Consider the following 72,089-nt stretch of genomic DNA (forward strand, 5'->3'; position numbering starts at 1 on the left):
GGAAGAAGACCTATGATGCTCTTTGCGCAAGTTACTCTGACCTCGAGGGCAATTTTTCCATTGTCCATGACCGTTTTGGTGGATACAGAATGCTTTACACGGGTAAGGAAATTGTCAATCCGCCGCATGTTTTCCGCAGAACACCTGTAGGTTTTTTAAAAAGTATCCCAGATGGTGTAACTGATCTCTCCGTTATGCGTTCGGAACGGACTGGAGGTCACTTGCTTCTACTCGGACCCATAAGGTTTATCAATTCTGACTGCAGTCCCAACTGCGATTATGATTTCACGAGTGACCTGGGAATAGTTCAGATTAGAGTTAAGAAAAAACTGCGAACTGGTGATGAAATATATGTGAAGTATGGAAAAGAATTCTTTGAAAGCAATCAGTGCCTCTGCAATACCTGCGATGCTGACAAAAGATTGAACAAAAAGTCGGAAACAATTTTCTCCCAATGCTTTGAAGCCCTGCTTGAAGAAACGGTATTGGAGATTTTTTCTGAGATTGCCTGTGTTCGGGGAAAACGCAAGAGAGAAAGAATATCCTGGAAAACAAAACTTCAGTTTTACGAAGGCCTTTACTCACAATTTTCGCCTCCAGCGTCCGAGTCTTTGAGATTAACCGGGACACAAGATTTAAGTAGAATTGAGGAGAGTAACAATTTTTTTGAAAATGTTCCACCTTCTGAAGAATTAAGCGATACGGAAATTTCTTCGGAAGAATTTTTTAGTGAGGAGGTATACAGATGTCAGCCAAGGTCATCATCTCCTATGATCGATCAAACTTTTGTGCGGCCTCCTTCTTACTCTACTATTAATTGCAATTTTGAGAATGCAACTGAATGCCTTGAATTCAGTGAGGAGGACCACGTGCAACTCTATACCGGGAGTCTGGTATCGCTCTCGGACGCACAATTTTTAACAGAGCTCTTTTGCTCAAGATTTTCGTTATCAGATGTTGCATCGCTTAACTTACATTCGCTGATTTCAACTTTCCTACCTCCAGACAATGTTTTTCCTTCGGGCTATTCCTATATTCAAAAAATGAAGAATGACTTGGAAACAAAGAAACGCTTTTACCGAAAGGAAGAGAGCAGGACATTCTGCGTTCTTAGTTTTCGCTCACAGCTTAATTGCGTTGTGGCAAGAAACTTAAATCAATTAATTGAGTACGGATTATACCGAGAACAAAACAATGAAAACGATTTAAAGGCAGAATTTGCTAAGCCATTCAGGATAATGAATAATTCTGTCTGCTGTAACCTCATTCTGTTTACCGATGGTGTAAATATTAAAAAATCTACACTAAAGAAAGAACTGTGGCCCATTTGGGTCCAAATAGCTGACCTTCCTCCTATTCTGCGGATGGCACGTAAAAACATTGTCCTTGCTGGTCTATTTGTTGGCAGCGGAATACCCGACTGGACTTTGATAGCTCCCCATCTGCGCGCTGAACTGACTGGTAGTGTTCATCATTCAAAATTGGACTTAATGATATCTTTTAAAGTTTGCTTACTCGTTGCAGATATGGGAGCCAAACATCATCTTCTAAATATGTTCAAGTTTAATGGTTTCTTCGGTTGCCACATTTGCACTGCAGAAGGGAAAACAATTGGACGCACACACGCATATTACTCTTTCGAGGAGCCTGCTGAAGCGCGTACAACAAACTTTCACGAAGATTGTGTTCAGATTGCGGAATCTTTGAAATCCAGTGTACGTAGTGTAGCGGGTGTTAAAGGAAAGAGTGCTTTCAGTTGCCTTGTAGACAACCTTCCGATCACGGCGCCAATAGACTACATGCATTGTGTTCTACTGGGAGTCTTTCCTGATATTCTCAAGCGTGTCATCAAGGCTCTTTCTCCGACCTCAAAGTTTGAAATAAACAACATTGTTTCCAATTTAGCTTGTCCGCGCGAATTGATTGCTTACTCCCGCGTCATTCGACAAATTGATGATATTCATCAATTTAAGGCAAACGAGTTTCTTAACTGGCTTCTCTATATCAGTCCAATCGTTTTCAACGGGCGTATTGATTACAGACTTTATAAATACCTTCTTTACTTTGTGTCGGCATTTCGTGCTCTGTTAGAAACATGCCGAGATGATCTTGTGAATACTGCAGAGGATCTAATATTCCGTTTTTGCGAGAACGCCGTTAATTTTTTCGATGGAGATGAAAAAATCGAAACCATAAACATGCACTCATTGAAACACTTGCCGTCTCAAGTTAGAAACTTTGGGCCGTTGTTCACATGCTCTGCAATGAGCTTCGAGGCGGCCAATAGGATTTTGGGAGACGTATTTACCGGATCCGTTAACGAGTGTGATGTAATTTGTCGCCGTTTTTTACACAAATACAGTCTGCTGTCTGTTAACTTGAAAGATGAAAAACTGATGCCACTTCTGGACGCTATTGCCGATGGGCAAAAGAGAGATAACGAAGAATGCTTTAATAAGGACATGGTTGAAATTGAGCCTTTAAAACTCGCGAGAGATCTTTACAAGGACGCTGTTTTTGTGAATCGATATAAGAGGGGTAGAACCTTTTTTGATTCAGTGGCGTACCGCCGATCAACAAATGGCAACAGTTTTGTGCAAATTATGGGCTCGCAAGAAAAAACTTTTGGTAGGATCCTATTCTTTGTTAATTTCACTTGCGAGAATATCCCGATGTGTGCTGCAGTTCAACTTTATAAAGTAGATGAGGAGTGGGGACCAATCAAGGGGTACTTCTATAGAGTGAAAAAGACAGATGTCGAAGATTTGAAACCAGTCTCTGAACTTTCTAAGGTCTTTGCTATCAATGATATGCACAAAGAAGAAACCTTTGTCATAACTCTCAGCACTGCTTTTGAACATTCGTGAATTTTTTTGCGTACTTAACTGTTTTTACATTTTATTTATGAGGAAAATTGGAAAAAAAATGTACTAATTGCATTTTCTTAACAAAACGTGACACTAGCTCATTCATGCTTCGGATCGATTCATCTCTTTTCTCTCCCTACATCTCTGTCCCTATCCCTAACTTTATCTCTCTCGTGTCTAATCTATCTAATCTATCTAATATGTCTAATCTATCTAATCTATCTTATCTATCTAATATATCTAATCTATCTAATATATCTAATCTATCTGATAAATCTAATCTATCTAATAATGTTAATATAACTAATCTGTCTTATCTATCTAATATATCTAATCTATCTATTATATCTAATCTATCTAATATATCTAATCAATCTAATCTATCTAATATATCTAATCCATCTAATATATCAAATCTATCTAATATATCTAATCTATCTATTATATCGAATCTATCCAATATATCTCATTTATCTAATATATCTAATCTATCTATCTAATATATCTAATTCATCTAAAATATCTTATCTATCTAATATATCTAATCTATCCAACATATCTAAACTATCTAAAATATCTAATCTATCTAATATATCTAATCTATCTAATATATCTAATCTATCTAATATATCTAATCTATCTAATCTATCTAATATAACTAATATATCTAATCTATCTAATATATCTGATCTATCTAATATATCAAATCTATCTAAATTATCTAATCTATCTAATATATCTAATCTATCCAATCTAATCTACCTAATATATCTAATCTATCTAATATATCCAATCTATCTAACCTATCTTTTCTATCTAATATATCTAATCTATCTAATATAACTAATATATCTAATCTATCTAATATATCTGATTTATCTAATATATCAAATCTATCTAAATTATCTAATCTATCTAATATATCTAATCTATCTAATCTAATCTACCTAATATATCTAATCTATCTAATATATCCAATCTATCTAACCTATCTTTTCTATCTAATATATCTAAAATATCTAATCTATCTAATATATCTGATCTATCTAATATATCAAATCTATCTAAAATATATAATCTATCTAATATATCTAATATATATATATATATATATATATATATATATTTATATATGTATATATATAGTATATCCAATCTATCTAATATATCTAATCTATCTATCTAATATATCTAATTCATCTAAAATATCTTATCTTTCTAATATATCTAATCTACCCATATATCTAAACTATCTAAAATATCTAATCTATCTAAGATATCTAATCTATCTAATATATCTAATCTATCTAATATATCTAATCTATCTAATTTATCTAATATAACTAATATATCTAATCTATCTAATATATCTGATCTATCTAATATATCAAATCTATCTAAATTATCTAATCTATCTAATATATCTAATCTATCTAATCTAATCTACCTAATATATCTAATCTATCTAATATATCCAATCTATCTAACCTATCTTTTCTATCTAATATATCTAATCTATCTAATATAACTAATATATCTAATCTATCTAATATATCTGATTTATCTAATACATCAAATCTATCTAAATTATCTAATCTATCTAATATATCTAATCTATCTAATCTAATCTACCTAATATATCTAATCTATCTAATATATCCAATCTATCTAACCTATCTTTTCTATTTAATATATCTAAAATATCTAATCTATCTAATATATCTGATCTATCTAATATATCAAATCTATCTAAAATATATAATCTATCTAATATATCTAATATATATATATATATATATATATATATATATATATATATATATTTATATATATGTATATATATAGTATATCCAATCTATCTAATATATCTAATCTATCTATCTAATATATCTAATTCATCTAAAATATCTTATCTTTCTAATATATCTAATCTATCCCATATATCTAAACTATCTAAAATATCTAATCTATCTAAGATATCTAATCTATCTAATATATCTAATCTACCTAAGATATCTAATCTATCTAATATATCCAATCTATCTAACCTATCTTTTCTATTTAATATACCTAATCTATCTATGATATCTAATCTATCTAATATATCTAATCTATCTAATATATCTAATCTATCTAATATATCATATCTATCTAATATATCTAATCTATCTAATATATCTAATCTAACGATGCCTAGTACAAGAGAGAAAAAGTTTTTTCTCTTTCAAAAAGCAATGGCTAGCGGTTCTGAAGTTGTCATGATCCAGAGGAATTCATGGTAAGTACATAAAAAGTTTCTATGAATCAGAGGAACTCATGATAAAATCATAAAAGTTGCTATGATCCAGTGAATATCATAGTAAGTACATTATAAATAATCTATGATCCAGAAAAAATCATAATAGTATCATGAAAGTTTTTTTATGAACCAGAGGAAATCATTACAATTTCATAAAGTTTTCTATGATTTTTCCATGCCCAGCGTTAAATGGTAATGGGACATTCAATGATCCATCGATGGATTTCTCTGAAATTCCCATGATCCATCGATGGGATTCTATGGGACTCCAACCCGGGAGCCATCGTTCATAGCCACAATGTCTGTCCCTATGTTCTGTTGAATGCCCAGAGGCATTCATTCTTTCTATTCACCGCCTTAATGCAATTCAGACGCAGTCGAAGTGTTTATTTTCATCTTCTTTACTTCCCAAACCTTTATTTTAATATATCTTAATTTTTAATCCCAAAACCCAGATCCCAAATCTTAGATTTGAGGTTTTAAAATTTGTCGAGATTTGGAATTTAGAGTGCTCAAATTGTTTCAGCAGCGTTGTTTTTCAGCAAAGTGGGTCATTTTACAGTTATTCAACTGTAAAATGGGTCAAGAATTGTTAGGTATCTTTTCAAACATGCCTGGTTCTGTGTCCTGATTAGTAATTGATTTGATTAAAAAAACTACATCGATGATTTCCAGTTATAAAATATCATATAAATCTGCTAGGATTTAACAGCACAAAAGTAGCCAGAGTCTTCATTTCCTGTGTTTTGTTTTATTTCTTTTGGAAAAAAGCGCATGCCTACTATTTGCTGGTCTGATCAATCCCTCAAGTTATATATCATTACTCGGACCCAGGTTTCACCCTGAGTTGGCCCCTAGTTAGCGACGATTATTTGGTAATGCGTATTCCGTATTATTTATAGAGGAAAAAAGGTACGAGAGCAATTTTTAAAGTAAACTGTTTTTACACTCCTTTCGCCTCCGTTTTACACTCTCTGCTGAGAGTGCAACTTAGGGTGGATTGATAACAAATTTCAGTCTTACACAATGATAATTATAACCAATTTGAATTTTCTATTGCAAAAAGTGAACGTAATATGTTCGTCCGAGACATAATGGGATCAACAATTCCCTCCACCCTCCACTTTTTTTTAAACTACACTTAAATAAACATTTTTGCACATTTAATTTAGCAGAGAAATACGGTTGTAATTTCTCCTATTTTACACTTTAAACACTTCCTACCCAAAATTATTGAGGAAATACTCGGTCCGAGTACTTAGATCTAATCAATGCATCATCCATCAACACTTCATCTTTTATTTTTACTCGCTTTGCTGGGCAAAACTTCTTTGTCTCAAGGAAGTGCAAAACTTCGACTCTCCTTTATAAAGACGTTTTCACTGTGTTTGTTGTGGTTTTCTAATGCAGTTTTGCAATTACTTTGTAATGTTGTTCAATTTGTACTTTTTCTAAATTACAAATTGAACCCCTAAATTTATCCCCTAAATGTATCCCCTAAATTATTTGTAATCGATAATTTTCTATCAAAAAAGGATATAGTTGAACATGGTTACGCAAGTACCGCAAAACGTTTTTTTTTCGAAGTTTATTTATAGCTTTGGTGAGGACATTGTGGGACGTCTTTTGGGTCCAAGGGTCTGGAAAGTATGATTTAAAGGCAAAGATGTTTAAAGGAAGACACCTGGATAACAAACTTTAGTTGTAACTTCAAACTCTGAAAGGGAAAAATAAATTCGGTTCTGCAGCTCCCACTTATTTAATCCGCATTTTTTGTTTGTTTTTTTTGCAGGTGACTAGGTGAAAGTTCATCACCTGCGCAGGGGGACTTAAAGTTTTATCCCCATTAACCTTGTGGGAGAAACATTTTAAATGCACAATTTTATACTTATTGGCATTGGACCGGTTTTCCTGAAGTTGATGCAAATTGCCGTTGTTTTAGAGCAAAAATTTATCTGTAAACTAGGTCAGGAATTATTATGTATCTTTTCAAATGTGCTTGGTTCTCTGTCCTGGTTAGTGATTGATTTGATTCAAAAACATTGATGCTTTCCAATTATAATATTTCATGTAAATCTGTTATGAAATAGCAGCACAAAAGTAGCTGGAGTCTGTCTACCGTTTCATTCCCCGTGTTTTTTTTTTTGGAAAAAATTCATCTCTATTTTTTGCAGCGGTGCTTGTTGGTATTGACTTCAATGGCTTCAGGTCATTTTCCTTGCAGTCCATTACATGTGAGTTTTGGAAGCAAAAAATTCAATAAATGAAAAAAAGTCCGTTTTTCCAAATCAATGAATCATTTCAAATCTTTCACGTTCTATCGCGTTCTGCAAAAACAAACATTGTAAAATTTTTGCCGCGCGAGTTGTTGAGAAATTACGTCAAAAACTGTTCAATGCAAAAACTACTGAGCACCCTTTCGTTCAATTTCACCGGATTTTCAAAATGGCATCGATCAAAAACCTAAACACAGAGCAAAAAGATCGGGTCGTTTGTAGGAGAAATGGTTCATTTGATTGCTCTTGTCGTCCTCCTTGACTATGTATGCGCAAGATTTTTTTACGCATTTTGTCGACACTTCTTCCGCCATACAATTTTCCTAAGCGTTTTTCCTTCTGTTTAGCTTTATTCAATTGAAGAAAAAATCGGATTAATTTTAGCATCATTTACCACTGGTATCTTTATAAATTTATTTAAAAAACAAATTAAATGGCAGATATTTTCTGTTTGTGCCTCCCTGTTGAGTGCATGCAAATTGTTTGCATCCGCAGGACCGTGGACCATATATTCGCATAACAATGACACCTTCATTGTAATTTAGGTTTGCATGATCTACTACGACGGGTAGTTGCCATTAAAAATTGAAAAGAGAACGGTCTTTAATTGCCTAGTCCACAGAGACGATCAAAGAGCACATCTACTCTTAAAACATTGCTTTTTTTAATCTTTTACAAGAGTTGACTATCAAAATTACACATTTCTTTAAATGTGAGAGGGAAACAGTTGAAAACAATTTGAAGCTAAATTTTTATCCATAATCAGAGCGTATTTCATTTAAAAGAGAACTTTCCATTGGGCTTGTTTCATTGTAGCATACAAAAAAATTGTATCAGAGGTAAGAAGACTTCTGGAACTCATGCAAAAGTTGTCCGCACACTTCTTTGTCAGCTGGATGAGCTTCGAATATGGGTTGCTTAGAGTACATAAGTAACAAACTCTTAATGTGAAGGGGCCTTTCTTTTTAAATTACTTCTCTTTAGAGTACTGTTTGTATATTTTGATTAACCGTGCTTATTTCATTTATTTTTCAGATCTTTTGTTCGGCTAAAGTTGTAAAAGGATGTTGCTTTGCTTAAAATTTTATATCTTGTTTGCTTTGTTTTGTCGTTTTGTTTATGTTGTAAATGATAAAATGATTTAGGTCTAAATTGTAATCTTTGTTGTTTAAAATCGCATGTGGTGTACTAAATAACATGCGCGCTTGACTACCGTATAATAGATCAGTGCAATGTGCCACAAAACTTCATGACTCTCGAAGCGATACAAATAGCACAAAAGAAGCCAATGCTGAACACTAGCGATGAGTACCGTAGCCAGGAATTGACATTGAAATACTATTCAACAGTTGTCTTGTTGCTGAATTCGAAAACTTCATTTTAGCGAATCAAAACATTGAAATGTTCCAAAATGGTTACGGAAACTGTAGAGAATCACTAAGAACTTCAAAAAATCTAATTTAGGCAATCTTGAAGGAGAAATTAAAAAAGAACTAGAAAACGAATTTTCAGAAAATTTCTTTTTTAACGACAAGCAATATTACGAGAGCCTATGAATTTTAGTGTTTTTTTAGTATGTGACTTCAAATCATTTTATTTAAAATTAGATTGACTTTTAGTTGCATTTTCACTGATGATGCTAGATATAGCGAAAATGTTTGTATTGTAAAAAGAACAAGTTTTCTTTAAATTTTACAATTGACTTAGCATTTCAACAACTCTTGTTGTTTAGTTTGTTAGAATTAGAAGTGTTATAATTTGTCCGACACCAGAGTGGTCGCATTGCCTTTCTGAAATTTCATATTGTAAAGTTAATGAGAAAACACAACCCTTGATCTGTTCATAAGTGGCGCCCTTTTTAATCGACATCAGAAATATGGATCATTCTGTTTAGGCCTACCAGCTTAGCGGGCTTATATCTTGTAAGCCCCCAAAGCGCACGTGCCATTTTTTTACATAGCAGCGAGCTATATAACAAAAAACAATTTGTAACTGTGGTCGTAAAATTCACTGGCATCGGGGAGAGGGGACGCAAACATGACAAAAGGTTTGGATCTACCGTGCTTATTTCATTTATTTTTCAGATCTTTTGTTCGGCTAAAGTTGTAAAAGGATGTTGCTTTGCTTAAAATTTTATATCTTGTTTGCTTTGTTTTGTCCTTTTGTTATGTTGTAAATGATAAAATGATTTAGGTCTAAATTGTAATCTTTGTTGTTTAAAATCGCATGTGGTGTACTAAATAACATGCGCGTTTGACTACCGTATAATAGATCAGTGCAATGTGCCACAAAACTTCATGACTCTCGAAGCGATACAAATAGCACAAAAGAAGCCAATGCTGAACACTAGCGATGAGTACCGTAGCCAGGAATTGACATTGAAATACTATTCAACAGTTGTCTTGTTGCTGAATTCGAAAACTTCATTTTAGCGAATCAAAACATTGAAATGTTCCAAAATGGTTACGGAAACTGTAGAGAATCACTAAGAACTTCAAAAAATCTAATTTAGGCAATCTTGAAGGAGAAATTAAAAAAGAACTAGAAAACGAATTTTCAGAAAATTTCTTTTTTAACGACAAGCAATATTACGAGAGCCTATGAATTTTAGTGTTTTTTTAGTATGTGACTTCAAATCATTTTATTTAAAATTAGATTGACTTTTAGTTGCATTTTCACTGATGATGCTAGATATAGCGAAAATGTTTGTATTGTAAAAAGAACAAGTTTTCTTTAAATTTTACAATTGACTTAGCATTTCAACAACTCTTGTTGTTTAGTTTGTTAGAATTAGAAGTGTTATAATTTGTCCGACACCAGAGTGGTCGCATTGCCTTTCTGAAATTTCATATTGTAAAGTTAATGAGAAAACAACCCTTGATCTGTTCATAAGTGGCGCCCTTTTTAATCGACGTCAGAAATATGGATCATTCTGTTAAGGCCTACCAGCTTAGCGGGCTTATATCTTGTAAGCCCCCAAAGCGCACGTGCCATTTTTTTTACATAGCAGCGAGCTATATAACAAAAAATAATTTGTAACTGTGGTCGTAAAATTCACTGGCATCGGGGAGAGGGGACGCAAACATGACAAAAGGTTTGGATCTATTTTTTCGCCCCCTTCCCGTGTTTTCTATTACCCCAGTTACATACATGTTGTTATATAGCACGATAATTTGTAAGAAAAAAGCACGCGCGTCTTTGGTTCATTAAAACTTATTCTCACTAAGCTCGGGGGGCAGAATAGATCCAAAGGTTTGAATAAAACATCAGATCACACAATATTTAATTTTTTTTATCGTTTTAAGGTTAAATATTAAATTGTTTATACACGTTTAAAGCATACAAAGTTTCAGCTGCGGAGATATAATTGAGTATTTCCATTATGAGTCTTTCCATTATGAGTCTTTCTATTATTGTATATTTACCATTATTAAGTGTTATGTTATCTGAACAATAAGCTTGGGGCTGTAATGGGAAGGACCCAAATTTACAACTAACCTTGTAATGTGATCACTTGACAACATTGTTCTTTCGCAAACTTCAAACGCATATTTTTCGCACTTTTATAGTATCCGTCGGTGGAAGTCCGTTTCATTGTCTTCATTTGAACCAATTTCCATCTTTTGCTATTCTCGTTCAAACCTTGAATAACTAGTCTATATATTTTGGAGTACATTTGTCGTTGAAGCTTACTTGCGGATTCCTCACAGCCTATCATAAAAAGGATTATCTCCTTTTCTGCATTGATCCTTTTTCGTCGACCCCTACGTTGGCATTTTCAATGAGCTGTATTTATTTTGCTTTGCTCTTGATGATGTTCCGAAAGTTACAGGCACAGTACGTGCCTTGTCGAGGGTAGTCAGACTTTGTTTCACAATTGGATGGGGTTTATGGATTTTGTAGGCAATTCTTATCAAAATTTCGAAATTTGTACCGGTTGGAATTATTCTTTGCGAATTACTCATTAACAGCCAATAACTTTTATTTTGATAGATGACGATTGAAGTAAATTCGTGTATCCATTTAGCGATCCACTTCTTCTCAGTTCTGATAGACTGAGGTATTTCACTTAATTGTTTAGTAATTTTCGTCATGTTTTCTTCTAGAACATTCTCGAGGTGAGAATTGTCCTAATTTGGATTAATGCATCAGCGCGATGTTTGATGACCAAATTTCTAGAAAAGGATAGAGTGTTCGTGATCAAATTTTTCCAATTATTAAAGGCTGTTAAATCTAAAATTATAATTAAATTGTATTAAGCGTTGGAATAAGTTGAATTTAGTGTCATCAGTATATCGGAGCATTTCAAACTCGGAAACGTGTTCAATAATTTCAGATAAGTAATTGGGATTGACCCGCACCCAAGAAGACCTTCACAACTTACAATACACAACTGCTTTTTATTGTATCCAAAATGGCTAAAGCACCCGCTATCGGAATTGATTTGGGAACTACTTACTCCTGTGTCGGAGTTTTCCAGCATGGGAAAGTGGAAATCATTGCCAACGACATGGGTAACCGAACTACACCCTCGTACGTAGCTTTCACAGAGGCAGAGCGACTGATTGGTGATGCTGCTAAGAATCAGGTGGCCATGAACCCTACCAACACCGTGTTTGATGCCAAACGTCTCATCGGTCGAAAGTTCGACGATGATGTGGTCCAGAAAGACATGAAACATTGGCCTTTCAAAGTAGTTAGTGACGGCGGAAAGCCAAAAATTCAAGTCGAATACAAAGGCGACGAGAAAACTTTCGCCCCCGAGGAAGTTTCGTCAATGGTCCTAACCAAGATGAAGGAAACTGCCGAAGCCTACTTGGGCAAGAAAGTGCAGGATGCAGTAATCACTGTCCCAGCCTACTTTAATGACTCACAGCGACAAGCGACTAAAGATGCCGGTACAATCTGTGGAATGAACGTTTTGCGAATCATTAACGAACCAACCGCAGCAGCTATTGCTTATGGCTTGGATAAAAAGGGTCAAGGCGAAAAGAATGTATTGATCTTCGATCTCGGAGGTGGAACATTCGACGTATCTATACTGGCAATCGATGACGGAATCTTCGAAGTAAAAGCGACTGCCGGAGACACTCACTTGGGAGGTGAAGATTTTGACAATGAACTCGTTAACCATTTCGTGCAGGAGTTCAAGCGAAAGAACAAGAAAGATATGACTGGCAACAAAAGGTCAATGCGAAGACTTCGTACTACATGTGAACGAGCTAAACGAACTCTCTCATCGAGTACCCAAGCTAGCGTTGAGATCGATTCGCTCTTCGATGGACACGATTTCTATACAACAATAACCCGAGCACGATTTGAAGATCTGTGTGCTCACTTGTTCAAGAAGACTTTGGAACCAGTTGAGAATGCGCTCAGAGACGCAAAACTTAGCAAGGGTGCAATCCATGAGGTTGTTTTGGTTGGAGGTTCTACGCGAATCCCCAAAATCCAAAAAATGCTGCAGGTAAGTAAATTCAATGAATCAGACTTGGATTATTGGATTTCGGACTTTTCGTATATCATAATGAGGGGGGGGGGGGGGGGGGGGGGCTATAATGGGGAAGACCTGAAAAATCATGCTCACTAAGCGCGGGGGGGGGGGGGGTGGGGGCAGAATAGATCCCACGTGCCATATAGTCTGTCAGTCCCATAAAGTTGAAACAAGCGAACGTTCCAAAATTGTGCAATTGAGCATCAATGTGCTCATTTGAATATAAACTTTTTCCATAAGTTTTCATTCGTCATTCTCCGTTTTAAATTTGAACTCTTAACTTGTGGCATTTGGGACGTTCGCTTATTTCAACTTTATGGGATACGCTATACATTTTTAGGGTCTTTCTCATTTCAACTTCTTGGGAGGTCTACCATTTCAATAAATGGCAGACCTCAATTTGTTTACAAAGGAATCTTACAAAGGAATCTATTGGTTCGCTATTTATGGTCGAATCTTCTTTGATTTGAATTTGAAAAACGACATCCAATGTCCAGCAACCGCGGGTGCGAGGTCTGTCAATTGACCGACAATTACGCAAATACGACTTGAAAATCACAGTTCACCCGAGCTGTTGAGTAACATTAAGCTCAACACGTAAAACCTGCACAGCGGAACTCACAACCCAATAAACTTGCTGCTTCAAGTGACCAGTTTTTAATGTCAATTCTTTTGCATTGCAGGAGTTCTTCAATGGCAAAGAACTGAACAAAAGCATTAACCCCGATGAAGCTGTTGCATATGGTGCTGCTGTGCAAGCAGCCATTCTATCTGGCAGCAAGGACGAGGCAGTGCAAGACTTGCTGCTTCTAGATGTTGCTCCTCTCTCAATGGGTATCGAAACCGCTGGTGGCGTAATGACAGCCCTGATCAAGCGAAACAGCACTATTCCCTGCAAACATTCGGAGAAGTTCACCACGTACTCTGACAACCAACCAGGTGTGTTGATTCAAGTCTACGAAGGTGAGCGAGCAATGACGAAGGATAACAATCTTCTGGGTAAATTCGAGCTGGTCGGAATCCCACCTGCACCTCGAGGAGTACCTCAGATTGAGGTTACCTTCGACATTGATGCGAATGGAATCTTGAATGTCACAGCGGCTGACTCGAGCACCGGAAAAACTAATAAGATCACCATCACCAATGACAAGGGGCGGTTGTCGCAGGAGGAGATCGAGAAAATGGTTAACGATGCTGAGAAGTACAAGGCCGAAGATGACAAAGAACGTGCTCGTGTGGCAGCAAAGAACGGATTGGAAAGCTACATCTTCCAAGTATGTTGACTCTAAAGTACTAGGAAACTAACTGGAAATTCACTTTAATATTTTCTCCGATCTGGGTTAATTTGAATTTATTCGACAATTATTTTTAGGCTAAGGCGACTCTAGATGAAGAGAAACTGAAAGACAAATTTTCAGACGACGACCGAAAGGCTATTTCCGAAAAGGCCGACGAGATCCTGAAATGGCTTGAGAACAATCCCTCAGCGGAGAAAGATGAGTTCGATCATCACCAGAAAGAGATGGAAAAGATCTTCAATCCGATCATCTCGAAGGTATACCAGGCTGCTGGCGGAGCACCAGGTGGTGCTGGAGGAATGCCTGGATTCCCAGGAGGTTTCCCCGGTGCCGGTGGCGCTCCAACTGGTGATGCCGGTGCTGGAGCTGGTGGCCCCACCATTGAAGAGGTTGACTAAGCAACTTCCCTTGAAACTGACTCACATTAATTTATGTTGAGGTTCCTGTAACAAAGCATCCTACTGATCAGTTGATAACTGAATTAGAAATTCAATTCTTTCGCATTCTTTTATTCCTAAGAAAGTTAATGACAGCAAGCCCTGTCGATTGTTCTATAGGAGATGCAATAGCTCTCTAGTTCCCTCTTGAAAAGTTATTGCACACCCAAGTTGCTGAAGTTCAGCTAAATTTATCGAATTGCGACAATTACGGCTACAACGGCTCGCGTTTCATCCCTCAGGAAATCTGCAACAAAAACAGATTAGCTTAGCATTCCCTGTTTAATAGCCGCCCTCATCTCAGCAGGCTATTATAGCGCTTCTTTTTTTTCGCTTGATCCATTTTACCGACTTTGCGTGAAATCTTTTTGTGACTTCTCTAGGCTAGTTTCACGTCTGTCATTCTGCTCAGTCCTTTTAAACAGCAGCTGCTCAGCAAAGATATTCAAAATGAGTCAGTATAAAAAAATTGGGTTTTTCCCATTCCCCATGAAATTATAGCCCCCCCATTTTTGGCATATTTACCATGACTGAGGGGGGGGGGGGGGCTATAGGTTATCTGACCACTAAGCTGGGGAGGCTATAATGAGAAAGACCGAAAAATCAAAGTCAGAAACAGAAACGGGATAAAGCCCATTTTTAGATGCCCGGTGCTTGAACTTTGTAACTAAAACTTATGAACAAAGTATTTTGATGTCGTTTCGTAATTGCGTAATTGAACATACTCCTGTCTCTCAGTGAGAGGCTACAGGGTCTAGTATCAATACCAATAAGCATTATAGAGTATCTATAATGCTTATTGGTATTGATACTAGACCCTGTAGCCTCTCACTGAGAGACAGGAGTATGTTCAATTACGCAATTACGAAATGACATCAAAATAAATCGCACTTATTGGTTTTATACAAAAATCAATTTGGGATTTTCTTTTAATCCCAATAGAGTTGGCGGTTCTTTTCCGGCAATATGCCGGGTATGTTTTTTGCTCTTGAACGTAGTTCATAGCAATTTTTGTAAACAATTTTGACTTTGCATTTCGCATGATCTAAAAGTCTCTCTCAATCACAATTTCAAGCAGCTGAACTCAATTGGCGGCAATTTATTACTAAAAGTCAAATGAAAAGTGCTCCGAAACTGGTGTCAATTTTTACTTTAAATTTTAATAGTGGTATATGTTAGTCCCATTTAGCCCCCCCCCCCCCCCCACCCGACTGAAGCAGGCTGCAATTGATTAGAGCTCCCACTAGTCGTTCAAGAGCAATTCTTCCGACGTTAAGTCGGTTATGTTTTAAGTATTCTGACGATGTTTTCGTGCAATGTTCACGCAGTAAAGCTGAGTCATTTTCTCGAATTCATGACTAACGGATTTGTGCGTGCCGTCATTTCTCTCGAGAGACAGTCATTTCTTTGCACGTCTCCTTTTTCCTTGCGCGCAAAATTATCAGTTTTGGAAGACTCAGAACTCCCCAGATTTGATTTTAATCTAAAGTAGCAACGAAAAAATAAGTAGCAACGAAAAAAAACAATAATTTTGCAGAATTGTTCAACTTTTAACAATTAGTTAGTCGGTTTTTGTTAAACTAACTGATGCAGCAATTGTGTTTTTTGCAAAAGTTAATTTCGATTACTTTGTTCGCATTCGGAGTTTCTAAACAAAATTTCTGAACTTAGCAGCTAAATATGTACTTGTTCCAAGCTGGGGTAGTAATTCAGTCAGCTTAGGGCCGACTAGACAACGTAAATCTAGTGTCAACCAACCAAAGACAGGGTACGGATGCAGCATATTGTTGCAAAGTATTGTCTAATGATAGTCAGAACCCTTAATTTACCGGTTGACCTGATTTTCGGTATTATTATGCAGCAATTTCTCTACTTTAAACTAACCTGCTTTTTTGATTTGTTAGTTTTTCAAAGTTCTTAGATTTTTCAAAGTTCTCCGATTTTTAATTGCTCTTGAACGCAGTGCATAGCAATTATTGTAAACGTATGTCTTTTTTATGCAAATTTTTTGCTTGACCATATTGCGCTTTTCGTCTAGAACTTCTTTGACTTCTCAAGTGACTTTTTCACGCTTTCGTTAATCATTTTTGAGTGATCTCTAGTGCTCCGAAGTAAAGCTTGTCGCTAATATAAAATCGGTTGCAGCATAGGAATAATAAGTGACTCGTAGCGCAGTGGTTACTGCGGGTGGCCCTGGATCGGGAGGTTTGGTTCGAATCACGGTGGGGTCAAGGATTTTTGCACCCATAAAGAAAAATTGATCTAAAGACCATGCGTTAAATTGCCTCGCCTGTCGTTCACGAGCAATTCTTCCGACATTTGTCGGTTTATGTTTCCAAGTTCTTAGATTTTTCAAAGTTTTTGTTTACCGCAAGCATGAGAATGAACCGAAAGAAAAATATAATCTTAAAGGTTGTTTTCGGTCCTTTCTAGTGTACTTGAATGTTCCAATTGAATGCCATATTTGAATGTTCCAAGTGAATGTCATATTTAAATAGTATTGCTTCTGCTTGAGGGAAAATTTGATCTAAAAATTTTCTGATTCTAGCTTACTTTAAGCAAAATATTCGTAATGCCCTTACCCGTGTGCACAATTTTTGGTTAAAATGGATGGGCAACCGAAAAGACAATGCCGAATTTTCAAAGTATTTTCTGCTGTCCATCGTCGCAATTGCCCCGTACTTGTGAAATTCTCTTCAAGTGCGATGCAATCAATTTGCAAATAAGTTATAGAAGGCAGGTTGTCTATCAAATAAAATTAAAATTATTTGATCTTAATTCAAAATGTTTACTTTGCTTTCTTTGTGTTTACTTCGTGTTTACTTTGAATATGTTTACTTTGAATCAAAAGAGAGTACCGTTAAACAAGACTATTTTGCATAGAAATAGTTGGTTCGAGACGCGGGAGCAACCAACAATAATAAAATCAAAATTTTTCAGTCTTCCTATAAATTTCAATTCTTTAGTTTTCTGACATAGTGTTCCCCAGTTGTTTATTTTGATAAAACTCTGGCTAATGAAATCAGAGAAAGTAAATATAGAGCAATAAATAGTCTCAAAAGTTGTTAATTTTTAAGTCTTTAACGAGGAATGGAAATATTATTACCTTTAACTTTTTGATTCCGTAGCCCTGTAAAAATTTTTATTGTTTAAAAACTTTAAATTCTAAAATGGGTGCCCAGAGAAAGAGGCTTGCGAAAAGTGACAAATGTTTATTTCTTTTTTGTCTTTTCTTGAAAACTTGATTTCCACGCAGCTCTGCGAAAATTTTTATTTAAAAACAATTCTAAAATGGGTGCTCAGAGAAAGGCATGCGAAAAGTGAACTATGTTTTTTCTTTCTGTCTTTTCTTGAAAACTTGAATTTTTCAAAACTTCGTTTTCTTCCAGGCAGATATTTGTAAAGGAATGCTATTATTGTGAGTTATTTCAAGCTCAAATTTATCCGACCGGTCGTAATTTTTGTAGATACTTAGTGTTATTAAAAAAGCTTCTTTTTTCAAAGTTTAAAGTGGAAATCATAAGCAATTTTCTATAATCTGATGTAGTTTTTTTTTTCAGAAAAAAAAAATTTCGTAAAACCTGTTCTTAAAAAGTCCTCTGCCACATTCTCCTTTCAACTACCCATTTTTTTCTCATTTTCCTTGTAATTTTTAAACAAAATGATGTTTGGATTTTTCTCCACTATGCGAAAAATTGAAACTTGATCGAAAAACAGCGTAGCATTTATATTCTATATTGCAAAAAAAAAGTTGGAACACTCTATGGTGTGAGGAGCTATTTTCTGTGGTTTGAACTCACCCCCTCTACGCCCGCCACGAAATCCATAAATTGTCCGCACTGTGACCAGAAACGCCCACTTCACAACCCTCCGCTACAATTCATGTCTTCCACTCTAAAAAAAAACAAATCCTTCAAAATAGACCCACGCTGTTAAATTTAAAACAGCTTGAATCACCTTAAATTCACCACTAACGCGGCTGACTGCTCTCCTCGCCTGTTGTTTGTAAGAAAGTCGTCCAACGTTTGGTGGCAGTCTTTCCTTACTCTTCATCTCGTATTATCTGGATATTTAATTGAATATTTACGCGTTTGAATTAAATTTATATTTCAAATGTTTACAGATATTTTGGTACCGAAAAGCAGATGTTTTGATACTGAAAAGTACAAATATTTTGATACTTTAAAATACAGATATTGAAAGCATTGTTAGTTAATTTTCAGTTATTATAAAGGGATACCCTTTTTAAGCACATAAAAAATTGGCGAATAGTTTGATTTTTATTACTCTATTGTAAAAACACAATTTTGCTTAATTTCATTTTCTAATCGCTCTCGAATGAGTTTAAGACAATTATTGTTATCGCATGTCCTTTTTAATAAAAAATGTTTGCGTGAAAGTTCTTGCGCGTTTGTTCTAGAACATTCTGACTTCTTGAGCGACGTTTTCGCACTTTAGTAGCTCACGTTCTGAAATAAAGTTTGTTGGTAAAAACGACGGTGCGTACATTGCCCCCGTCTGTAATAAGAGTGCATTTCCGCCGAGGATAGTCTTCATGCTCATTTCCGCTGGAGAACACTTGTTTGCTCAAAGATACAGTAGCTAATTTCTTCCCGGAGCAATGTAAAATCTGCTCGAAACGACTTCAAGATTTAAAAATGAGGAAGATTCGATTAGTTTATAAAAAGTGATATTCACGGTTTTCATTTTTTTCTTGAGATCCCAAATTTTGTGTATACCGCGATTTTTGCTGCTTGATGAATTTGTCTTTATAAGTCGTGGACATAATCAATAGCACTACATCAAGATTGTAGAGTTTGACCTATTCTAATCTGAAAACGTACTTTTTTGCGACTTCTAGATCTGCGTAATCTATGAAATCCAGGTTCGTAGGCAAGTGAGAATAAAACACTGAATTCGAACAATTGTTAGAAATGAGTTTAATAATGAAGTCAAATGGCAAACGTTGTACAAGTATATGTTAGAGTATAGTTCTTGGAAGCCTAAGGCAATTAGAGCTCAAAGCCGAGGGCGCTTGCGCCCGAGGCTGAGCTCGAATTGCCGAAGGCTTCCCAGAACTGAACTCTAACTTATTTAGACCTCAATTTCGCTGTTCAAAACTCAAAGAGAGAATTCAATTAAAATTTATAGTAACATTGCAATTCTCGTGCAGCGAATCAATCCAACAATTGAATAATCGTTCAACCCAAATAATATTTTTTTTCTGAATTCCTTGATATTATTGTTAAAGCGAATGGATCGCAGATGTCGTCAGCCAGCTCTGTTGTGTCACTCTCATTGTCACTCTTTATGGTTTTTAGAAAAATGAGCAATTTATAAAAATATTTCTTTATATTGACTCAATTATAGACCTTAAAAAAGTCCTCTTTGCCAAAGTTTTTATTTTTTGTTACTGTTTCCTGTTTTCAATATCCCCTTTAATTATCTTCGAAAAGTGTATGCTTTGTCTCATGAGAAAAAATTGAGTTTCCAAGAAAATTTTCCAAGAAACATGCCTTAAGGCTTCCAAGAAATTTTTCCAAGAAGTTTGCTCAGTTGATTGCTCATTTTATACCATTTTGCAAGGTTGAACTCTTCGAGACAAGTGTGAAAAGCGAGCGAAAAACTGATTAAGTTGAAAGTCTAGTGTGACATGAAACGTGAAATCTTGAAAAAAAGTGGGACGCTTGAAAAAGTATGAAATAATGACTTCTTGCTTAATCAACTTTCAAAATTAGTGATCGAGCCTAACTTTATTGTTGATTTTATTTAACAGCGAAATTGATGTCTAATAATACCATAGATAAAGGTTATAAAAGCAACCTATGTTTCTTTTTTTACCCCTTTAACGGTATTTAAATACACGATGGCGATTTTCCTAAAATTTTGCTAAAAATTTGTTGTTCGAAAACATTTTGTTTTACGGTAGTCGAGGATGGTCATGAGAGTTTTTTGCATTGAAATTTTCAATTGCTTCCAATCAAGAATGGTAGCGTTGATTTGAACACTATTGTCTTTTCTGTATTTCGCGATTCAAAATGATTACATAAAATTTGTGAGCGTTTGCGTGGCGAGAATCGGAACTGGATTTGTTTCAATAAATTTTTCCTTGGTGAAAACGCAGAAATGGCCCAAGGTTTTAATGTAATAAAATAAGATGAATTGAAAATGACATCGAGAGATTTACTGCAACAATTATTGATGACTCATGACTGACATATCCCTTTGACGAGCTAGTGATATATTTTAAATTGAATTGTTTTTCAGTTTGGTTGTGCATTTTTATTAATCATCCACGTTCACTTCATCTCCGCAAAGGGAAAGGGAGAGTAGGTCCTCGCGTTTCGTGTGACGAGAATTGCCCAGGTTTCTCACTCGCGGATCAGTAAGAGACGCTGTGCCTATGATCGGTGTCTATGTTTTTGGATGGAGAGCAGCTTGTGTCGCAGTATCCTACCTCGGCTAGTGCTGTAGTTTGGCCTGATTGTGGTTGAAAATTTTTGACAGCACCAGCTTGTCGATTTTTTTGTTTGTTAGTCGAAATTCGTCCAGTCGGATGAATTTTTAATTTGCCCATAATAGTCCTGACTTCTCGTTCCTCCACTAGATCAAGAAGTTGATGCTGTGTCAAGTCAACAATCGGAGGGTCTACGTGTTGGAGAGCTGTCGTAGATTTTTTCCGGGGTGGGGTGCTTCATTCCCGGAAGTTGTCATTCGCAAGGCGGAGAATTTAGGCTTTTTTTGCAGCCGATTCCTTTTTGTAGATTTAATTGATCTATCTGACATTATTCTGCTAGCCGGGTGACGCTGCGTATATTTTACAAGCTTGTCCCACCTCTGTTTACGTGTATATTTTTTCGGCGCGCAAGTATGTTCGTAGTCTTTTCATTAATTCTTGGGCCTCGTCTGTGGGCATATGATTTTGGTGAAGTTTGGCGTTTGGGTCGCGTGCCAAATTTTGCCTAATCACGGTTACGGATGTTGACAAGCAATATTCCAGTTTCTTTAAAGTGGCTATTAAACTGCTCTATTTTGTGGAGTGGTTTCTGGTTTTCAGAATTGTCGATCCTTCGTCTGGCAAAATGGATTTCGGTGTTAATGTTTCTTCATCTAAACATTGGTTAATTACATTTTCCTATGATAAGTTTGATTTTTTGGTCTAGTACAGTTGTTGCTTATCGGAAAATTTCATTTTCTACCAAGTTTGCTTCGAAAGGCGAAATTTTTATCGGTGTGGGACGGTCTGAACGAGGACAATGTCGAGCGCACACCTCGCCCTGGGGACTTCTAAATCTGCGTAATCTATGAAATCAAGGTTTTTGGCAAACGAAATTTGAGCGCCCAATTTTAAACAAGAGTGAGAAATTTGCTTGCTAATGAAGTCAAATAGCAAACGTTGTACATTAATATTATAGCTAATATTTATAAAAGCAACCTATGCGTATTGTTTCCCTTTCTAATTTTATTTAACTAAACAATTGTGTTTTTTCTTTTTCAAATTTTTCTGCTAAAAATAGATATTATTTTTCCTATTTGAAAATTTCAATTGCTTCATAACGAAAATGGGAGCGTTGATTTGAGCTCTATTGTCTTTTCCTCATAAATAATCGAGTTGATCTCCCTTTTACAGAGACTGGTTAAGCTTCTAAAAACAAAGAAAATTATCTTGCTGTGTGGTTCTAATCAAAATTTCTAAATTGATAACATAAAGCTCACCATTCAATGTTCGTCTGAGACCCACTTGTTTGACGTAATTGAAAAAATATAAGGATCAAGACGCGGTTTTTCATTTTTTATGGGAGACATTTTCACCAGTTAGAAATCAACCTACTTCTGAAGGAAGAAATCTCGGGGTAATTTTTGTTACTAGCTGCTGTGGCAATTCTCTTTCTTTTCCTCAAGTTTTAAAACCACTAATGAAGAAATGAGTTTGAATTAAAAAACATAGCAGGACAAGTCCTGAAAGAATTGAATCAAAAATTTAGAAGTACTGTATCTGACAAGCAGATCAATTCAGCAATGGCAGCCAAAACACGATCAAATTCATCTTAAAAAAATTGAGAAACTAAAGAATCAAACAAACTAAACAAAGACTAAACAACTCTTGAAGCTTTTACCCCTAATGCAAAACTTCATCCCTTTAATTATACCTATTTCAAAAATATGTTCAAGACCAATTTTTGTTTTTGAAATTGGACCAGTATTATATCTGCATGACCTGAAAAAATTCATTGGCCCTTGAAGATCGATTAACTCAAAAATGACCGAAAAGATCAAAAAAAGAATTCAATTGAAAACTTTCGATTTGAATGCCGTTCGACTATCTAATGACATACTATCGAACCCGGGATCAGGTTAGCTGGCTATTAAGGCAAGAAAAACTGAATAAAGACATGATTTGAAAAAAAAAACGTGAAAATTGCAAATTTTATCAAACAATTTCTAAAATTCTAAAGGTTAAATTGTTGAAAACAAATCTATTGACACAAACAACCATGTAGTAACCTTTTATCAGATTGTGGATTAGATTTTCTGGCACTTGAGAATGCAAAAATATCAAAAATCGACAAAAAATTTAGAAAACCTTGAAAAAATTGCAGATTTTGTTCAAAAAAATGCAAAATTTCGGGACATTGAAATGTTGAAAACCAGTATTACAAGAAACTATGCAGTGCGCTATTGTAAAAGCACAAAGGACATTTTCTGGCCTCTGTAGCTGGAAAAAACTCAATAAACAACAAAAATTTTCAAAAAACTTTAAAAAAATTGCAAAAATTAGTATCATTTTGTTTGTTTGTATTTGTAGTAACCAAACATATAGCTCATAAATTGGTCATAACAAGTAATTTTGTCTCGCAGAAGGCCTTCGTCATTTTCAAAAATTTCAACCTAAGACTAATCAAACAAAAACTCAAAAAAAAAAATTAAAAAAACGTGAAAATTTTTAACATTTTTAGCCCAAAAACTCCTAAAACTGACTTTTTAACCTTAAATTAAGGCCATCACAGCAGCTGCACCACTCTAAACACCATAAAGACTACTGAAGCCCACTTTGGGTCTATAATGAAACTTAATGCCCGCTGGGATTTGCCTGTTTATCCCATTTTGAAAGATCAAAGTCATTGAAAAATGTGCAAACACATCTTAAAAAAAACACAGCGCCCCAATAAAATTCAAATTCCTTGAATTGTAAAAAACACGAAAACCGCTTGGAAAATTGTTTAATGTGATTTTCTTGCCATGAAATTTGTCGTGAGTGAACATATATGCACTGTACTTTGCGATGCGAAATCACTACATAAGTTTTGTCGGTCAAATTTGCGTGACGAGAATTGGAACTGGATTGAATTTATTGGCAAGAACGCAAAAAGGGAGCAGGGATTTATATGAAAAACAGAACACGAGAATTTTAATTGGAAACGTTTTTCAGCTTGGTTGTGCAGTTTTAATAATCATCTTCTTTCGCTTAATCTTTGCGAAAATCTTGCCAAAATTACGGTCAACCGTGCAATTGTGTCCACGTGAATATATGGCCAGCTCAACGAAAAATTGGAATCAACTGCAGATTACGCATTCATTTTAGGCGTTATTGCTAATTACGGGAGCATATTTGTATTTCATTATGTGGGTCTATGTATCAACAGATTTTATCAGAAAGTTTTCAAACATTTTGAGAAATCTGACTTTAATTGTTTATTGCCAGTGGTCAAACATTGAATTCAGTGACACTTTTGTAAGTAGCCCCAAATTTTGAGTTAGTACGGAATTACCGTTGTACGTTTTAACTTTGCATTTGATAAGCAATTCTCTATATTTAGTTCATTAATGTATTAGTCTGTCAAGTGTTAATTTTTGTTCCCTGTTTAATTGACCTAAGATTTTTGTTAACTTGTAAATTGCACTTCTGAAATTTTAAATTTAGAGAAGTTTTTATTCATATGTTCACGTCTGGTGTATCATAATACAATCACTCAGTATTGCGTTTAATATAATAATCAATTACAATAATCAGTTTTTCGTCTTCACGATAAGTCTTCAAAATTTGTTAGGCCTGATTTTTTCGAGACAGGAAATCTTCGAAGTGTGTTTGTGATGACTTGTGCTCAGATAATTTTTAATTTGATTCGCGCAGTGATTCCAATCTCAGATTTCTAAAGCCGAGTTTGCACAGCAAATACATCATTCTATTTCTTCCATCACATAATGACACAGTCAGCAATGTGGGATTGTGGTAAATTAACCCTCAGAATAGAGTTCTCCCGGTAAACGCACCGACTTTGGAACCACCCTCACAATAGGAAAGATGGAGTTTTCATTCGGAGGAAGGATTTTCTATTGAAATTCTTCTTGAACCTTTTCAAAAATCGATAATATTTCCTGCTGAACTCATCTATGAAGAAGAGATAGAAAGCCCGATTGCACTTGCAAAGTTAGAATGTCGGTTACGTAATGCACAGTTGAAAAAAGTATGGCGAAATGGAAGCCATAAAGTTTGAGTGCAAAGTTTAGTTCGTGGAACCCTGGAACTTTGCTATCGAAATGCAGTAGTGTTTCTTTTTTGTCCCTTTGTAGAATTATTGACACATATTCAGTAGCGAAAATGGTCAGGTTACACTCAATTACCGAACAAATAGAGCACTTTTTGATGCTATATGGCTGAGGCATTTTTTTTTAAAAATCAATACATGACTTTCAATCGATATCAATTACAAATGCGAAAACAACTAAGGTGTAACTCAGCTCGTAACTTTCTTGGAAAAGTCTGGGAACTTGGATAATTGTGATCATGGTGACAAGGTATCATAATGTAAGATGTCTGTATAGCAAATTTGCTCGATGAAAAAATCCAAAGGAATTATTCCGAAAAAGCATTTCAAAAAACAATCATTTATGAGATCGAAAAAGAGAACCGAATTAGACTATTTTTGTTATAACCATTAAGTACTACTCATTGCCTAACTTGATCTGAAGTAAATTTCAATTCACGCAATTGAAAGGCTAATAAAAATATTGATTTGTTTCGCCAATATGAATATTCATAGTACAAGACAAGTTAATATTTGTCAAATTTGTAGTCAAACGTTCAATTCAGAGCACACAAGGATATGTCCAGCTCGAGGAAAATATTGTCTCAAATGTGCATTACGCAATCATTTCCTCCAAACATTATAACCTATGAGTCTATGTATTAACAGAATTTATCAGAATTATTAGAAAACTTTGCAAAATTTGACTTCAATTGGTAAAGTAAGTGGTCAAACATTGATTTCAGTAACACTTTCTGAAATTATATTCTTAACTTTTGGAGAAATCAGTGGTTTTTTTTCGTTCAAAGAAGGCTCGTTACTGTATATTAAATTAAATTTTATTTGGTGTAAAAACGTTCGGCGTCTTTCTGGGTGATATTTAAATCACAGAAGGAGCTATCGAGCGTGTATAATTTCACTTTAATCATATTTTTTATTTGTTTCTATTATTTAGTAGCATATTAGAGCCCATGAAAACATTTCTTTCCCGGGTCGATGTGTCAACGCTAAAAACTGCTAAAAATGTAAGATTTGCGGTGATTGCGGTGAAAAGATGTAAAAATTGCGATTTTTAGCGTTAAATGCGGTGAAAAAAAAAAGAATTCAACGCTAAGAATTGCAAATGTTACAAAAATTTACCGCTAAAAATTACTGTAGAATTTTATGCGGTGAAATTTCGTAAGATTAGAGGTTTTTAGCGTTGAAATTTTCATTTTCACCGATTCCCGTTGGTAGCGGTGAGTTGTTTTTTTTTCACCGCTTAACCGATGAAAATAAAAATTTCACCGCTAAAAACCGCAAGTCTTAAAAAAATTCAGCGCATTTGTTTTCAATAACATTTATTGAATCTGATTCAAATTCACGAGGAATAGAAATGAAGCAAGTGGTAGATGGTGCAGTGGTATAAGTGGTTGTTGACACGTTTGTTTTCAGTAACATTTATTGAATCTGATTCAAATTCACGAGGAATAGAAATGAAGCAAGTGGTAGATGGTGCAGTGGTTGTTGACACACAGGAGGTGAGAAGTTCGAACACCTGTAAGTGCGTTTTTCGTAAGAAATCCGGTGAATGCGGTGAAAAAATATAATTTACCGCTTTCACCGCATTCATCGCAAAAGGATGCGGGCGCTTTGCGGTGAAAATTATTTTTTTCTCCGCTATTCACTGCAATTTCTTACATTATTTTTTCGACAAAACCTCGACCCGGGTTGCCTTCATGACTGCTTTCAGAGGTTTGTTGAAGATACCGCTTTTTTTTTATATGGAGTTGTAGCAAACCAACTGTGGTATTAGCTAACTCCATATACTGCTAAAGAATGAAAGCTTAGAGAACTCGAACCTACTGCTTCTCACAACTTTAATTTTGATTTCTGTGAGTGATAACAAAATCTTTTTTGTTAACTTTTAAAATTTTTTATCTTGAGATTTCGTTCCAAGCTTCAATAAGAAGGCTGCAAACATTAAAAGTACTAGAAAAAACTAATTTTTGCATTAATCGAAAATCAAGGCTGATTTGTTAACTCTGATCTATTTCCTCGTTAAAAGTTTTTATTCAAATCTGCTTGTAACCTCATAGTACGCGCCAAATTTTTCGCGTTTCAGTAGGTTGCTATTGAAGTTTTAGCGCAATTAGTGATATCTGATATGGTTGAGTTGTTCAGCAAAAGTTTTCGTTTCACGTCATTTTGTTCTTAATCTTTCAAAGCTGCTGTCGAATCAGAAAAAACTTCTCTCTAATTTTTAAAAAGGTTTTTGCATCAGACAAAAAAAACTGATAAAAACTGTTTTAGCGTGACAGAAAATTTGATCTCAATCTTTAGCAAAAAATGACAGTAATTTATGGCACTTTTTTCTGGATTGACTGTTTTGGATCTAATATCTTTCGTAGCTAACTTATCGAGTGTCAACTATTTACTCCTTCCAGGCAACTCTTGCCGATCTCTACATAGAATTTATATAGCTTTTTATATAGCGACACAAAGTTTTTGTCCAGTTTCATTGGCAGCGCTTGCCGAATGGGCAAAACATTATTTTAGTATTTGATTTTGGGTGAGCATTCATGGATGTGAAAAAAGAAACACTTTCTCGTAGTCTGGTGTATGATACATTAAACTGTAATCCATTTTTGAGGGGACGAAACTGACGAAACAATTTGTTCTCTATTATTCGGGCTCCTCAATATCAATTTGCATCTGAAGAGGGCGGATTGTAACCCAGTTGAGTCATGAATAAAGCAATTTGTAAGTTTGTTGATTCGTACATATTGTTATTGATATTTTTGATGGGTTTCAAATTTTTTCAAAGTCAATGCCATAGAAGCTTGTATCAATCTTAGAATTTTGATTTTTGTGAGTGATCACAAAAAATTTTTGTAAAATCTTTAAATTTTTTATTTTGAGATTTTGTTCCAAGCTTCAATAGGAAGGCTGCAAACATCAGAAGTACTATAAATTTTGTTTTGTTTTATGGAAAATCAATGCTGATTTGCTCACTCTAATTTAATTCCGGGTTAAAAGTTTCTATTAAAATCTGCTTACATCCTCAAAGTACGCGCCAAACAATATGGAGTTTCAGTTGGTTGCCATTTACATATTAGCGCAATTAGTGATTCTGTTGAGCTGTTGAACAAAATTTTTTGTTTCACATCATTTTGTACTTAATCTTAAAAACTGCTTTCGAATTAGAAAAACTTTTCCCTAAGTTTACCCAAAGCCTTTGCATCAGAGAAAAACATCTGATATAAACTGCTTTATCGGAAAGAAAAATTGATCTGCCAGGTTCCATTGGCAGCGCTGGCCGAATATGCAAAATATTATTTTAGTTTTTGTTTTTGGGTGAGCATTCCTGGATCTGAAAAAAAAGAAATTCTTTCTCAGCGTGAATACTTTGAGCTCTAATCCATTGTGAGGGAGACAAAACTGATTAACCAATTTGTTTCCTAATATTCGGGTCAATTTTCAATATCAATCTGCGGCCGAAGAGGGTGGATTCTGAACCAATTGAGTCATGAATAAGGCAAATTTAAATTATCAATATAAATTATCAAAATTATCAATAACAGTTTTGTAGAAACTGTTATTGATAACTTTGATGTGTTTCAAGATTTTTCATAGTCAAATTCGTTGAAGCCTGTATCAATCTCAGAAATAATAGGATGGAACTTCCGTACCATTACGAGGGAACTTCCGTGCACATCCTTCGAATTGAAAATTTTTCTTAAAATTTTTTAAATTCTTTCTCTGCTGCAAGGAGATTTATAGAATCTTTCTTGTTCATTCTCATCTAATTCCTGGTTATTACTTTCTATAAAAATCTGCTTATAACGTCTTCGTGCTTGTCAGACTTTTCCACGTTTCAGTCGGTTGCTATTTGCATATCAGCACAATTAGTGACATTAGATTCCACTTACCAACATGATTTTGAATTTTCCCGTAATTGCTTCAATCGCCATATTGCTTTATTATTCTTTGATACCACAAGTTTGCAACATTTTCAGTATACTTAAATAGTAGTAAATTTCAACAGCCAACGAAGCTAAAAATTGTTAGCGAAATCCGTATTGAAAAGCTTTTTGTCATATATTAAGATTATAAAACAATTTCACTTACAAATGCTTTTAAATTTATCGCCTCTTAAACATTTAAAAATGCCAAAAACTTCGTAGCTACGTATAGTAATGCACTACTGAGTCATGCCATGACCATAGCGTAGAATCGATTTCTTGAGCTCAGTGCCAGGTATTTTGGCCGAGTGCAGTTATGATCTGACAATGTGAATCATAAAAAAATGGCTGTGATGTGCTTTCGATGTGCCCAGGCTGAGATGTGCTTTCGAAATTTTCCTGATCAGACCAAAAGTGCCTCTCATCAGGCCAGCCTAGACCAAAAGTGCCTCTGATTGGACTCAACCGCGCTTGACAGTTTCTGTGTGCTAGAAGTGCGCTGGAAAGTTTTATGCACCCAAAAAGACCTGTGGTACTGACCAGATCCACCTGCACTCCCTGAGGAAAAGGTGTATGGTTTGATTTGAATGCGGCGAGTTTTCGTAAAATTCCCGGTATTTAGCGGTAAATGCAGTAAAAGAAAATTTGCCGCTAAAAACTGCAAATCTTTTGAATGTTCACCGCTAAATTCAACACAGTGAATAAAAACATGTATCGCTAACCACTAAGCAGTGAAAAAATTAACATAGCTATGCCGTTAGTGCATGTTTTCGACTCAATGGATGAAATTCTACAGCTTTCCATAAGACACGTCTTGATCTACAGTTAATTAAAATGCTTTAAAGGGGATTGGCGTTTGCTGTCAGCTGGGGATCTTGGTTCTGATCAGAGCCACCGGGCTCTTCTCAGTTTAAATCGCGCTCGAATCCCTCTCTGGTCAGACTCATGAGCGCTCATTTGCTCGAAATCGTCCTGTAATTTTGAACGCCAAATGGTCAGGCATGAACTCAAAATGGTCTTATCAGGACAATTTTGAGCGCACATCGCAGCCTTGTACCCCTAATTTTTGCTTTTCAGATTCAAACAGTATTTTTTAAACAAAAACATTGCGAATATGTCTTGAAAATTCTTGCATCTTAAATCAGAAAAACTGCTAGAACAATCTCAAAAATGTTTGCTACAATGATAAAATTTATAATATTCTTCAAAACAGTTTATCAATGGACAGAAGTTGGTATTCATGAATGTTTATCAACTCAATCTGTTTATTCGTTTTTGTGAAAGTGGAATTTATTTGTTTAGTTAAGTATCTTAAATAAATATTTTGGCTGCTAAAAGTTAATCATAACTGGAGTGTTGATTCTACTGTGCTATGCAGCAGTGTACAAAAAATTTTATGAATGAGCTAATTAACTCCCGTAAACTTTTTGTTAACGGCACAACAGTGGGTGGTGCTAATTTGGTCGCAATTAAATAATTAATTTGTTTTCAAAAACATAGACTTATTGTTCTTCAAGCAGACACGTGTCAGGTAGAAGTATTTTTGATACACAATTATTCATGCTTACAGTCGAATCTTGAGTTTTGTTTAATTTGATAGCTCAAACCAGTACTTCAATAATTTTTTTATAACTTTCAAATGAACGAGCGGCTATTCTATCAAGTATATGATGAGCCATAAACTGTGGTTGGAAAATAATTAACTTATGTAGTATATTAACTACTGGTTTTACTACATTTGATGTGTGATTATATTTAAAGAGATTTACCGTCAATCAAACTTGTTCACAAAAAACATCTTGAAAGCTTTTTCCACTTAAACTTTTTGCTTCGTAACTTTGCATAAGTGAGGCAATGCACTGTTGTATGTTATATCTTCTAAGTTTATTGTAGCTTGATGTTTATCTATTCTGAATGCTTCAAAAATTTTCAAATTGTTTAATTTTTGTACTATGAAGAGCCGTTAGCAGATTAACACAAACCTGTGCCTGAAGTTACAAAATTCCGAAGGCCTTCCGGATGCATTATTTGTTTTTATTGTTGTTATTAGTTGCAATTGACAACTGCATAGCGACATCACGTAAGCTATGTTATTTTTTCTTTTTCCATTTCCTTTTTTTTTTACCAAGGAACGATCCCCTTGGAAAGACCAACTGCAATTGGAAATGAAAGTATACGTATGTATATTGTACGCAAAGTATTCGGGCAAAAATTTAGACAACAAAAGTGTTCTCAAACTGGCGATTTTTGAGGAGAATTATGCCAAAAATTAATATCTTTTTGTGGATTAGCATATAAAACTAGATTAATTTTCTTCAGAGGACAAATTATTACATTTATATCAATCCTGTGCAAAATCAGTCATATCATTTGATATGCCTAGTTATGGATATACAACAGAAACTTGTTTTATGTGACCTCAAAAAATAATAATAATAATAATAATGGCTCTTTTTGAAAGAAGACATGAATCTATGTCGACTTCATATCAAGACTTGAAAATGAAAACTGTTGTTCACTATTAGATTAGATTCTTTGCTTAGATTCTTAGATTCTTAGATTCTTTGCTTAGATTCTTAGATTACTTAGATTCTTTGCTCGATAAAATGTGTGACCTACTTTTCAAAAAAATATATCAATAGATATTTTGAATACAAAACAAATTCTTTTGAGAAAAATCTCTCCAGTAAAACAGAAAGTTTCTTCGCCCACTTTTGACAATACAAAATGATTTTAAATTTACTCCTAAACAAAGGATATCTGAGCATTATTTCTCCCAAGATGCGCTCAGTATTTACCTTTAAATCTAATTTTACCCCTCCTTTTTGCCTGAATGTTGGCCGGCTTTAGGGGTCAAAATCGTTGGGATAATTTTTTGTAATTTTTTTTTAAATTCTCAAAGTTGTTGTTAATCAGTGTGTAGTAAATTTAATCCATTTATCTAAATTAAAAATTTTTTGCTAGTTTTTGTTTCGATAGTTACAACGAACATGCGCTATCATAAGTTTTGCTATAAGGAACGGTTTCTCTCTGAAATTTGTGATGATCAACTGGAAATAAGAAAATAATAAAATGAAATATGGAAACAAATATACGATTTGACCTGGTCTTCACAAAAAGACCAAGATTTCAATATCAGTTCAAAAAATTTTCCATTGCTGCTCTGAACATTTTATTTTGAATAGAGTTTCTACCAATTAAAACCGAAATATAATTAGGTAACCGTTAAAATAAACAATTTACTTTTAAAGTGTAATCATCAATTATTAGAGGTGAAGATTACTTTTTGTTTTTATTTATACGCGAGTTTTTCCTTTAAATTTCTTTCAACTATATCAATTTTTTGACAGGTTTGATTACTTTTATTTAAACCTATCTTTAAATTTTCTTTGCGGATACTCTTTTTCATTGTTTTTGTGAAAAAAATTTAAAGAGGGAATTTGTTCTTCCTTCAGACATCTTTCTATTCGTTTTCCTTTCGGTTTTTCAAATTCATGTTATCAGTTCAATCTTAAATTTTCCGGTATGATTTAGCAAAAAACCCTCATTGACTTGATTTTGACAGTGACTTTAGAAAAACCAAAATATTTATGATCACATTTCTCATATTTCTTTAATTTTTTTTCTAATTTTGAAGAACAACTGCTCAATACACTATGGTCCCAAAAAGCTACCTATAGCATGATTTCTACTTTTAAAGCATGATTTGTGCTTCATAGGCATGATTTGCGCTAAGGTGTAAAAAAGGCGTAAAATTTGGTAGTTTAAGAGAAATTTCATTCTTCTTTTCTCCGCTTAAACAGAAGAGATGGTTAAACCGCTTTGTACTTTCACCGTTTGCCAAGTTGTTACGCTACGAGATGTCGGATTTTCATGGTCTAAAATAAAAAAGAAAGTCAACTTGAAGTCAAGATCCAGTGCACAGTTTGCATACAAACGTTTCTTGCAAAATAAGTTTCGAGGACCAAAAATCGAGCGGAAGACCCCCAAAATTGTCGAACAAATCAGAAAAAAAAGTTAGTTATTGATGATTTGGCAGATCCTAAGACCTCACTAGAGCGCATTAGAGTGGCTCATAACGCTTTCTCTTGCTACGATACAATTCTCAGAGGTACAGTTAGACGAATTCTGAAAAAATATGACGTTTTTTTAAGAAATGCTGCAAAAAAGGTCAGTTTGAAGAAAAAAGCAAGTGTTTTTGTTCAAAATGGTGTATCAGTATGCTAAAGAAGCCGTTCTCTTTGAATGTTGTTTCTACTTATGAAACCAGGGTGCGCATCTCCAGCGACGGAATTGTTAGAGTTTTTTGAAGAAGTGGAACGAGACTTCTTGATAAAAACACAAAAAATTGGGTTTGGACAAACGATCATTTATGTTTTGGGTTGTAATACGATCAGATGGACGGAAATTGCTTGTTAAGTGTCCAAACAAGGTAAACTCTGTCGGTTATTTCGGAATTTTGAAAATTTATGAAGAATAAATGCATTTCCTTGACATTATTTTTCAACAATATAATGCTCCTGTGCGTAAATCGCAGATGATCGGCAATTTTTTCGAAGAAAAGGAGTGGAAGGCACTCGAATGGCCAGTATGCAGTCAAAATCCGAATCTTATTGGAAATTTATGTGCGATTTTGAAGCAATGATTACGAAAACAGACAGTTTTTTGTGAAAACTTAGAGGAAAAAGTTTATGAAGTTTGGAATAAAATTGACCCAGACGTCGTGGGAAACCTGTATGAAAACTATACAAACCGTCTACTAGACGTCAAAAAAGCTAAAGCTGCAATGAGACGTTATTAGAGAACAAAATTTTTACTGAAAAGTGTTAAATTATTTGATGTTTTTATTGCTTTTTAAAAAATCTTTAGGTGTACGTAGCTTTTTGGTACCATAGTGTATGTGTTTTTAAGTGTGTTGTGTTCAAACAGTCGACTAGAACTTCATCGAGATTTCGCCAAATAAAAACTCTACGTTACCCTGGTTATTTGTTTTTCTTTTTTCCATAGAAGATAAAAATATGAATTAATTCCTTCCTCATTTTAGAACCGAAATTTTGTTATCCTTCTATTTATGCATTTTTTCACTTAAAATCAAAAATTTCATGCTGCATATCATGACAACAAACTTTTTTGTGATTGACAAAAGAAAATTACTTTCAAGTGCAACTAAAAATCTGAAAAACACCCGGAGTTTGTTTGAATTAGATAAGTTCTGTCCTGCCATATTCTTTCCTGTTGTTTAAAAACTTTAAAAACACCATTATCAGTTAATTCGCTAGAGATTTATTCATTTTAAACGTAGACTTGGTTCAGAATTGTTTTCAAGATTCGCATTTTGTTGTTTTTTCTTTGAGTTCTATTTTTTTTTAATTCAAAACGAATATATACGGTAGACATTTGTATGTTCAGCAAACCAAAGCTTCTATCAGATCAAGTCAACTGTAGAGATCACGATTTATTTTTTAGTATAAGAATCAAACGAGGGGAGATTTGTTGATAACTAGAGTGCATAACAACTTTTCCCCGTTTTTTCTATGATTGGCGTGTTCTTCAAGTTTGAAAAGTCCAATGTTCGTTCAGTAATTTAACTTTGTCATATTAAAATTTTTTCCTGAAAGTGGCGTTACAGTTTTTAGGTTATTTTTTTGATGAATTGTTGATGAACTGACCAAATGTTTGCATTTCTAAAAGAATGACCTCTGATTTGTTAAACAGCAAAACAGCATGAGTTCTTTTGTAATTTTTTTTTACTGAATGACACTGATCACTAAAGGAAGACAAAACTGAGAGCTTGATATGACATAAATGTATAAGGATCGGGAAAAATCAACAGAAGATGCAACTGAAAAGTAACAAAATATTATTGAATAAAAAACTTTTTGATCATTATTTGACTCCTATAAACTTCTGATATATTTATTTATCGTTATTCTTATTCTAGCTGTTACATAATTTATATCATTTTTTATCTTTGTTATATCCTTTGTATCATCATCCTTGTTTACACCCTCAGAAGGTAATCGAAGTCTTATACTACTACTACTATTGCACGTTGCTGATCTTTTTGAATAGCTCTTGTTTCGATATTTTTTCAAAGATTACACTACACCTAGAAGGTAATATTAATGTAAATAATGTAAATTCATGAATCAAATAAAAAAATTACGATTTTGACATGAGATGAAGAGAAATTATCCTTTTTAAATTCGCAACATGCACTTCATTATCTATTGATTTCACATATTGAGCGTGAAATAATCTTGTTCGCTCAAAGCCAAAGGTTCTTAGAGATTAGTGATTGTTATTAGGTTTTATGAACATTTTCATGTCCCCTGCAAACGGAAAATTTATCAAATATTTTATATCAAAATTATATTTGATGTAAAAAATTTATATCAAATTTTATATCAAATTTCTGCATGATTGGTGGGAAAATTAATTTGAGTGGACTTCTTTAGAACATGCTAAACGCTTACCAGTAAGTAAATTTTGAACACGTTCTCTTCATTGCCCCAAAATTCTCACCATCACCCCCACCCCCATAATATTCCCCTCATGAATGTCCCCACACACCTCCTCTCAGATCGAGGGCGTCCTTTCCAAAACTGTTTAAAATAAAACATAGTTTGATTTGTTTAGGAGTTTTTTTGTCGGTTGAAAACACAGAAAACGCGACTACATTCGAAGTCGAGTCAGTTATTCCCACTCCGCCTGATGGTCTGGCCGGCTATAGGTACATCTTCCAAGGTCGTTCAGAAAACTCCCCAGAGATTCATGTGTTTCTTGGAACCGGCATCAGTTTCGTGGATGTGAGACAGAGTTGTACAACGTATGATGTGATTTCATTGGCTATCGACGCTGACGGTGCTAATATTAGCGATGCGAGCAGTGTGAACACTATAGAAACTGGTAAGTTTCCATACACGGGTCGATTTTATACATAGAAATAATCCAGGCCGAAGTGTCAGCGCCAAAAAACGCAAAATTATGTAGGATTGGTGGTGAATGCGTTGAAATTATTTACGATCTAGGCTTGAGCGTAAATCTTACATAAATTTGCATTTCTAAAATAACTTTGCGTCGAATATAGCGTTGATCTTACATAATTTTTCGATTATTCTGGCGTAGATCTTAGATAATGTTGCATTGATTTTAGCGTCAACTTTACATAATTTTGCGTTGAATTTAGCGTTGATCTTACGTAATTTTTCGATTATTTTAGCGTAGATCTCAGATAATGTTGCGTTGATTTTAGCGTCGATTTTACATAATTGTGCGTTGAATTGAGCGTAGATCTTACATAATTTTTCGTTGAATTTAGCGCACATCTTACATAGATCAATATGGAACGGCGGCACAGTGGTAGAAGAGGCGACAAAAAAGCAAAGGTGCAGTTGGTTAAGTCTCGCAAGCAGAGCTCTAACTTTTTGTAAGTTCTACACTAAATTCAACGCAAAATGATATAAGACCTACGCTGAGAGACGCAAAATCATGTAAGATCTACACTTAGAAACGCAGAAGTGTTCGCATTCACCGCAAAATTATGAAAGATAATTGCGGTTAATTTTCTGATTTGTCCACTCTAGTTACCACTTATCGTACATAATTTTGGCAAAAGTTCTCGGACCGGGAATGGACGGTTTGATGTGAGTAGTGGTGAAAAAATACTATTCGGCGCAAAATAACCGCTTTTTTGGCACTGATTGGGGTGAAATCTATGAGTTTTTGTAAAAACAGCACTCAGTACGAAAAATAGCAATTTTTCTGAAACATACACCGCCTTGAATGCAATTCTAGCATTTCTTAGCAATTTTTGGTGTTGGAGACACAACCCTTGTTATTACAAGCATGCAATGAAACTTAGACCAGGGTTGAGTTTTTACCGGTTATATGATTTACGAATAGCTGTGAATAGCGGTGAAAAGAATAGCGCTCTCATGTTTTAGGTATGAATCCGGTAAAAACATTGAATTTTGTAAATGTGCGGTTTTCAGCTGTAAAATGTTTACATTCAGCGCAATAATAAGAATTCTTACTAAAATTTCTTACGAATCTGTGACCGCCTTCAAGTCAATCATTTTTTCTTCCACTGCGCCACCTGTCGCTAACTTGTATAATATCTCTTCTGAATGTAAATCAGATTCACTCCACCTAATGAAATATATTTGCGTTGAGATTTTGTAAGAATTCCGGTTTTTAGATATGAAATTGTATTTTTTTATGCTTAGGTGGTGACAAAAGTAATTCATCAATGCCAACATTAACCGCTCAAAATAGCAAAATAACAATTTCACCGCTAAACATTGTGAATCTTGCAAAAAATTTATCGCAAAGAAATTCACATTGACATCAACCTGTGAATTGGTGTAAGATTAAAGTTTTAAGCTGTAAAATTTTCATTTTCAGCGCATTCAGCGCTAAAACTACAGTTCATACAAACATGAACTGCGTTGACCACAATACCTACACTCTTAGCTATTTTCAGCGTTGAAATCTCCTCCTGGGGATTTCGAAATTAAAACATTTTATGGCTGGCTTCCAACGGACAAAATGGAGCAACACATCACCGGAACTAAACGAAAAAAGTTTGTGGTAATCGAAATGATTTTCACGAATTAGCAACCAGGTCTAGCTATCCGGCTTCGAATCTTAATAAACCCAACATCATTCTACAGTGGACCATAATTCTTAGCAAAAATGTCTGTGCGATTACAGTGAAAAGACCTGATTCATTTAGAAGCAAAATTTTCTTCAATTTTATTTGTAATTTGTAGTATTACGAGAGCCGTTACAAATGAACGGATAATTAATCCCGCATTAGAGCGAACGTATTTAAGCGCTAATTAACCATTCTTTCGCCGCGCGCTTGTTAAGACTACCAGTACACAAGTATTTAAACAACTCAGTTCGACTTATTTAAATAACACAACTTTAGGCCTGGATCTCCTCGCTTATATCCAGGATAGAAAACGTACTTTGTTGAACGTAGGCGGCCTAAAAACCACACTTTCTTTTGATTTAAATTACTTCTGCTTTTGACAGTTGCAATGCAGATCTTTTCCCCCAAGTTCAATAAAGATGAAGCAGATTGCTTCAGGGGAAAAGACAATAGAGTCTCATAAAAAGCCCCCAAGAAAACCATAATTGTTGCGGTTTTAGAAGAGGGGAAAAGCAGAAAACAGGCGCCTACGTGATCAATAATTGATGCTCTCAGCTTTTTAGATTTTTATTATTTTTTGGAGTTCCAATAATTTTTCCGTGAGATAAAAAAGAGTTAATTCTCTTGCCTTCTCGGCCAATAGGAAAATTAAGAAGCACCTCACTATGAATTTGAGTTTGTGATTCGCTCCTTATCGGCCCAAACGGAGCTGAGAGGGATTTATTGTTTCTCTCAGCGAAGTGGGACGGAATAAAATTAGAGAGACAAATAAGAGAGCCGACGACCAGCAGCAGACAACTGCTTCATTTTTTCTACAAAATAAATTTAAAAATTCAAACAGAGAAGAAATTATAGAAAAGACTTCTAACTTAGCCAATTTTCAAACAGAACTTTCTTGCGAGAAACCGACTGGGAGAAGTTTCAACGACGCACTCACTTAACAACAACACAATCAAGTAACAGCTCAACCCGGTTAAATGCTACTCAGTGTAAGCTTGTTTATTTAAACTATCTATTTAATTAATTGAACTTTTCAGCCCCCCAACAATTTTAAATTGAGACTTATAGCACAGACGGGTCTTAGGCATATATCTTTGCCTTCGATTTGTTATATCTTTTGTCAAGTATTGTGTGATCTGTAGCAGCCCAGCTAAATTTGATAAATTAAATATAAGGCAAGTGAGCCGTGTTCAGAAACAACACAAGACAGGTAAAGTTTCAATTTTAAAAACTCCTCTGAAATTACAATGAAAGTCAATTAATAGGGTTTTCGGTTTTTCTGACATTATCCTGATGGACTATTGATGGATTTTTATCCCTTGATCCATTTATGGTACTATGAAGCTACAATGCCTAACCAATTAGTTTTAGTTTTGATACGAAAACGTTCTAATTATTCCATGGAAACCAACGTGGCCTCAAATTGGGCAGTATGAGCTCAAATCTTTGCCATGAATTCGAGTTAATATGACCGAGCTAAAGTGACAATACTGTTGTTTTATTAGTTTGCTTTTGTTTATATACGTTGTTTGTTTCGACATCTTTGGTTTTGCACGTACATTACACTCTGTGTTATCAGTTTTTCAGTACTATGCCTTGATTTATAAAAGAATTTTTGTGCGGTTTGCTTTAAGAGTTGAGAAAGCATCCGTTTAATAGATTTAAAAATAAAACAGAAAACAGTTCAGACTAAAACGTATAATATGGTAGCTTTGGTTCAATTTTTCTCCAAAAATCGAGAGCAATTAGTTTATTGGAGAGCTGAAAATGAAACCAAATCTTGCAATAAAAACTAATCAATACAGAGTTTGACCGGAACTAACTTGCAAATATTTTGCAATTTAATCTTTCGTCTGACAAGACCTTGCAAGATATTTCTTCATTTTAGCAGATCATGCGCGACAGTCAACGTCTTGAAAAGTATTGCAAATCAACCTTTTTTTTAAACAATTCGATCATACAGTGCTCCAATTTGGGGTAATCTCTTCCCCTTTTCGATAGCTCAGCATACTTAAGACTGGTTCCTCAGAATTTTATGAACAGGTAATTACAAACGCTAGATCACCATAAAAAAGTTTTTAAAACTGAAATCATCAAGTAGTTGATTTTAAAATTTATTTGAAATGCTTTCTTTCATCACTTTTCGTTTAGGTCCCTTTGTGACGTTCACTATCCAAAATCTTCGGGTAACGAGCACAAAACTGCACTTTGAACTGATAAAAACTGACGGATTCTTCGCAAAAGTCAATTTGCAATTAAACCAAAAAGTCAGTGACGACAGTTGGGACCGTGTGTTGCAGAGTGAACAAACAGCAAATATTTTTGGACAGGAGAACATTTTGGAAATAATTTTAGAGAAGCAGTTGGAAATTGGTACAACTTACCAATTGCTTTCTGCCGCCTTTTGTGAAGACTTTCAATACAGAGCCGACCAGACCTTAGCCGAATTTACACGTTAGTTATGGTCCTTCGCCTACAATTAACATCATTCCAGAATATTCATTTAGTTTGATTTTATATTAAAAACCGTTTTGTAAGAGCTGCGCTGAAAAGTGCTGAAATGCGCTAAAATTTTATTTAAAATGTGCTGAAAAATTAGCGCATATTTTTGACTTAACTTCAGCGCATTTATGCGTTTTTCTTGCAAAAACAGCAAGAGTTTCAAGGCAAAAAATTTTACATAATAACGAGCGCAAATTCCCAAACACTGTGTATCAAATATGCGTATGTGTAATTAACGTTTCAGCGCATTTCACTGCGTTCCGCTTATTTCTTACGAAATTTCAGCCCATTCAGCGCATTTCTTACAACAAATTGCGCTTAAACGGTGCTGGCATCTCAACCCGGGTAGATTATAGTGCTTTTAATCTGTAAATACATGGGGGAATTGGGAACCAACGGATAATTTCAAAATTCGAAAGAAAACTCACTGTTGCTCCTACCGATCATCACTTTTTGGGCTTAACACTTTATGCTCTTTTTTTCGAAAAGTCAGTGAATAAACATCTTAAAAAGTTTATGCAATTATTTTTGATCGAGATCTGGAAACAGCTTCCGCCTTCTAAAACATAAAAAAGCAAAAAATGGACAAGTTTTATGGATTACAAGAAGAATTATAATATGGATGAATCAGATTAAATGTTGTGTGAATCAAAATCCCACTTTGAGAAAAAACGAAGTGTCATATCGTCACAAGGATCTCTTTGATAAAAAAAAGATAAAACAAAAATTTCTTTTGCCAAGTTAACTCTATTCGTTAATGCTCAAAGTTTAATTCTTGAAATTCCATTACCCTAATTCTGAACATGTATCTCGCAGATAAAGTTTGGATCAAATCATCAATACGTCAAAATTTGACAGCAAATGGCTAAACTTTTTATCTTAATAGTTATAAAAAAACTGATAATAAGTTCCTTCGTCATAACTCGTTTGTGTGTGTGTGAGATATAAAACGTTTTTTTATATGAGTTAAAAAATTCCTGAAATATCTATTTTGAGTTCTTTAAGAGTATTTTAAGAGAAAAAAAGTTTGCTTTTTAGCTGCAAAAACAGAAGACCTCCAGCTATTTGGAAAACTTTTTGCAAAACAAATTGAACAGTAGTCCCACTTGTCAAAAAAAATATATCAAAGTACGCAGCACTTATAGTAAATCTATAAGACAAAATAAATTAGGTTGTAGTGAAACCATTTGTAGAAAGGTTACAACAATTCAATTTGTTTTGTAATATGAGACAATCAGATGACAGAGTAATTTATGGAGGATAAAGGAACCAATTGGTTAAATACTTATTTTGTAGTATGGTATATGGTGCTAGGAAAATTGGCCGACAGGGCGTTTAGCCGACAAGGAAAAAATGAGCAATTTAGCCGACAGTTTTATCATAATTGGTCATAAATTTTAGTTCAATTGGTCATAAAAGTCTCATTGGTCCATAATTCAGTAGTTCAGTTGTGATAGTTTCATATCAAGTCCCACGGGCCGCTGAGGCATGGCCATGGCCAGCGAGGCATGGCCACATGCGGTAAAATACGGTCCGACCACGGATAGACCTTCGTTAATTACACTAGTTGATGAAAAATTGCGTTATTTGTGTCCGCTTACGAAATAGTGTTTTAAATTGGCCAATCGCAGCTTCAGAATAAGTTTTGTTGCTCATTTTACTTAAATTGTCGGTTAAATTTCTCATTTTTTGGTTGTCGGCTAAACGCCCTGTCGTCCAATACGGCGGCCACCATGGTATAAGTATGGTACGTATATGGAATTGTAATACCAGAGAATTTTCACTCCATTTTTGAACTTCTCTTATCGTTTAGGTGCCGGTTTGTGCTTAAGTTCCGCTTAACAGATAAAATTTGGAAGCTTGGAACTTTAGGATGTTCCCCTCGGCATTTAATCTGTTTGTATTTATAGTGATTTAACTTTTGAGACAAATAGCTCAGCTGGCAAAACCTTATTTTTCAAAGAAAAGTTACGACAGCTGATATATTTTATTTATAAATCGCTTTTATGTAACTTTTATGCTGAAATTGTTCTGTGACTTGATTTTTACTTGATTTGATAAACAAATAAAAATTTGTTTTTTTTATCTGCTTTTAGAATCATTTTATTCTTATTAAAATGGTTACCAGTTTCTTCCAAAACTCTTCCAGGTTTTTTCTGTAATGTTATCCATGGCTCAGTCTGGCAGATCAATCGTATAATCTGCAAACTAAACAATGTCAAAATTGTTTCTATTTTTTTTCGGGAAGTCATTAACAAATTAAAGAAAAATTATAGGTCCCAGAATTGTTCTTTGGGAACACCATGATTAAGTCCAAAGTCAAGAGAATGCAGGCTGCTTTCTTCTGTCTCACAGATTTACAGTAGCTTCTAATAGCAATTAAACAGCTGAACAAAAAACCCTGTTACACTTTTGAACGAACCAACAAAAATTTTATTATTGTTCTGCATTTCTCAAGAATTAAGAGAGTGCTAACATTGATTGGTGTTTCTTTCATATTAGGTTTGTTTAATTTTTCCGTTGTCTGTTTATCAAATTCTTTTTTATGCTGCATATTTTTATTTTCTCAATTCTTCCAGTAGTTGCATTGCTTCAGTCGCTTTTAATTTTGTGGTCAAAGAGCTACTGATTCCACAGAAAACGTATTTTATTTTGCTGGATTGTGTCTTTTGTTTTTGCGGCATATATTAACAACTTTTAAGAGATAATCCAATTCACGGATAACATGTTTCATTTTTCCGTCTTTCGGTTTTTGATGCTGATTAATAAATTATTGTGCCTGAAATTGTGAAAAATGCTTCAGAATAATTCTCGTTTAAATTGGTCGTTTTCTGTGAAGCAAAAACGTTTGTAACTAATTCTCATAGAAATTAGCTGCTGATTACAATATAGACGATAATTTTTGGTAATCGGAACATCTTGCTCTCTAAGTAAAATCTCTTTCGAATAATTCAAACTCTTATTAATTATAGAACTTAGCTTTGATTCAAAGTTTCGTAAAAATCTTAACAACCTGGAAGCACTAGTTTTCAACATTGAGTCTCCGCCGTCAGTAATATGCCTTACAGAAACATGGTTAAATGAAGACGATGATAAGTTTTGTTATCTATTGAAAGGTTATAATTGCCTTTCAAGCATAGTTCGTGACTCAAGAGGGGGAGGTGTGATGATACAAATTCATGAAACTATTTCATTGGTTAAAGAACTGTCATCATATTTACCTGAATCAGCCTTTGTTCAACTAAAAGCGGGAAATTTTTGTTTTCAAGTGTTAACCTGTTATAATCCCCCACGCACTAATAAGCTGGAGTTCCTTGATATCTTTGATAGTTTTCTGGAAAGTTGTTCTGATGATCTTGGAATTGTTATATGTGGAGATTTCAACATAAATACTCTGGATTGTAACCTGATATCGAGAAACTACTTAAATGCTATTACTGCAAATGGATACGATTTTTTTATAGATGAACCGACTCGTGTTTCACATGAATCGGCTACCTGCATTGATCATTATATAACTAAAAATATTGTAGTCTTCCAATCATTGGTCATGGAGGCCGAGAATTTTACCGATCATTATCCAATATATCTTCAGTTTTTTTGTGACAGTGTCGAAGATTCTACTGAAAAAGTTTTCCGGGACACGTCTTTTTTGAATAACAAAGAACAAGTTCTGATTTACCAGTTTAAATTGAGTCACGAACTTGCCAAGTGTAAGTTATCTGATGTGTTATGTGTCGATGAAGCTTTTGAGCGATTCCAGCGAACAGTTTTAAGTGTGACTGATTCTTTTGCACCTATAAAGAAAAGCCGAAATATCAAAATATCAAGACCCAAATGGTTCTCAAATACTCTGAAAAACATGCGGACTAAAAGAAATCGACTTCACCGAGAGTGGTCAAAAGATAAGTCCAACAGTCAAAAGCGTTCGCGGTTCTGTGAATACCGCTTGAAGTTTGAAAAAACCTACACTACAGCGAAAAAATCATATTATATGACTAAATTTACTTCCTGTATCGGAGACTCAAGGCGCACTTTTAAGTTGTTAAATGATATCAAGGGTCGAACTACTAAAGATTTGTCTCCGCCAGCTCTGTCATCTTGCGCGAGAATGGAAAAAGTCCTTCAGGGTGCGAAATTGTTGAGAAATTTAATGAGTATTTTAGTACTATTGGACAGAATGTTCGCTCTTGCCTGCCGGATGTGGAATTAGTACTACCAAGTGATCAAAACTTTTCTATGCATCTATATCCAACAAATACAGCGGAAATTGAAACAATCATCCATCAGCTTGATAATAAATCATCTTCTGGGGTTGATAACATGAGCAACCTTATTGTAAAAGCAACTTCACCTGTTACATCGAGGTATCTGGCTGAGCTGGTGAATAAGTCATTCAAGAAGGGCTTTTTTCCAAGTCTTCTGCGCAAGGCGAAAGTAATTCCACTTCATAAGTCCGGTTCAAAGCTTGATGAGAATAACTACCGACCTATATCTCTCTTAATTGTATGGAATAAAGTTTTTGAACGAGTCATGTTTAATAGAGTCTACTATTATTTTGAATCTTTTAGTCTCTTCTTTAATAAACAATTTGGTTTTCGAAAAAAGGATAGTTGCGTTGATGCTCTGGCAGAGCTGACAGAGAGAATAAGCCATGGTAGAACTAAATTTTCTGTGAACTTTTTCTTGGATCTTAAAAAAGCATTTGATACTCTAGATCATAGCATCCTAATTAAGAAGTTGTCCTGCTATGGAATTGGAGGAAATGCCTTAAAATGGTTTGAAAGCTATCTACATAACAGGTCTCAACGAGTTGAATTTTCTGGTTTTGCATCTACATATAAAGAAATATCTTGTGGCGTTCCACAAGGGTCTGTTTTAGGCCCTATTTTGTTTTTGATATATATAAATGACCTACCAAGTGTGTGTAAAAAGTTAGAAGTTTTTCTTTTTGCTGATGACACAAATCTATCCGCACTCGATGTGACTTATGAACAAATCACAGCCGACCTTGAGTCGGTTAGCAGATGGTTGACTTCTAACAAACTAGTACTGAATCTGGAAAAAACAGTTTGCTTAAACATAGGTCATCGTGCTTCCAGTGTTGGTAGCTTCTGTATTGAAAATATTAATGTGCAAGCTGCTGCTACATGTAAATACCTGGGAGTTATGCTGGACTGCAAGCTGGCTTTTCATTCGCATATTGGAATTGTTTTGAAAAGGTTAAGCACCCAGTGTTGAGTCATTTCAAAGTTACGTCACTATGTACCCAGAAAAGACTTGATATTATACTACAATTCGAATATCAAGTCCGTTATTCAGTACGGACTTCTTGTGTATGGATGCTGCAGTCATTCTGCCCTGTCCAGGATTTTTTCACTGCAGAAAAAAATTCTAAAATTCATTTATTTCAGGAAAAAGCGTGATCAGTGCTCAGATCTTTTTGAAAAGCATCAAATTTTATCGGTTTATGAATTGTACTTGTATGAGCTACTTAAATTTGTTCTGCGTTCTCTGAACAGTCACCACAGTGAAGAGTATCTCAACTCGTTTTTTATTTTTGAACGTTCTGATCGTATTACCAGAAGTGCTAATTTACGTCTGTTGAAACTGCCATTATGTAAAAAGCAAATCGAAACAAATTCCATCAAGTATAGAGGTACTATTCTTTTAAATGCATTAGAGAGAAGTGGAGTATTGCCCAATAATCTTACAGAGCTTACTCCGTCAGAGCTTGTAAATTTTGTGCATTTATTTAGAAAACATTATTTGATTGGGAATTCAGATTTAGTTACCTTGGTGTTCAAACAAAAGTGTTCGTGAGGGCTCCTGTCCCGGGCTGCTACGGCAGCCTGGGGCAGGAGCCCATTTTTTTTAACTTCTAATTTTCCATACCAAATATGAGCTTCGTAGCTTTTTTAGTTTTCGAGATATGGCCCTTTTTTGGTCCATGATACCAAAAACACTTAGAAATTTTTTGGTCGATAGGAGACAAAATTATCGATTTTTCTAAAGTTTTGATTTTTCTACAGCTCTTTGCTTTTGTGAGCGTCCTCGTGGTGCTCAGACCTTGGCAGTGGGACCAAAAAGTTTTTGGACGTTTTTTAATGATCAGAAACACTTGTGACTTCTTTTGCTACTTTTTTACAGAGCCTTTTTCTTCTCTAGGTCTTTTTTCATTTTGCTTTGAAGACGTATTACGCAGTGGGGCAGACCTTGTGTAGGCCTGATGGCTTCGTTGTCTGCCCTCTCCAGCTTAAAAGTCCAGCATGACTCTATTGTTAGTATCCTTTCTTTTTTTGCATATCTGTTACCGTTTTTGAAAGTTGTTATTTCATTTAGTACTGGAGAAATAAATTCTTTCTTTCTTTTTTTTTCACAATTTTCAGTGACTTCTACGGTTGCCGAGCTTCAATCAGAACTCACATCTTCGACAAGTGAGATTGACCAATCACGTTCAACAACAACCTCCAGTTCTTCAGTGGTGGTCAAACAAACAAGTCAAAGCGCTAAATCAACAATTTTCTCCAAAACTACAAGCACTAGTAAGATTTCATTTTCTGCAATTAATACAACACAAGATAATGAGTTTATTTCCCGCGCAAATTTGGGTCTAACAGGTGTTGCCGGTCAAGCTACACATCAGACGTCAAAAGAGCCTAGTGAAACAACAAGAAGCCGCTCAGAGTTCGACTTATCAACAACTTCTGCACAACTACATTCTGACGTTCCCAGCTCAACTTCGAAATTAGCTCCGAGTGATTTCACAACGTCGCCAAAAGGTACTGTTTCTGTTCTCAGCTCAACTGAAAGTGAAGCAGTTGCAAGTACCAGCAACGTTATCTCTGAAAAAACAGACTCGAACAGCGGGTCTGTAACGAGTGCAACGACAACCAACCCTGAAGGTACTCTAGGTAGTCAGACGCATGATAGCACAGATATGGTCATGGTATATGGAAAAGATGAAAATACAACGCTATCTTCTTTAGGCACAAATGTTACTACAATATCCGGAACTGACGGAACTGCAACCACTGTAGAGTTCAAAGATCCAAGCAGAACGTCAGCAGCGTCCTCAGCAACTGGTAAGAACCCTTTGACAGTCAATTCAATTCCCCCACCCCCCAAATGTCACCTCACAAATGAGAAAAACTCGAACAACTGAAACCACCACAATATACTCAAAGGAACCCTCTACAATAACTAGTTTAATTGCTTCATCTGATAAAAAAGACCCTATCTAAAACAGATGGAATCACTGGAATCACTATTTTAGATACAGCCTCTGGTGCAATCACGCAAATTGGACCGGAGACTGCCGGAATAGCAGCTGCTCAAACAAGAAACCAGGAAGATCAGACTACAATTTTAAATTATTCCCAATCTTTGGCTTCAGCGACAAAAACCGAATCCGTATCATCGACTGCAATTACAGTTGATTCTCAAAATGTTGCACTTTCATCATCAACATCAGGTACAACATCCATTACCGGACTTCCATCATCAACAAAAGTTTCTACGAATGCTCCTGAGCGAGAAAATGAGTTTAAAACAGAAACAGGTACTGAAGTTAAAACTTTGACAACAGTTTCGCCTTTAATAACCGAACTCGACCAGTCAACGCATCAATTTTCACCAACTTCGGACGTTTCTGGTGACATCCAAAGTACAATTAACGTCAATAATGGTGATCAAATAACATCAAACTCCCGTCAAACGACACAATCGGCTGGAAATGTTGTTGACCCGAACCCGCCCGAAACTGAGTTGCTGAGAGCGGGTTCGGGCAGCGAACTGTTTGAGGACATGCCCGATTGGGGCTACCTAGTTATGGGAATCGCGGTTATAATTGTCATAATTTCCTTAATTTCTTGCGTGGCTTATATGAAATGCAGAAATCGGCAGAGTGGGTTATTCGGCAATCAGCGACGAATTGTGTCTTTTGAACAAAGTTTCTATTCGTTCGGACATGTGAACAAAACTTTTGACAGCTTGACTTTAGACCTTCCAGTCGATTTCGACGAGTCGACTCAAAACAACAACAGATTACAAACTTCTTCGGGTTATGTTTCAAATTCTTCGCCGAAAAACAGTTCGCCAGTTACGAAACGAAACCCAGAACTAATCGCTAGCACCCCGAAAGGAAACGATGTACCCAAATTTTATAGAAACCCGAGCTACATAGGTGGAAATGGTGGAGGTGGAGTTCCTTCAACCCTTTTGGAATTGAGCTTGAATGCAGAAATTCCAGCTGTCGATTACAGCGATGAATTCAAATCTCAATACTTCGATGAGGCATTCTGATATTATTTAAATCTATTGATCCGAGTTTCATGATAATTCCTCTCTGTTCAATGCTTTTATCCATGGTAAATATTGTTAGAAGTTCATAGAAAAGCTCAAACTGATCTCATAGAAATCCATAAATTGGAAGTGGAACAAGCAATTTTTTTCATAATGGATCAATGAATATTTTGTCGTTAATTTGAGAAAAACATATTGCCTTATTGCTAGTTCTTCATTCGAAAAAAGGATATTGTTTGTTTTCATATAAACAATATCTTTTGAAAAAAGGATATTGTTTATATGTTAAACTTAAAATTTTTTACCGAAACATGGAATTAAATACAAAGAGTACCAATTTGTCTGCTATAAACGTAAAAAAGAACAAAACATTCTTTCGGTTTTTTCTGAACACTACATGGCTCATTTTCCCTATTTTGAATTTAAGAGCCGTCTACAAAACTTTTTGCGATAATAAGTTTGCTCCAAATTGGCATTACACTGGAAAAAGCACATTTGCTTAAGTCAATAAATGTATATATATATATATATATATATATATATATATATATATGTGTGTATATATATATATATATATATATATGTGTATATATATATATATATATATATATATATATATATATACACATATATATATATATATATATATGTGTGTATATATATATATATATATATATATATATATATATATATATATAAATATATATACACACACACACATATATATATATATATATATATATATATATATATATATATACTGAGCTTGTCACTGTTTTACGCGTGTATTTTTAGCACATGAATTAAGATTAGGAAAGTAAGAGCGAGCCAAAAGGTCCGACAGCCTCAAACTGTGGTACATAGGTCGCATGTTTTCGCAATTTACAAGGGTAATTGGTTCTCGTCCTTTGATCTCATGGTCAACTCAAATCTGGTCCTTTGATTTTAGGGGATTAGTCATCATTTTTTGCAGTGCTATTGTCACTAGAATTTGCTGCCATGATTAGCGATGACGAATAAAAATTTGGCCGGTGATTATCGCATTGTCGCTTATTTGGGCAAATTTGCTAAAATACGAAAAACCAACGAAACGGGAACTAGGCAAACGTGCGATATCCGGACTTGCTCATCCATGCTCAAATTTTTGTGCTTTCACCAGACTTCCGTTTCTTCACAAGATTTAGTTCGCTCATGTTCAAATTTTCGTGCCTTCATATCCTGACATTTTTTGTTCAAAGTCAGACAAACTTCAATAACACATAATTATATACTTAAAATGAGCATTTTGTATGTACATCCTCAAAATCATTAACTGGTTAATATAGTCTGAAGAACTTTGCCTAAACTTAAAAAAGCATTGCAAAATATTTTATGATATTAAAGTATGATATACGCTGGGCTGTAAGGTATACATTTGTTTTTTTTTCAACTTCAGCTACTTTTTATAACACAAAAATTAAAATTTTTAAATAAAGCACAAAAGATGGAGTGCAATTTTATAGCAATCGACATTTTGTTATTGATTTTGAACGTAAGTGATTTTCGGCTTTCAATATTGAATTTTGAAAGCTGCCTCTACCTCGCCATCTGATAGATATTAGTTTTTCTTTATTAAGACTACGAAAAACAGTGTTCTTTGGTCTGAAAATGTTTTATTCCGTCTGAGACTTCAACTTTGGTATTCTTATTATTCCCTACCTCGCCATCTGATAGATATTAGTTTTTCTTTATTAAGACTACGAAAAACAGTGTTCTTTGGTCTGAAAATGTTTCATTCCGTCTGAGACTTCAACTTTGGTATTCTTATTATTCCCAAAGCCTCATTTTTCGGTGGATGCTGAGTTTTCAAAAACTACTATATCGGCAAATTCTACACCCTAAAAGAATTTTATTTCTCAGAGTTTTTGAAAAAAATTACCTCCAGAACCACGTTAGCTTTTTTAACACTGCCCAAAAAGGAGACATTTTATAAACTACATTATGTCAGTTCATTGGTTTTTAATTAAAAAATAGGTTGGTTGAGGAGGACCGATTCAGACGATCACCAAGTTTAGTTTGAAATCTTTGAAAAATTTGTTGTTTAGCAGCTTGGAACGAGATTTTGATAGCAGCACGTAAGGAGCTTTTGACTCCAAAAAATACTCTCACTTGCTTCAAAAAATCGTTGAATTATAAGTGCATTTTGTCATTAAAGGAAACTTAGATTCATGGTTCATCGGACTTTTGAAAAAAAATATTCGTACTTTTTGAGTTTCATTTGATTTCATTAACCAGGCTATATTAATTTTTCTTGGTGTTGAAAACTTCATTATTGTCTTCAGATGGAGGATACTGGAAGCATGTTGTTTATCTTCCTTCCAGTTTTCATTTTGAGCGCTTTAATGTTTTCATTAAAAAAGTAACAGGTTGATGTACCTCTCCGATTTCAATGAAAACTTCTGTGAAGACTACAAAAATATTCATTCCAAGAGAATGAGATCAGAATGTTCTGAGTGACGAAATTTTCAATTGTCTAAAATTTTCTTTGAACAAATTATATGATAATATATTTTCTGAAATTCCATGATCCATTGATTAGATTTGTTTCACGATCTATCAATTTGATTCTATGAAATAACTATGATCTATTATTGGGATTCTTGAGGACCATCTATGGTTTTTTTGGAAACAATGTGGTCCTTCAATGTGATTCTATGAAATGACCATGATCAATTGATGGAATTAGTTGGAATTAACTTGATAGATCGATGGGTTGCAATGAATTATCCATGATTCAGTGATTGACTTCCTTAGAAATACCATAAACGATCAAAGATCTGCTTTGGAAAAACTTCTCCTCCTTTGATGAGATTTTTCGGAAGTAATATGATTCAATGGTAAGATTATTCGAAAATTTCATGACCCATTGATTTGAACCTATGAGGAAACCGTCAACCGTTGATCGGATTTTTTGGAAGTATCATGATCCATTGGACTACCTACGATGGACTACCTTGAAAATATTGCGCTCCATTAATGAGATTCTTTGAAATAACCAGGACCCTAATATGGAGTTTCTTTGGAATTACCATGATCTATGTCAAGATCTATTGGCGGTTTACAATGAAATAACCATGATGCGTTGATGTGATTCTTTGGAAATACCTTTATCAATCAAGCGTCTTTAGGATCCGAAGAAATAAACATGATTCATTAACGGAATTTCTTTAGAACACCAAGATCCAGCTGAAATAACCATGACTCATTGTTGGGTCGATTTGGAAATTCCAAGTTCCATATATATTGGTTTTATTGAAAAGAGCCACGATCCTTTGACGGTTTGTTTTATAAATACCCATCGATGGGATTATATGAAATAACCGTGATTCATCAACAGTCTTTTTTGGAAGTACGATAATCTCTTTTTGGCCTTCTTTAAAAATAGCTTGATACATCAATTGTATTCTAGGAACCATTTTAGTCCATTTTATGGATAATTTGGAAATGCAATGATCTATCAACTGAATTCTATGAAACAACTAAGATCTATTGATGGTGTTCCTTGAAAATAACATCATCCTTCAATTGGATTCCATGAAACATCCAAGATCTATTGATGCGAATTCCTTGGAAATAGCATGATCAATTGATGGTCATATTTCGAAATAGCATGATCCATTTCTTGGATTCGACGAAAAACGATGAACGATTGATGGTCTTTTTTAAAATTACCAGGTTCCATCGACAAATTATATGGCCAACAACCCATGATTTGTCAAAATTATCCGCTCTTCGGGCTACATTTCTTATGTCTTCCTAACATTCCGCCTAAAAAAACGCTAGGGCTATGATGGAAATGTTTCATCGCTCATTTCAAGTTACTCTATTCCTGACGTTTTCTGAAAATTGCTTAGCTCACATTTGTAAGTTCTCTTTTCAGAAAAATTTTTTTGATACATTCAGTATAATAATAATTAAACGGGTTGCACCAGTTGATATAACTATAGACACACACATAACACTAACAGATCTGTTGTATTATTGTAAAACACTGCATCAGGGTTTAATACAAAATTGGGAACATTTTAGAAATATGAAGGAAAATAGAGATATTTAGGGTTTGATTCACATCGAGTAGTCATTAAAATTATTTATTGTAAAATTGCGATTGTATGGCTACCATTCCAACCCCTGCTAAAATGCCAATTTACCCCCCCCCCCCACCCCCCACCCACCCCATAAAAATTTATGTGTTATATCAAGCATGTCTTATATCAGGTGTATGTAGAAAAATATGCCCAAATTGGGGTGGGGTGGACATAAAATTCTGTGCCCTAAGGATGGGGTAGGTGTCAGAAGAGATTCCAATTTTCAATGTTTATGAAAATCATCTTAACCTATTCGAGACCAGTCTGCATTTCTCCACATATACCTATAATTGAAATAAGTAAGTTTTTCAGTAATTTTCGGGCAATTATAATATTCGAGATTCAGTCAAAGGTTTCAGATCTAAAATTGGAAGATTTTTTTTCAGAGCAATCTTCCCGAAAAGTTGCCACAGTCCAAAAAGTATCCTTCCGAAAGTTGAAACATACAAACATTCTTTGAAAATGAAAGTCCGGCAAGATAGTCCAGAGAGATAGGTCTGGAATAGTTGTGGGAAAAAGATAACTTTTTATTGATAAAATAAAAACGCATGCTAAACTGCCGAGACGTTTTCGGCATCCTCGGTGTCTTTTTCCAAGTTTTTCTCATTTTCTGGATTTATTTCCAGCTTTACGACATCTGGCTTGTATCCATTTGAACCCTCGTGACCCTCAGCAATTTTACCAATTTTAGCTTCGAACCTCGGCTTCAAATCTTCGACACTTGGTTCCTCTCGTATCGGGGACGAGTTGTTCATTTTTCTCTTATCGGTTTTCATAGACTGTTTGCTCACACCCCCCGATGCTGACGTCATTTGGACCGCACCGGCTGTAGCTTGAGTAGTAGGGTCCTCCGGGGGCTAAAAACAAAAACTATTGATTTCAAAAATACCTAATTTTTTGATCATTTGGAGGTTCGAGCATTATTAATAAATGCAATTTAACCCCAGAAATTCGAGAATAGTTATCTTGTAAGAGTCATGCACACTCGTACAAATATTCTGTATCCCTATCATGAACAGTTGCAATTTCTTGCAAGATAACTTTTCCTCTTACTTAATTGATAAGGTTTCACTGCCAGAGGTACGCCTGGCACTAACTCTCGTGAGAATGTTTGGTAAGATTTAACTGTCGTCACTATAAGCTTTCTTCACAGACAGTCAAAAAAAAATTTGGATTCAAAAATGTCTAAAATTCACTTGAAAATTTTTTACCGTAACTTCACCCTAGTTTGAGTTTAGCTTTACTTTATTCAGTGTGAGGGGTTAGAAATTGGGTATAAATGACCTTTTGGCCCATGATAATCCTAACCTGTGTTCATTCCGAAGAAATAGTTAGCCATATAAGTCTTAACAACTTTTACTTGACTTGTACGGTTCTAGCCTGATAAATATTCGATCTGCTAGATTTTTCTCTTGAAGAATTCATACTAACTTATAGAAATGTTAGTCCGAATAGTATATCAGTTTTGCTTCTCATGTAACTTTCTTGACCTCCACATTAACAAAAATGACTAAAAACAGTCCTTAAATTAACTCTGATTCAAAATTGAAACAAACTGAATCGCAACTCCGGGTTACCAGGTTACTAGACTTGAATAAGAAATTGCAATGCTTCCTCAGTCGGATGGTACTATTAACAATTTCTTAATCTTACATAGTTATAGCATTGTTTGTTTTTAATAATCATCAAGCACAGTTATTGTTCCGACCCACTTTATTCCACTTTATTCCACTTTATACTTTTACTTTATATTTACATTATATTTATTCACATTTTCGGTATTTTTGACCTCATTTTCTTCAATTTTGCTAAAATTTGTTCTTATTGATAATTGTAGTGTTATTCAATTTATCTCAAAAGATAGAGGAGGATTGCTGAATTGTTCAATCCGAGTTTTTTGACTGGAATTTAAGCTAAATTTTTCAAAATTCAGACTTTTTTGGGGAAAAAATTTGCTATTTTAGCCCGCTTACTTTAAATTTGCTGGAAGTAGACACCTTAACACTCAGACCATATTCTTTTTAAGCTGACAAACGAGTAGGTTGTACTACCGCTGGTTTTTAGAAACTTCTGGAACTATAGATTTGCAGATTTTTTTGCAAAACTAATCTCATTAAAAATACAAAAAGCTTTTTTGTTTTTGACAAACTGAAAGCTTTTGTCAAAAAATTGATCTATTTTGCAACCATTTGAACTAATGAGTATCTTGTTAGACAGGCAACAACATATGGGCTGATCTTGGTATCGCCATCGATCCTTACGGCAAAAACAATGTTTTTTTACATTTTTATGGGGCGCGACTTTTTTTCAAAATACTTCCGCTATGCAAATGTTTTTTATGTATACGTTTTTTTCTTACAAGAATTTAAAAACAGGGCTCAATTAATGACAGATACTTTTAACAAAAACCGAAGCCATACAAGATTATATTACGCCTTTAGAGTTAAGCGCGTGTTTTTATAGCTCTGACAATTGTTTTCAAAAAAAAATTTTATGTATTTCTTGAATTTTGCTTTCATTTGTCATCGTTTTTTTGCCCGATAACTTATTGTCCCCAGTCAAATATCCGGTTTTTTTCAAGAGGTTTAAATAGACCTTGACAATTCATTCAGGTATTACATAATGTCTGTTATGACTTTGAATATGTTTGTTTTAAGGAAACATCCGCGTATATCTGAACTTTGCCATTATTTTCTCTTATTTCTCTCAAATTCGGGCGCAGTCGCAGTAAAAACAGGCATGAACCAATTTTTGGTGGGTTATAAATAATGTCCTTAAAAGTTTTATGTTCAACTAATCGTCGCTTTGTTTTTATAAGACGCCTTTTTAATTTTTTGAGCATAACAACATATTTTATGAGTTCATTTTGTTTTTTTTTCGTATTAATGCATTATTTACAAGTGCAATTGAGTAAAAGCATAGTAGAAAAATTGCAAAGCAATGGAAAAAGCGTATCTGATTATTTAAATGTTTTGTTATATAGTTTATGTTTTATGGGCTGAGACACATAAATCGCAAAATTTTGTTTTTTTTTTGTTTTTGCTTGTGTTTGACTTTCTTTTTGTTGTTATGCACCATATACCTAATGATGACAGATTGCAAGCGCTTCCCAAGGATGTAGAATTCAAACTAGTTAAAGAATTCAGTTCACAGCTGTTTGTTTTAACGATATTCAAAAATTCAAATTTTTTTTACTGTCTCTTTTTTTACTTTCATTTTCGCAACCATGGGACTCAATCTCACTATTTAGAAGTCTCAATTACTTTTGTTGATTTTAGCATCTTCCAATACGTTTTGCAATAGATTTTTCTCTTGAAGAATTCATACTAACTTATAGAAATGTTAGTCCGAATAGTATATCAGTTTTGCTTCTCATGTAACTTTCTTGACCTCCACATTAACAAAAATGACTAAAAACAGTCCTTAAATTAACTCTGATTCAAAACTGAAACAAACTGAATCGCAACTCCGGGTTACCAGGTTACTAGACATGAATAAGAAATTGCAATGCTTCCTCAGTCGGATGGTACTATTAACAATTTCTTAATCTTACATAGTTATAGCATTGTTTGTTTTTAATAATCATCAAGCACAGTTATTGTTCCGACCCACTTTATTCCACTTTATTCCACTTTATACTTTTACTTTATATTTACATTATATTTATTCACATTTTCGGTATTTTTGACCTCATTTTCTTCAATTTTGCTAAAATTTGTTCTTATTGATAATTGTAGTGTTATTCAATTTATCTCAAAAGATAGAGGAGGATTGCTGAATTGTTCAATCCGAGTTTTTTGACTGGAATTTAAGCTAAATTTTTCAAAATTCAGACTTTTTTGGGGAAAAAATTTGCTATTTTAGCCCGCTTACTTTAAATTTGCTGGAAGTAGACACCTTAACACTCAGACCATATTCTTTTTAAGCTGACAAACGAGTAGGTTGTACTACCGCTGGTTTTTAGAAACTTCTGGAACTATAGATTTGCAGATTTTTTTGCAAAACTAATCTCATTAAAAATACAAAAAGCTTTTTTGTTATTGACAAACTGAAAGCTTTTGTCAAAAAATTGATCTATTTTGCAACCATTTGAACTAATGAGTATTTTGTTAGACAGGCAACAACATATGGGCTGATCTTGGTATCGCCATCGATCCTTACGGCAAAAACAATGTTTTTTTACATTTTTATGGGGTGCGACTTTTTTTCAAAATACTTCCGCTATGCAAATGTTTTTTATGTATACGTTTTTTTCTTACAAGAATTTAAAAACAGGGCTCAATTAATGACAGATACTTTTAACAAAAACCGAAGCCATACAAGATTATATTACGCCTTTAGAGTTAAGCGCGTGTTTTTATAGCTCTGACAATTGTTTTCAAAAAAAAATTTTATGTATTTCTTGAATTTTGCTTTCATTTGTCATCGTTTTTTTGCCCGATAACTTATTGTCCCCAGTCAAATATCCGGTTTTTTTCAAGAGGTTTAAATAGACCTTGACAATTCATTCAGGTATTACATAATGTCTGTTATGACTTTGAATATGTTTGTTTTAAGGAAACATCCGCGTATATCTGAACTTTGCCATTATTTTCTCTTATTTCTCTCAAATTCGGGCGCAGTCGCAGTAAAAACAGGCATGAACCAATTTTTGGTGGGTTATAAATAATGTCCTTAAAAGTTTTATGTTCAACTAATCGTCGCTTTGTTTTTATAAGACGCCTTTTTAATTTTTTGAGCATAACAACATATTTTATGAGTTCATTTTGTATTTTTTTCGTATTAATGCATTATTTACAAGTGCAATTGAGTAAAAGCATAGTAGAAAAATTGCAAAGCAATGGAAAAAGCGTATCTGATTATTTAAATGTTTTGTTATATAGTTTATGTTTTATGGGCTGAGACACATAAATCGCAAAATTTTGTTTTTTTTTGTTTTTGCTTGTGTTTGACTTTCTTTTTGTTGTTATGCACCATATACCTAATGATGACAGATTGCAAGCGCTTCCCAAGGATGTAGAATTCAAACTAGTTAAAGAATTCAGTTCACAGCTGTTTGTTTTAACGATATTCAAAAATTCAAATTTTTTTTACTGTCTCTTTTTTTACTTTCATTTTCGCAACCATGGGACTCAATCTCACTGTTTCGAAGTCTCAATTACTTTTGTTGATTTAAGCATCTTCCAATACGTTTTGCGCTTGGTTATACGTTGCGACTGGTTGCTTCGACAAGTAATTTCATAAAAGATTTTCGAGATTTCTACACTGTTCAATTCAGAAGGAAGACTCTTTGATGTTAAAATGAAGATAAAGTGACAATATACAGTGCTTGCAGGTAACGTCTGATAATTAGAGTGCCTTGAACAGTGTGATTTTGTAAAATTGTTTGAAGTTTAGGCTTCTTTATAAATTCGTTGTTATTTTGTGGGGTCGTGACTTAGTCTCATTTTTAATGGGCCCAACTGGCTTCCTGAGGTATTGCAACTTAATCCATCGTTTTTTTTTTGAAATCTTGAGTCTGTTATATGTCTTCAAAAACATAATTGTGTTTTTGAGCTTCGTCATTTTTTAGGCTTTTCGGTCGGTTTGTAGCTCAGTTTCTTTAAACAGAGGTCAAAACCCGTTTCCAGTGAACTGAAATTTAATCTCCAAAACGGTTTTGCCTTCAAACTTTTGTTTCTCGGCTTTGTTGCTGCTGTTACTACAAGATTTCATGACATATTTGAGATATTTTTGTATTTACACATTAAATGTGATTTTTGTTTTGTTTTTAATTTATAACAAAAATCGTAGGTCCCACTGGCTTTGAAGTTTTTCACAATTGAACAATGGATAATGACATGTCTCAATTGTTTCCTATGGAGATATAAGTGAACATTTTCGGGATTTCAGTGAAACTAATTCTTTTCAAAAATAGAAACGTATTTTTGAACTTCACAACTCTGCTCTTTTTTGGCAACCTATTAACCAGTCACATTGAGGACAGGTTCCATATTTTTTCTAATGATGTATAGGTTAAATTGTTTCGCTTAAATTTTGTTTGATGCGAGTTTGATTTTTTTATGATTTTGTGTATTATAGAAATCGATTTTTGGTCGTAAATAATGTTTGTAGTTTGATATTTATTATTGTCCTTTCTAGTAGTCATATTATCAACAATGTTCATCGGCCCTCCAGGTTGGCATTATTGTATTCCATTGGCTGATTATGGAACGATATGTATGTTTTGAAAGTTTTCTATCTCTTTAACATTTGGTAACCAATTAAGTCAAGAATGTGGATGAGCGGGGTCGTAACCTTATGTGCGTACGCACATTAACGAGCCTCCTTGTTTAATTAATATATGTTCTGACAACTTTTTAGCACTGAATCAGTACTGTAATCTCAGTCCATGTTTTTACTGCGCCCAAACACAGATCATGTAACTTTTTTACCTGAAGTTTGTTTGTATTTTATAAATTGAAGTATCTGTCAAAGCACCAGTTCGAAGATGAACTTTTGTAACCTGATTGTTGTTATGACTGCTGTGCCCTTGTGGTTGCATCGTCACTATCTTGAAGGGCAGAGTCTGCAACAGTGACAGCCGGAACCTGAACAAAATTGAGCTATGATTAATTTACGACACAAGTCGAGACAGGAAATTAATATCTGCAACATTTTTAAACGGCGCTTTTTTTGCAAATTTTCCATTTCAGGTCCCTCCCCTCAACCTAACCCCCAAGCGCAATTATTTAAAAAAAATTGGGGTACCCTAGACGAACTGGGACGGTTATCTGCTAAGATCTTGCAAGATTCTTGCAAATAACGGTTAGCTGCTAAGATCTTGCAAGATTCTTGCAAATAGCGGTTATCTGCTAAGACGCAAGATTGCAACGGTTATCTGGTAAGACACTTACAAGATCCTTACCAGATAAGCGTTTCATCTTTTTTGGTTAATGCACCCAAAAAAGCCTGTGTTTTCCTGCTGAAGGGTTGAGGGGGCACATTAAGAAACAACCCAAAGTTTTGCCTTGGCATTGCTTTTGGATAATTTTTTAGTTCATCGTGGTGAGGCGTTATATGATCTTAACAAATGATATATATACAATTAAGTTTTATATATTAAAGTCAATGGTTGCTCATTTTAGGAAGTCACGATCGACAGTGTGAACAGAAAGTGAGAACTAAATCACCCGTTTTTAATTTGAGGTTCTAGTAATTTTATTATTACTCGTGTATTTTTCTTGACCACCACAAAAATTGATAAAATATTAATAAATATCAAAAACAATTAAATGAATCCAAGAGTTATGCCAATTATGATATTGTTGCATGTGTTCTTTGAGTATTAATCATATTCAAGATAAGTTGACAGCAGAAAAAAGCTAGTTTTATTTAAGAGTTAGCAAAATATGGACAGATAATTTTGGAGTCCATTTGGAAACCAAACAAGTTGTACGCCCGTCTGTGCAGAACATATATACTTAATGTCACCGGACACTTATGTGACTATGAAGATTAAATCTGGTTCCCACTATCTCTTCAAAGATTTTAAAAATATAGAGACAGATTCCTCAAAACCAAATGTTAGAAAAATCTCTTAAGATTTTTTAACAAAGAGCAGATAAACTTCTACTCAATTTCCACACCAAACTTCATACACTAAGGTCATTCTAAAAGCAAACATTTTGATTATCCAGTGAATTTATTCAGTTTTTGCATTCTCAAATAACAATTATTGAGTATGCTCGAAAAAATTAATAATTGTTCCGACCCCTCTCTGAGGGGGGGGGGGGGGGGGAGGAACTATATACTCAAATGGTTTTTTTTGTTCTGAGAATTTTGGCCGATCAATATGATAATCGTAGAGAGTTGTGAGTGGTATCATTAGAAAGCCCATCCAGCGTAGAATATGAAATTAAAAAGATTTTTTCAATTTTTGCTTTTTATAGGGAGCTATCGAGGTTTTAGTTTTTGTGAATATTAGACGTAATTCAGCAGTTTTTTCGTCACACTTTTAACCAAATCTTCGTCAATTTTGACCAAATTTTCGTCAATATTGCTAAAAAGTGTTTTCTAATTGTAGTGTAATTAAGGAGGGCAAATATAGAGGAGGGCTGCTGGATTGTTGACCCCAGTTTTTCGGCTAGAATATTTTTGGCCCGAGTTTTTTGGCAGAAATTTTAAGACGAAAAAAATTTCCTTTTTAGCCCACATGCTTCTAAATTTGCTGGATGTGTACACCTTTACTTTAAACTGCGGTCATATTCTTCCTAATTTCAAAAAACGCTAGTTGTATTCCCGCTGGCATTAAGAGTATTCTGGAATAATAATTTTGCCAATTTTTTCAAATTTATAGTCGATATTTATACAAAAATGCATTGGTTATTTTTGACAAACTGAAAAATTCTGTATATAATTGATCTATTTCGCAACCATTTCAACAAGTGAGTGTTTTTGTGACGCTAAGCAACGTTTGGCTGATCTTGATCTCACCATAAATCCTTATGATAGATTTTTTTTTTAGACTTTAATGGGGCGCGACCTTTTTACCAAAAAATTTCTGATAGGCAAATGTTTTTTATGTAAATTACGGACTAGAATTTCAAATCAGGGCTCAATTTATGACAAATACTGTTTAGAATAAACGAAACCCAACGAGATGTATTTATGGTTTCAGACTTAAACTCACGGTTTTTATGGCTCTGACCAATTGTTTTCTTAAAAAATTTATGGACTTCCTGCGTTTTGTTTTCATTTCTTAAGAACTTTGTAGTTCATTGACTTAGCGTCCGCAATTAATGATCCAGTTATTTTTGAGAAGGTATAAAAAGAACCTAGACATTTTTTTCTGTTGTTATCTAATGTCTGTTAAGTCTTTGAATATGTTTTTTTTAGGAAAAATTGGTGAACCTTTGAACTTTGAAACAATTTTTTCCCTTTTTTCAAATTCGGGTGCAGTGTTAGTAAAAAAAAGGCGGAAAGAGACTTCCTGTGAATTATAATTTAATCTCAGTAACGACTTTTTATTCAACTAATGGTTTCTTTATTTTAGTACTACACGTTTTCAATTTTGTTCAATAAGTTCATTTCGTTTCCTTGTCGAAATACCACATTATTGACAATTCCAATTAGAAAAAGCCATTGTAGCAAAAATTCTCAACGTTGGAGAGAGGCGTATCTCGATATGTTAATTGTTTTTGTTGAATAGTTTATGCTTTTTGGGCTGATACGCAGTTATCTCGCAAAACTTTATCGGATTTTGATTTTGCCTAAGTTTGTCCTTATTTCGTTGTTTTACGCCATATACCCGTGAACGATAGATATTAATTGCTTCCACAAGACACATAAATCAACTAGGTTAAAAATTTTGCTTTTATGTTCGTCATCATGTAACTCAACCTCAGTCATTAGGAGTCGCAATTACATTTGTTGGTTCAAACATTTTTCTGGGCTTGGTTATGCGTTGTGACTGATTCATTCGGCCATATAGTTTAATAAAAAAAACTTCGAGATTTCTATACTATTCAATTTTTGGGATTCTTTTTGTTGTCATGCCTAAATAGTACTTTTATAAGGAAGACGCATTGATGTGAGAATTGAGAGAAAAATGATGATTTATAGTTCTTGCATGTAATATCTTAAAATTATAGTGCCTTAAACACTAATGTTGTAAAAATGGTAGAAGTTTTGGCTTCTTCATGAATTTGTTTTTTTTGTGGGCTCGTGACTTAATCTCATTATTTACAGGAGCAATTGGCTTCCTCAGGTTTTGAAATCTAATCTGTTGCTTTTTGTTGTAATCTTAAATCTGTTGTCTTTTTTGAAAATATCCATTTTCAAAAACAATTTTGGGTTTTTGAGCTTTGTCTTTTTAAAATAGTTTTTCGGTCGATTTTTAGCTCAGTCTCTCTCTGTAAACACACGTCACAACCCGTTTCCAGTGAATTATAATTTATAACGATTTTAGCTTCAAACATTTGTTTCTCGGCTTTGTTACTATTGTTTCTACGAGATTTCATAAAATGTTAGATTTTTATTTATTTCTACATTTCAAAGGATTTTTGGTTTCTTTTTCATTTATAACAATAATCGTTGGTCCCATTGTCTTTGAAATTTTTCGAAATCGAACATTGCATAATGACATGTCTCAATTGGTTCCTATGTAGATATAATTGAACATTTTAGTGGTTTCAGTTGATATCTAATGACAATAATAACTGTGCAACTAATTGTTTTCAAAAATGGAAAATTATTTTTGAGTTTCGCACCTATTTGCTCTTCTTTGTCTACGTGTTAATCAGTTGCATTGGAGACATGTCCTATTTCTTCTCTAATGAAGTCTCGTTTAACTGTTTTGGTTTTTAACTGATGCGAGTTTGATTTTGTTATGATTTGTTTATTATAGATTTGGTTATTATTCTTTACTATAGATTTATTAGATTTTTTTTCGTAAATAATGTTTGTTGTTTGACTTTTATTTTTGTTCTTTTCAGTAGTCCTATTATCAACAAATTTCATTGGCCCTCTAGCGTGGCATTATCATATTTCATTGGCTGTTTATTGAACGATGTGTATGTTTTTGAAAGTTTTCAATCTCTTCATCAATTGGTAGACAATGAAGTCGAGAATGTGGATGAGCGGGGTCTGAACTTTATGTGCGTACGCACATGACCGAGCCTCCTTGTTGATTAACAAACTCATACAGCATGCAGCAACAAGTGGCGAAAAGAACATAAAATCAGCAGGAGATCAGTGTGTTGCAATTCAGCAGAAAAATAGACCTTTGACTCCATGAGGAATCATCCGGTGGCCAAAATGAAATTTAAGCAGAAAACTGATTAGAAAGAGATACGAGCACAATTTCCATTTCAAAATAAAAAAGGAGTATATTACTCAAAACTTCAGCATTTTATGGCAAGCAAAACATATGACGCAAAAAATAAACATCAAAAAAAAAGAAAAAGACTGCTCAAAGCAAAACTCCGTTTTCTGGAAAACATGATGATGTTAAATTTTCAAAACAAATCAAAGTAGTTAGAACAAATTCACACAAAACATCATAAAAAACAGAAAAACCTAAAGAGTTAAAAAAAGTAATTAAGAGGACAGATGAATGACCTCTCAATCAACATTTTTTTAAAATCAGCTGCGTCCAAGTTAAACCGTCAAAGGAACCTTGTTTTTAAACCATCAAAGGAACCTTTCTTTAAAAACTGGTAGACAAAACAACAAAATTTACAACAAGTACATACAACATTAGAAAAATAACAACATTTTACGAAAATATATAAAGTCACAGCCGCAAAAATTATTCTCTCTCCACTAATTGATTCAAACAACTTTCTCTATGCACCAGCGGAGCACATACATCAGTACTTCAAAATTTTGCAAAAAAAATCAGCGTAATCAGTAGTCAAACCGCCGCATGTGATAAAAAATTATCTCTAAAATCTGAAAACTGTTGCAACAAAATTTTTCTCTTCAGACATTTAAAACAGTTTTTTGTTCAAAAAATTTTCTTCATCTGCTTACCTGTACCTTTGTTATTCTAGCGCTAACAAACTTAACGCTTCAACTTTAATTCTTGTTGACTTTAAAAGGTTGGAAGAAAGCGAAGGTCTTCCAAAGAAAAGACTCCCCAAATATAATAAAATTCTTTCGATTGTAAAAACAATAATGAGACTAATAGTTTTTCGGTCGATTTTTAGCTCAGTCTCTCTCTGTAAACACACGTCACAACCCGTTTCCAGTGAATTATAATTTATAGCGGCAATTGGCTTCCTCAGGTTTTGAAATCTAATCTGTTGCTTTTTGTTGTAATCCTAAATCTGTTGTCCTTTTTGAAAATATCCATTTTCAAAAACAATTTTGGGTTTTTGAGCTTTGTCTTTTTAAAATAGTTTTTCGGTCGATTTTTAGCTCAGTCTCTCTCTGTAAACACACGTCACAACCCGTTTCCAGTGAATTATAATTTATAACGATTTTAGCTTCAAACATTTGTTTCTCGGCTTTGTTACTATTGTTTCTACGAGATTTCATAAAATGTTAGATTTTTATTTATTTCTACATTTCAAAGGATTTTTGGTTTCTTTTTCATTTATAACAATAATCGTTGGTCCCATTGTCTTTGAAATTTATCGAAATCAAACATTGCATAATGACATGTCTCAATTGGTTCCTATGTAGATATAATTGAACATTTTAGTGGTTTCAGTTGATATCTAATGACAATAATAACTGTGCAACTAATTGTTTTCAAAAATGGAAAATTATTTTTGAATTTCGCACCTATTTGCTCTTCTTTGTCTACGTGTTAATCAGTTGCATTGGAGACATGTCCCATTTCTTCTCTAATGAAGTCTCGTTTAACTGTTTTGGTTTTTAACTGATGCGAGTTTGATTTTGTTATGATTTGTTTATTATAGATTTGGTTATTATTTCTTACTATAGATTTATTAGAGTTTTTTTCGTAAATAATGTTTGTTGTTTGACTTTTATTTTTGTTCTTTTCAGTAGTCCTATTATCAGCAACTATCATTGGCCCTCTAGCGTGGCATTATCGTATTTCGTTGGTTGTTTATTGAACGATGTGTATGTTTTTGAAAGTTTTCAATCTCTTCATCAATTGGTAGCCAATGAAGTCGAGAATGCGGATGAGCGGGGTCGGAACTTTATGTGCGTACGCACATGACCGAGCCTCCTTGTTGATTAACAAACTCATACAGCATGCAGCAACAAGTGGCCAAAAGAACATAAAATCAGCAGGAGATCAGAGTGTTGCAATTCAGCAGAAAAATAGCCCTTTGACTCCATGAGGAATCATCCGGTGGCCAAAATGAAATTTAAGCAGAAAACTTATTAGAAAGAGATACGAGCACAATTTCCATTTCAAAATAAAAAAGGTGTATATTACTCAAAACTTCAGCATTTTATGGCAAGCAAAACATATGACGCAAAAAATAAACATCAAAAAACAAAAAAAGACTGCTCAAAGCAAAACTCCGTTTTCTGGAAAACATGATGATGTTGAATTTTCAAAACAAATCAAAGTAGTTAGAACAAATTCACACAAAATATCATAAAAAGTAGAAAAACCTAAAGAGTTAAAAAAGTAATTAAGAGGACAGATGAATGACCTCTCAATCAACATTTTTTTTAAAATCAGCTGCGTCCAAGTTAAAAGCAACTAATCTCAGATTCTACAATATGTTGAATGAATTCATCATAAAAGTTCACGTTTGTCTGTTTGAACCGTCAAAGGAACCTTTCTTTGAAAAACTGATAGACAAAACAACAAAATTTACAACAAGTACATACAACATTAGAAAAAAATAACAACATTTTATGAAAACATATAAAGTCACCGCCGAAAAAATTATTCTCTCTCCCCTAATTGATTCAAACAACTTTCTCTATGCACCAGCAGAGCACATACATCAGTACTTCAAAAATTTGCAAAAAATCAGAGTAAACAGTAGTCAAACCGCCGCATGTGATAAAAAATTATCTCTAAAATCTGAAAACTGTTGCAACAAAACTTTTTCTCTTAAGACTTTTAATACATTTTTTTTCAAAATTTTTCTTCATCTGCTTACCTGTACCTTTGTTACTCTAGCGCTAACAAACTTAACGCTTCAACTTTAATTCTCGTTGACTTTAAAAGGTTGGAAGAAAGCGAAGGTCTTCCAAAGAAAAGACTCCCAAATATAATAAAATTCTTTCGATTGTAAAAACAATAATGAGACTAACAGAAACCTCTCTTTTGGGTCAAACAGTTTCTAACAACACAAATATGTTGCTCATTTTAGAGTATTGATCTTCTGGGCTAATCTTATGTTGATTTATTTCGATAATTTTGTGGCTTGAAAGCAACTGCAGGAAATTATGTGTCAATTAAATTTTGCTTTGTTATGAATTTAAAAGAGTTTTGAATCTTTATCTCATCTCATCAATTGGGTGTTTTGAAATAATTCTCATGTAATATTTCTACTTTAATGATTTTCTACAATAATTTTTATCTTTCCTTTTTTAAATTCTATATGTCATCATAACCACTTACAACGAAAAGACATATACATACGTAACATAAAAGGCCGTAAGAACTTTTTAGATCATTTGACAAACTGGGTTGACACGACGAACTGTTTTGGGATTCATCCAGAATTTTTGACAAGAACAAGATATGAAAAATAAGCATATTTCAGTGTATTTCGTATGTGACATCAGCGCATTTTAGCGCAATTTCAAGCCTGGTGTTATTTTCTTTCGAAAAATCAGCGAATTTCATTGCATATCTCGCAAAAATTTTAGAAAAAAATCCTCGACCAGGGTAAGAAATTATATATGCGCTTGCATGATTGATTACCAGTATGTTATATATATTACCGCGGTACAATGGAGAAGATATTATAAAATTTGATATCACTTTAGGAGCCCGGGTTGACCACCATAAAAGAAACTTACTAATCATAAAACGCCATATATGGATTTTATGGAAACTTACTAAACATACAACGACCATAAAAAAATTTGAGTTTGGCTGAGAAAAAGTCCAAAGAGCTACATGCAGCTCCAAAACAACGTTTTTGTGCATAAAATTTCAAAATTCTGTAGTTTATTTTTATGGTACCGTACTTACCATAAAACGCCATAAAAACTTTTATGGACCGTTTTATGGTTTCGAATTTTCCATAAAAAATTCTGTATTATAAAATTCCCGATTTTTCGAGGTTATCTTCCAAATAAAATCAAAAGACCAGTCTCAGATTCACTAAACGTCAAGAAACAAAAAGTCCACTTTTATGGTACCGTACTTACCACAAAACGCCATGAAAAAAACTTTTATGGACCCTTTTATGGTTTCAAATTTTCCATAAGAAATTCTGTATTAATAAATACCCCAATTATTGGGGATATTTTTCAAATCAATTCAAAATTAAGTTTCAATTCCATGATTCAAAGCTGAAAAATGTCTTTTCTGATTTTCTTTTAATATTGACTTTCGGTTTGCTCCAAACGACAGCTGTACGTTTGTTCATTTTAGAACTAAGCTTTAGATCAAAGCCACACGTCAACTCTAAGTGTTTAGGTAATGGTAACTTATCAACCATAGAATGTTCCATAATGGTAAACTTCCAAAACATAGAATGTTCCATAATGGTAAACTTACAAACTATAGAAAGTTCCTTGATGGTAACTTGACAACCATAGAGTTCCATAATGATATATTGCCAACCATAACACGACCATCATTCTTTTTATGGAAACTTACAAACCATAGCAAGTTCATAGAAAGAAATTTTTTATGGAACTTTATGGGACCATTATGGAACTTTTTATGGTTGGTAAGTTTGGTCAATCCGGGAGACGTCATGTTGTGGCTGACATGAAGAAATATATGAGATATTCCATTACAGATATAACATAACTAGAAAATCGTAAAGGTTGTCTAGTTCGATCATATCAAAAAATTATATAATACTAAGATTGCCACAAAATGATGAGGAGGAGTTCTAATAACGATACTCGTCCAAGAATTTTGACTGATTCAAGAAATTTTGACTGATTCTCTTGAAAGATTCTTGCTCAGTTCTAACCGGTCGGATGAGAAACAGTAGACGAAAGGGTTGCAACATGAGTTGGCATAGAGCATCACGTGAGCAGAGGATGCAAATATGAACACACCAGCATTGCACAATTTCCACAGTTTAGTATCTTGTAGGTAGAAACTGATCTGAAACAAACACAGAAAATCTGACTATATCTGGGAACCTCAAAATGGGAAGCGGGAAGCTGATTTTCGATTTTTGAACGCTGACCCGGGTCGAGGTTTGGTGGTGAATTTTTGTAAGAAATGCGGTGAAAAGCGGTGAATTATTTTTTTTTGACCGCATTCACCGCAATCATCGCATTTCTTACGAAAATTCACCGCATTCACCGCTTTTCTTACGAAAATTTACCCAAAAACCTCGACCCGGGGAAGGCTCGTCGGAAGAGATGCCCCGGCTGAGGAGTGTGCTCGATATTGTCCTGATCAGACTGTCACAGACTGAAAATGCCTCTGATCAGACTCAACCGCGCTTGACAGTTTCTGTGCGCTCTAAAAGGCCTGCATTCCTAATCAGACCCGAAAGCGAATAGTTGGAATTGATATTTTTCAAGCAGATTCGCACTTTTTTCGAACTTCTACTGGAGGGTTACTGCAACTTGCTTTAAAGAGTTCCGACCGAATTTGAAATTTTCGAAGTCTTTGCTGGTCTGTAAGCTAATACTTGATATTAACCGCTAAAATTGAGCTGAAAATGGCAAATTTCAGCAAACTATGTCACCAAAATTTTTGTCATATCCAGAAAAAAGTTCTAGTATTGTTGGACCAAGAATTGTTCTAGTAAAAGAATTGTTGGACCAAGAAAAAGTTCTAGTATTGTTGGAAAAAGATATATACAAACGCGAAAAAAAACAACAAAAAATTATTTATTTTGAGGCAAGCTTTTTCGGTTTGATAGCTGTGAAAATTTTATAAAAAGGTTTGGCAAGATTTGGAAAAAAAATTGAAAAGATTTCGGGTGTCATCGTTCTGATCCCGTAGATAATTTTCAGTTGATTTGTGGACTCAAATCCCGAGTAACCCTAAGCCTGCATCAGTAATACAATATTAGGCAATTCTAAATTCAAGTCTCATTTCATTTTCAAATGCTAAAGCAATTCTAAATGCATGTCTTATTTTGTTTTCCAGGGTATTTCCAAATGCAAGTGCTGCAGTTTTCTGCTCCTTTTTAATTTCATACGGCTCATCAACCTCATCATTTTATATCAACCGAAACATAATTCATCCAAAATGGGGTACAAAAAAGCATCATTGTTGAAATTTACATTCGCAGTTCTTCTTTTCGATTTAAATTTATGCCCCAGTGCGCAATAATATTCGCTAAGCATATTGTCAACTGTTTTAATGAGCAACTAAAAGAAATCTTTTACTCTTCCGCATTTTAAATTTTGCCTCAAGAAATGTGTTTTTTTCAAGAAGTCAAGGTCGTTCCAACTTGAGATAAAATGACTTATCTTAAGTTCTTAAGTAAGTAAATATGCCCTATTACGATATTGTGGGACTAACCACGAATTTTTAATTTACCTGTTTTTGTGCTAGCTTTGTTGCATTGTTTTCTGTCTTTGCTGATGATAAAAGACTTTTAACCCCTCTCACATTTTCCTCTCAGCAAAGCTCTTATTCAACATTGGGTCAAAAAGCGCATGTTTAAGAGGAGCCTTAAAACATAGAAGCAACGATTTACGTTATGAATAGGAAAAGCATTAGGCTAATTGAATTTGAATTCAGTGACGAAATTCGCCATTAACAAAGCACCACCCCCCAATAATGTTAACCCAAAATTCACCCAATATTAGCCGCGGGGTGGCCGGGGCTGAATGATGCTTGTTGATTAGAACCCGCAGTGATAAGACACCTCAACAACCCCACTTCTTAGGGACTGGTTTGAATTCACAAAGGAGATGATAGCTCTTTCGGGTCAAAATTTCCATCATTTTAGCCTGATTGACCGAGAATTAAGTTGTTACGCAGATGTCTTTTTGAAAAAATCAATGAAATTGTCATAACTGAACAAATTGAGAGCCTACTCAGGAATGGAAAACTCTAGTTCCCAAAAAAGTCAAGTGTTAGCTCTTGATCAACCTTGAAAATTGCGCAAAAATGTTCAAAGCGAAAATAAAAATGTAAAATGTTCAAATAGAATAACAAATTTAAAAAAATGGAAAGAGAACCAAAGGTTGCCGCTATCAAAACTCTTTTTCTAGCTTACACTTCAGAAATTATTTTGGGGCACTAGGACGGATATTATCGCTAAGGAAAACAATAAAAACATAAATAACAAATTTGGCCCTGTTACTAGTTGATTGACAAACCAGGGGAGGCCGGATGGTTATCTTGCAAGGTTCTTGAAGAAAAAATAGTTATCTTGTAATTTAAGCAAGATAAAAGGTCATATCGTTAAAAAAAACTCAAAAGTGTGGTAAAATTATCTTTAAAAAGTGAAAAAAATCTGTCGATAAATTATTTTCGTATCAACTATATTGCTCAGTTCACTATGGGATTTCGTTATATCATAACAAGTGATAAAAGAAACAATCAAAAAATTCTAAATATGTGTGCTTCAAACCGTATTGCTAACTGTAATGCTGAGGCCAAAATTTTTTTAAGGTTTTCATTGTTTTCGTTAGCGATAATGTCCGCTCATCATAGGTTTGTTCTAGACATTCAAAACTTTGACATTATCTCTTCAATTGAACATGAGTTATTGAGAATCGAAGTCATGTAATGAACAAGTTAACTCACTTGTCATTAAAGTAACCTTATTCAATTGAAAGTCAAATGCGTGAGCGAAAAAAATTTGCCGGAAAGATCCGAAAACAATTAGAGAGGTCGGTAATTCACAAAGAGAACAAGCAAACATAAAGATGAGGGGAAAAAAGAAAAGAAATGAGCACTTTTCGTTATTCAGTTGAAAAGAAAAGGACAGAGCAACTGATAAAACGGATAAGAAAAACCAAGAAAAACTATTGAAGCCGAAAACATAAACTTCTTAGCGCACATTAGCGTAATTTTTTTGAGGGATAATTATTCAGGATTTCAAGAAAAAATGGTCTCCGGCAAAAGTTGCCACCACGTGTTTGCTTTAAAAGAAATAACACAATATGATAGTTACGATCAAAAACAGAAAAATTGACTTACTTTTCAATTTTGAAAAAAAACAGGATATTATATTGCACAAAGCTCGGCAAATCCCTGTTTCATGCTCTTTTTGTACGAATATTTATTAAGATCAGAAAAGTAACCGAAAGCGAAAAGATCCGCTACGCTCAAATTTTGGTATATATGTCACTAGTTTTCGCACTTTACAGTGTGAAAACGAGCGAAAAGTTTAATTGACTCGAATTCTTTGATTTAATCGCCGACTCTAATCCAATCTTTTGATGTTAGGAGATTAGTCGCCAATTTTCGCACTGCCATTTTTGGTAGAATTCACTGCCGGAATTAGCGACGAATGAACAGCAATTTGGTCGGCTATTTTCGCATTGTCGCTGATTTCGGCAAATTTGGAAACCTCTAATTGGAAACCTCTAATTCAAAAAAAATAATTAAAAGCACAAACGGCAAAAATCAACACAAAATTTCTGAACTAACCATTCAATACAATTTCTGCCGCCACATCTAAAGCCTTCCACCATTTTTTCAACATATCTGAAAAGCCATTGATGCAATTTTTTCAATATCTTGGAATTCTGAAAGTGCTAAGTAGATTTAAAAAAAAAACAGAAACATCAAAGTGATAAAAAAGAATGTTATTTTGATAAAAAGCA

The 72,089-nt window shown here is 34.2% G+C and overlaps 3 protein-coding genes across 5 annotated transcripts in view; 2 read left to right on the forward strand and 1 right to left on the reverse strand.

Moving 5' to 3' along the window:
* The first annotated feature begins 11,624 nt into the window (after positions 1 to 11,624).
* LOC142337884 (heat shock cognate 71 kDa protein-like) lies at positions 11,625 to 14,740 on the forward strand. The gene is made up of 3 exons (XM_075387495.1): positions 11,625 to 12,909; positions 13,620 to 14,210; positions 14,309 to 14,740. The coding sequence occupies exons 1-3, from the start codon at positions 11,857 to 11,859 to the stop codon at positions 14,630 to 14,632; spliced, it is 1,968 nt and encodes a 655-aa protein (XP_075243610.1). The 5' UTR covers positions 11,625 to 11,856; the 3' UTR covers positions 14,633 to 14,740.
* Positions 14,741 to 30,964: 16,224 nt separating this feature from the next.
* Positions 30,965 to 48,806, forward strand: LOC142338658 (uncharacterized). 3 transcript variants are annotated; one of them, XM_075388509.1, is made up of 7 exons: positions 30,966 to 31,221; positions 35,781 to 36,050; positions 39,952 to 40,254; positions 46,692 to 46,847; positions 46,923 to 47,207; positions 47,292 to 47,387; positions 47,579 to 48,806. In XM_075388509.1, the coding sequence occupies exons 1-7, from the start codon at positions 31,161 to 31,163 to the stop codon at positions 48,604 to 48,606; spliced, it is 2,199 nt and encodes a 732-aa protein (XP_075244624.1). In that variant the 5' UTR covers positions 30,966 to 31,160; the 3' UTR covers positions 48,607 to 48,806. The 3 variants fall into 3 exon arrangements, with proteins under 3 accessions (XP_075244623.1, XP_075244624.1, XP_075244625.1); XM_075388510.1 differs by having other exon boundaries at positions 46,923 to 47,084; XM_075388508.1 differs by having other exon boundaries at positions 30,965 to 31,221; positions 46,923 to 47,387.
* Positions 48,807 to 52,904: 4,098 nt separating this feature from the next.
* The window catches only part of LOC142338659 (allatostatin-A receptor-like), a 102,028-nt gene continuing 82,843 nt past the window's right edge, over positions 52,905 to 72,089 (reverse strand). Inside the window, exons 8-10 of the mRNA XM_075388511.1 lie at positions 68,312 to 68,448; positions 59,239 to 59,323; positions 52,905 to 53,590 (exon numbers count right to left, since the gene is read on the reverse strand). Coding sequence (XP_075244626.1) covers positions 53,285 to 53,590; positions 59,239 to 59,323; positions 68,312 to 68,448 — 528 coding nt within the window. The 3' untranslated portion in view covers positions 52,905 to 53,284. The remainder of the gene's footprint in view (positions 53,591 to 59,238; positions 59,324 to 68,311; positions 68,449 to 72,089) is intronic.

This window comes from Convolutriloba macropyga, chromosome 4 (genome assembly GCF_964194025.1).
Source record: "Convolutriloba macropyga chromosome 4, txConMacr16.3, whole genome shotgun sequence".
Taxonomy (NCBI): domain Eukaryota; kingdom Metazoa; phylum Xenacoelomorpha; order Acoela; family Convolutidae; genus Convolutriloba; species Convolutriloba macropyga.

What these genes read in the sequence shown, in the direction of transcription:
- LOC142337884 (XM_075387495.1), top strand. Translation starts at nt 11,857, where the DNA reads ATGGCTAAAGCACCCGCTATCGGAATTGATTTGGGAACTACTTACTCC. An exon ending in AAATCCAAAAAATGCTGCAG is followed by an intron (nt 12,910 to 13,619) that starts GTAAGTAAATTC and finishes TTTGCATTGCAG; the next exon opens with GAGTTCTTCAATGGCAAAGA. An exon ending in TGGAAAGCTACATCTTCCAA is followed by an intron (nt 14,211 to 14,308) that starts GTATGTTGACTC and finishes AATTATTTTTAG; the next exon opens with GCTAAGGCGACTCTAGATGA.
- LOC142338658 (XM_075388508.1), top strand. Translation starts at nt 31,161, where the DNA reads ATGCATTATTTGTTTTTATTGTTGTTATTAGTTGCAATTGACAACTGC. An exon ending in CAACTGCATAGCGACATCAC is followed by an intron (nt 31,222 to 35,780) that starts GTAAGCTATGTT and finishes TGATTTGTTTAG; the next exon opens with GAGTTTTTTTGTCGGTTGAA. An exon ending in AGCAGCGTCCTCAGCAACTG is followed by an intron (nt 47,388 to 47,578) that starts GTAAGAACCCTT and finishes TCACTATTTTAG; the next exon opens with ATACAGCCTCTGGTGCAATC.